This window comes from Pantherophis guttatus, chromosome 4, assembly GCF_059756535.1.
Source record: "Pantherophis guttatus breed Tessera chromosome 4, ASM5975653v1, whole genome shotgun sequence".
NCBI classification, from domain to species: Eukaryota; Metazoa; Chordata; class Lepidosauria; order Squamata; family Colubridae; genus Pantherophis; species Pantherophis guttatus.
Window position 1 is genome coordinate 12,561,275 of NC_142066.1, and position 71,160 is coordinate 12,632,434.

The window sequence follows — 71,160 nt, forward strand, 5'->3', positions numbered from 1 at the left end:
GGGTCCTTGGTGCTCTCTGAACTTAGTTGTTTTCTTGAAGATGTTTCATTCTCCAAACTAGTTAACATCATCAGATGCTATCACTAATGATGTTAACTAGTTTGGAGAATGAAACATCTACAAGAAGATAACCAAGCCCAGAAAGCACCAAGGACCCCTGATTAAAGTTGCATTCTGCTGTATAATATGCCTCCAGCTGGTTACACTGACGTTCCTACCATTTCCTTCTGCCCTCAGTTCATCTTTTTGTATCTTCTGTTTCTAACTGTCTATGGAGCTTCTCAGTCATCTAGGTCATGGTTGTCCCAAAGGTGCTTTTTCAAGAGGCAACTGGACTTTCTGTTTTTTCTTTGAAGACTTCTCATCCAAGAAGCTTCTCTCTCTAACCTGTGCCATCCTACTATATACATCTCTTATTCTGTCTGGAATGGAAGAGAACTTACGGCAGATTTTTCTCTTAGGTAGACTTTATCTTAGGTGGACTTAAGTAATTCAGACTTTCCTAACCCTAAGTCTATTTCTTAATTCAGTGTTCCTCAAGTGTAACAACTAAGATATGTGGACTTCAACTCCCAGAATTCCTGAGGAAGCATGTTGACTGACTCTGAGAGTTGAAGCAGTGGTGAAATCCAAATTTTTTTACTACCGGTTCTGTGGGCGTGGCTTGGTGGGGGAGGCAGGGGAAGGATATTGCAAAATCTCCATTCCCACCCCACTCCAGGGGAAGGATACTGCAAAATCCCCATTCCCACCCCACTCTGGGGTCAGCCAGAGGTGGTATTTGCCGGTTCTCTGAACTACTCAAAATTTCCGCTACCGGTCCTCCAGAACCTGTCAGAATCTGCTAGATTTCACCCCTGGGTGTAAGTCCACACATTTTACAGTTGTCAAGGTTGAGAAACATTGTCTTAATTAATTGCTTGATTACATGCCATCAAGTCATTTCAGATTCATTCTATTCTGTTCTGTTCCGTTCTAGTTTTTTTTTTCTTTCTTTATTGTTTTACAACTGCATGGAAATCCCTCCTTAATATTTTCCATATGAAAGTCTACCTTCAGTGAGCCAAAAGGACTTTGTCATCCAGTTCAAGCAATTTGGTGCAAGGAGGTCTTATGTTGGTGCCTATATATGCTTTTGTGTATATGGGAGATCAAATCAAATGCATAGAGATAGCCTCCTTGACTTCAAGCACCTCAAACTAAATACATGTGAAATCTAAACAACTGCTTTGGGTTCAGGTGACACAATAATTTAGGAGGTTCTAAGACACCAAAAGAGAAGCAAGGATATGGGGAAAAGTTGGCATTGTGTTGTGTCAATCTATCTACTTTCCATCTGCCAACCAGATAAAGCATATCAGTATTGGATTAACATCTAACAGGGTTCCTCTCCTTTTGATATCGATATTCCCACCCATAAGAATCCACAAATATTTTTCTTTTCTTGGGCTCTGCTATTACATTTCTTTAGGATCTCCCGACTTATTCTGGCCCTTCTTTTCCCACACACCCCGAAATTTATGAGTCATGAGTTTTGTGTTTTTCTTCATCATTTATTCATTTAATTATTTCGTCAAGCACGTATTAGATAACAGATATAACTATAGATATATATATATATATTCTGTTACTGATTTATTTATTTATTTATTTATTTATTTATTTATTTATTTATTTAATTCAATTTATATCCCGCCCTTCTCCTAGTGGCCTCAGGGCGGTGCACAGCCAGAACTAAAACACATACGAATACAAAATTTAAATTTTTTTAAAAGAATTATATAACTGTGGCCCAAAATTTAAAACATTGAAACTAAAACCCATTTGACAATTTAAAAAGCTAAAAAAGGCTAAAAAGGGGGGGGGGGTTCATGGCAGCCCTGCTTGATGGAAAAGAAAAGTTTTTAGGACACGGCGAAAAACCCGGAGATCTGATATCCTTTGTATCTCCGGGGGCAAATCGTTCCAGAGGGCAGGAGCTGCCACAGAGAAGGCCATCCCCCTGGGGGTCGCCAGCCGACATTGCCTGGCTGACGGCACCCTGAGGAGTCCCTCTCTGTGGGAGCATACTGGTCGGTGGGAGGCTATCGGCGGCAGAAGGCAGTCCCGCAAATACCCAGGTCCCATGCCATGGAGCGCTTTAAAAGTGGTGACCAACACCTTGAAGTGCACCCGGAAGACCACTGGAAGCCAATCAGCTCACTCAGGAGAGGTGTCACATGGGAGCACTCCCTCGCTCCCATAATCCCCTGCGCAGCTGCATTCTGCACCAGTTGGAGCCTCTGGGTGCTCCTCAAGGGGAGCCCCATGTAGAGAGCATTGCAGTAGTCCAATGCTTGGCGGGAAGTGACTTGTATGTCTTATAATCAAAAGATTATTAGTGTGATGGAATGCAGTAAGGTAGTTGATTCTCAGGAGGGAGGGGTGACATTCCAGAACAGCAAGAGACAACTCAATCCTGGTATTACATATGAAAGAGGTTGAAAACAGCTCCTCCATTGTACATTGTAGGTTCATATAGTAGTGTTCTGGCAAGATTTTATCTATAGATGTGAACCAATAAAGAATTCAGCTACAAAGAATCACCATTCTTTATCGTTGGGTTGGTCAATCAGCTTGATGTTTTTGGTTACCAAGCTTGGTCTACCTTGAAGGGCTGGCCCCTAACTGTTTGAGAAGATCGATTCAAGTTTTAGAGGAATCGAATGAACTTTTGTTCACAGAATGAGTTCCCCGAAGAACCAGTGTTGCTGGTAAACAAATTAACAAGTCAACGTCTTTAATTAAGATGGGAATTGCAACAGAAGGAACATACAAGAAAACCTTTAAAGACATGGGCATGAATTTTTCAATTTAGAAAAATGGGAGGTTTCCTAGAAAAAGGGGAAAGGGTTCGGAAAAGATACCTCTCCTTCCCACTTTGATCTGCGGTACTATTTACTTTGTTTCTCCAATAACTCTTTCCTCCACTGATAGTTGTAGACTTTCTTATTAGAGTTTTCTAGAATGTAAATTTAACAGTTCTCCCAATTATTCTGGGTTTTTTTTATCTTGTTGATCACGACAACTTTAAAAGGATTTTTTTTTTTTATGTTGTGAGGGAAAGGTTGGACGCATCAGACCTTCTCCTATTCTTCTAAAGACTTTGATCCAGAAATAACTCATAATGGAATGGCAGAAATATTGAACCAGACAGTTACGGTAACCGAATTCATTCTTGTAGGCTTCACCCGTATCCGTTGGCTTCAGATCCTTCTCTTTTGGGTCCTCTTTCTCACATATCTTCTGACCATCATGGGAAACCTTCTCATCATCTACATCACTCTGGTTGACCATCGCCTCCATACCCCCATGTATTTTTTCCTCCGGAATTTTTCTGTCTTGGAAATAGGATTTATCTCTTCTACCATCCCGAAGGCTTTGCTAAACTTGGCCTCAGGCAACAGCACCATTTCTCTGGCGGGCTGCTTCACGCAGGCCTTTTTCTATTTTATTTTGGGCACCGCTGAGTTCTTCATTCTGGCCACCATGTCCTTCGACCGCTACGTAGCCATCTGCAATCCCCTACGGTACATGGTTATTATGAACAATCAGTTGTGTACACAGTTAGTAGTGGGCTCTTGGCTGATCAGTTTCCTTTATCTCATAATGCCCCTGATTCTGTTATTTCGTCTGCCCTTCTGTGGTCCAAATGTCATCAATCACTTCTTCTGTGACAACATACCACTGATCAAGCTGGCCTGCACCGACACCCAATTTCTGGAACTGATGGATTTTCTCATGGCCACCTTTACTGTGCTGGGGACTCTGGCTGTCACAATCATTTCCTACATTAAAATCATTGCGGCTGTCCTGCACATCCCTTCCGAGGAGGGCAGGCAAAAGGCTTTTTCCACTTGTGCGTCTCACATTGTGGTAGTTTCCATCTCCTACGGGAGCTGCATTTTCATGTACGTCAAGCCCACGCAAAGCGGCGGGCTGGACCTCAGCAAGACGGTAGGTGTCCTGAACAATGTGGTCTCCCCTTTGCTCAACCCCTTCATTTACAGCCTGAGGAACAGGCAGGTGAAAACAGCGTTGAAGGATGCTTGTGGATGGAGATGAGAATAGCTTTGAAGGATGCTTGTGGATGGAGAGGAAAACAGCCTTGAAGGATGCTTGTGGATGGAAATAAAAACAGCTTTGAAGGTTGCTTGTGGATGGAGATGAGCATCGTCTAATCGGGGAAATGACCTCTCCAGGTGCAGGCTGAACGTCCTTGAATCTCAGAGGAAAGAACGTTGTTATGGCTAAATACAGTAGTGGCCAAAATTGTGGAAACCTTTTGGGAAAAGTGTATTCTTAACGTTTGATGGCTAATAACACCACTTTTTTTTTTTTTTTTTTTTTTTTTGGAGTTTCAAGATAATCCTATTCCACTGCTGGAATGGCCTGGGAATAGCCCAGACCTTAACCCAATTGAAAAATCTATGGAGCCAAGTAAAGAAACTTGTTAGCCAGAAGCGACTCAGCAATAAAACCCAGTTAATTGAAGCCATCATTCCCTCTTGGTTTCACATGATAACAGCTGCAGAACTAAAAGACTTGGTTCACTCCATGGGGAAGACATTGTAAGGCCATAATTCATGCTAAAGGTTACCCAACTAAGTATTAACTGACAGGGTGATCATTTTTGTTTATCTCCTTTTTTCTATGGTGATCATTTTTGTGTATCTTGTTTTTTTCTACATGTTTCACTTTTCTTCTTTCTACTGTAACTGCTATTCTAATAGCAAATCCTTCATAAAAATTACTGCATGACATTCTTGATTAAATTATCTTTCCATTGATATATACTTTTATGACATTACTCCAAAAAAAAAAAAAGTGGTGTTATTAGCTAGTTTTAGAAAATACACTTTTCCCAAAAGGTTTCCACAATTTTGGCCACTACTGTATCTCTACCAACTCCATGCAACCCCCCTCCCAATTTCCAACAGCACTAAGTGCTGTTAGTCCATCAACTTTATCACCCGAAGGACTGAAGTATGGAATCTACGCATGGTTATCAGTCTGATTTTCTACACATAGCTCCATTCATTCTCCTGTGTCTCAAAGAGTTCCAGAACTGGAGGAGGTCACTTCCCTGATTAGAAGATGCTCATCTCCATTCACAGTCTTGGAGGCCATCTTTTTCTTTGGATCTTCCATTAGTGCTGTTGGAAATTGGGAGCGGGGGCGGTTGCATGATTTTTCTGTTAGACTGTGAACGGAGATGAGCATCTTATAATCAGAGAAGTGACGTTCTCCAGTTCTGGAACTCTTTGAGACACAGGAGAATGAATGGAGCTATGTGTAGAAAATCAGACTGACAACCATGCATAGATTCCATACTTCAATCCTTCAGGTGATAAAGTTGATGGACTAAGAGAAAAGTCAGAGAGACCGAGAGAAAGAAAAAAAGGACTTTGAAGAACATTTCTTATCTTTTGTTATCATTGTAGATGCTGCTCAATTAATAAAAGATCTATAGACTTGGGTCTGCCAGTTGGTCTGAGATCTAAAGGGGGAGTTCCACCATTTAGCATGGTGAGTGAATAAGACATTTGATGGGACTTCTGATGCATCTTATTTTGACCATGGGCTGAAAATGAGCTCATTGAATATCTATTTTGCTGATGTAGAAGTTAAGTTTGTATCTAGAGTCTAAAGAGTCAGCTTCAGGTCCATCCTCAACCATGGGAACATTATGAGACATGGGCCATGTCTCCTCCTTCGTTTTGCTCTCCTTCACCTTAGAATAGAATAACAGAGTTGGAACGGACATTGGAGGTCTTCTAGTCCAACTCTCTGCCCAGGCAGGAAACCCTACACCACTTCAGACAACTGGTTATCCAACATCTTCTTAAAAAATTCCAGTGTTGGAGCATTTACAACTTCTGGAGGCAAGTTGTTCCACTGATTAATTGTTCTAACTGTCAGGAAATTTCTCCTTAGTTCTAAGTTGCTTCTCTCCTTGATTAGTTTCCACCCATTGCTTCTTGTTCTACCCTCAAGTGCTTTGGAGAATAGCTTGACTCTCTCTTCTTTGTGGCAGCCCCTCAGATATTGGAATACTGCTATCATGTCTCCTGTAGTCCTTCTTTTCATTAGACTAGACATACCCAGTTCCTGCAACCATTCTTCATCTGTTTTAGCCTCCAGTCCCCTAATCTTGCAAAGGTTATCATTGGAGTGAAGAGAGATTCCATGGAAACTATCTTAAGCACCTACTAACATGGCAGGATCTTATAAAATAATCCCGTGCATACCCATTTTTAACTATTGTGTTATGTTTGGCTTGATGTTTTCCAAAGGATCTATTATGGGAAGACCAAAAGAGCTTAACCTTGCTTCAGTTCCAACCCCCTCCCCAGAATAAGCAAATGGATCCTCAAAGATACATATATACTTTCTCCATTCCACCCAGTAATAAAAATAGCATGCCTTCATTTATGTACTGTATGTATTTATTTAAGTAGTTAGTTTGTCAAACATGTACAAGATAACAAGAATAAGTATAAATGTGGCTATGAATACAGGAAATGGATACAAATAAATGGGGGCAGTAGGACAGAGACGGTAGGCACGCTGGTGCGCTTATGCATGCTCCTTACAGACCTCTTTGGAATGGGGTGAGGTCAACAGTAGACAGTCTAAGATTAAAGTTATGGGGCTTTGGGGAAGTAACCATAGCATCAGGTAGTGCATTCCAGGCACTGACAACTCTGTTGCTGAAGTCGTATTTTCTGCAATCGAGTTTGGAACAGTTTACCTTGAGTTTGTATCTATTATTTACTTGTGTATTATTGCGGTTGAAGCTGAAGTAGTCATTGACAGGTAGGACATTGTAGCAGATAATTTTATGTACTATGCTTAGGTCAGATCATAGGCGGCATAGTTCTAGGTTGTCCAAGCCCAAAATTTCAAGCCTGGTGGCATAAGGTATTCTGTTGTGAGCAGAGGAGTGGAGTACTTTTCTCGTGAAATATCTCTGGACTCGCTCAATTGTATTAATGTCCGATAAGGCCTGTTTTTCTCTCTCACTTGGCTCCAGAGCCTTTCTAGGAGTCTGGGGAGGGCAAAAACTGCCTTCCCTACCCCCCGAGGCCCTCCGGAGGCAAGAAACAACCTGTTTCCCTACTTCTGGTGGGCCCAGAAGGCCTGAAAATCAGCTGGCCAGTGAGCGGATGCGCGCCGGAACTGAGTTTGCGTGCCGACTGATATGGCTACATGTGCCACCTATGGCACGCGTGTCATAGGTTCACCATCACGGGTATAGGGTCTCCTGCTCGAGCAGGGGATTAGACTCCAAGACCTCCAAGGTCCCTTCCAACTCTATTATTCTTTGTTCTATGAACTGGGTTTAATTTATGTTTCCTTCTAAACCAGCCTCAAACATTATACATTAGAAATTATCTGATTTAATCTACCTCTTTTGAACTCTGCAAACCATTTCCTAGTTTCAGAGAGCAATATTACAACTAACCACTCTCGAGAACTAAACATTTTTAAAAATTGTAAAAATACTCACTCCTTGCAAACTGCACTAAGAATTAATCACAATTTTTTTCAAGATCTGTGCGGTATTCATCCTCAGGTTCATACTGGTAAAATCAATATTCTAGATTATTAGGGTATGTTTCATGCAAATCAGAGGCAAAACAACAATATCTATCAAACTTTTATTCCCTAATTTATTTAGGGTTGCCAGGTCTGCTTCCAAAAAATTGTGGACAAGCGGGTGGGGGGGGGGTTAAGTAGTAAAAAAATATAAAAAATTACAATTAAATTATATATTTTCTTACAAACATTTTAACACGTATTAAAAATAATCACTTCAAAACTTTACTTAAAATTCAAAACATCAAATATATTATAATAATATGTAAAATATTAAATTGCATTTTAATTTGCTGTCGTGTGTATTTTTTATTTGACTGCGCAGCTTTGATCAATTCTTTGTGTTTAAGGAATAATTCTTTAATTTCAGGACAACATTGAGAAATATTAAAAAATATACAATCATAAAGCTTTTGAATAAAAAAAAAATGTCCACTATTTTGTGAAAAAAAATAGTGAACATAATGTGAAAAAAGCAGACTGTCCGCTCAAATAGTGGACACCTGGCAACCTTAAATTTATTTTTGCCAGGCAGTATTTTTACCACTTAACAATATACATAAAACATATTCAGGATGTCCCAAAGGTGATATTGTTTCTTTTTTCCCCTCTTGAAAAGGCACTTTTGGGACAACAATGCCCTGGATGACTGAGAATCTCCATAGATATAACATATTTAGAAAATTTTCATGATCTCTCTGTGCTATTATCTTATATTTTTCTGTTAGTCACAGCCTTTTTTCTAGATTGTGAAATTGTGCTGATTTTGCTTATAAATGGGAGGCAAAGCAAATGCATCTGTTAAAACATTACCCCTTAATTCAATGTTTGGGAAGCATAATCTTCTCCATTCTCAGTGCTTTGGAAGAAATGCCTTGTCTTCTTGGCTCACGGATGTATCCTCGGTGCAGTTTTGCTGCCTCCTTCTGTTAGAAACTGGATCTAGCCCAATAACTCAAAGACATAGCCCAATTCTTTTCAGTAGTTTTATTGTTGATCAGTTGGTACTGGAGGTCACTGACCTTGTACCTTTCTCTTTCAGGTATACATCTGGAATGAACTGTGGACCATGCGGTTGGACCTTTTGTACCCAGGAGGAGGGGTTAAGAGGTTAGGAGTGGTTATAAGGATTATGGGATATGTGGTTAGTTAACCCTTGGGGGTCCGGGGGATCAGGGAGACATGGCAGTTAGGCATTTTATCATGACAAAACCCCCTCTAAATGCCTAACTGGGTACCTGAGGCGGTGTTAGCATACATACAGAGAATACACTGGTACAGGCATGAATTATAAGCAAACACGCATTTTTGACATGAGGTAAGCATGTTGTTTATGTGGTAAGGGTTTAGTGAGAATATCTGCTGTTTGCTCCTCTGTGTCACAGTGCACTGCCCTAATGAAGCCTATCTCTGAAAACTGCCTGACGTGTTTGTATTTAATGTCAATGTGCCTAGAACGCTGACCTATGGCATCGGCCCTAGAGATTTCTATCGCTGCCTTGTTGTCTTCGTGGATAACTATTGGATATGAGGGTTCAGCCCAGATGTCGCAGAGCAGGTCATCGAACCATACTAAATTGTTTGCGGCCTTTGATAGGCAAACAAATTCTGCTTCCGTAGTTGATGTGGCCACCAGTTTTTGCTTTCCAGTGTACCAGTGGACGGGGCAATTGTTGAGTAGTAGCACGTAGCCTGAGGTGCTTTTTCTGCACTCTATGTCCCCAGCCCAGTCAGCGTCAGCATAGCAGGTTAGCTTTGGTTCCTTGGATGTTTCTGGTTCTAGGCAGAGTAGGGCATCCGCACTAAATTTTAAGTATCTAAGTAGTCTTTTGATGGCGTTCCAGTGTGTTACCGTAGGTTTGCTTACATGTCTGGACAGCAGGTTGACAGCCAAGGCGATGTCGGGCCTGGTCCAGTTGGATATGTACAGCAGTGACCCTATCGTTGATCTATATAGTTTGTTGTCTGTGAAAGGTTCAGATTCCTCATACATGGTCTTCAGGAACTCGGGTTGCATGGGGGTCTCGCTGGGTTTTGCTTCGGACATGTTGCATTTGGACAGCAGCTCGATGATCTTTTCTCTCTGGGAGAGTCGGAAACCTTTGTTGGTTTTTATCACTTGGACCCCTAGGTATCTGTCAATCTTTCCAAGTGACTTTAAGGAGAAGTGGCTACCCAGGTCAGTGGCGAACTTGTCACACCTGTTCTTGTGCTTGCTGATGTACAAGATGTCGTCCACGTAAATGAGCACACCTTCGAATGAGTCATTTTCTCTCCTCGTAAAGAAGCATTTGTCAGCTGAGGTGGCCTCGAAGCCCATGGATCTGAGGGCCTTGGCTAAGCAGTCATACCACCTTTTGCCCGACTGCTTGAGCCCGTACAGGCTTTTATTCAGCAGCCAGGTTTGGTTCTTGTCTTTGTTGTACCCAGGCGGGGCTTTGACGTATATTTCTTTATCCAGCTCGGCGTGCAAGTATGCTGTTTGTACGTCGAATTGGAAGACCTCCAAGCCCAGGATGGTGGCCACCACCAGGGCGCTCTTGACGCTCTCTGCCCTGACGGTTGGCGAGTAGGTGTCCGTATAGTCTTCGGGGTATCTTTGGGCGAAACCCTGCGCGACTAGTCTTGCCTTGTATAGGACCTTGTTGCCCTCTAATGTTTTAACCCTGAACACCCATTTGGTTCCTATTGGTTTTTTGTCCTCTGGAACTTGGGCAGGTGAGTATACCTGAAGGTCCTTTAGGCTTTCCATCTCCTTCTCCATGGCAAGCATCCATTTTTCTTTCTCCTCCCGGGGGAGTCCGAGGATGTCTTCATATGAGCTGGGCGTGAAATGGGTGTTGTGGATGGTCATAACGTAGTCCTCTAACTTCTTTGGTAGTTTGTTTCTGGTTTCTCTGATTGGCCTGCTGGGGGTTGGCTCGGTCTCCTGCATGATGTCTGCCTCTTTGTCCGTCAGGTCATCTATCTTCAGAGAAGGGTGCCCTTCTTTCCAACCTTTGACGCTTGTCTTGCGATGGTTGGCCTTGTGCCCTGTGACCTCTCTGACCTCCCTTTCCTCTTGGCCATGCTCGAACGTGACCCTATTGGCTGGGATGTCGTTGGAGTGTACCTTCGACCAGTTTGCGTTTTTGTGGAAACTGGCTGATCTGGAAACCACAAAACGGTTATTGTTGTCGACAAATCTGTAGCCCTTTGTGCCCGGTTCGTAACCCACGAACCTTAACCTTTTTGATAATTTTTCCCCTTTTCTTCTTAGCTGTCTGGGAATGTGGACATCAGCTGGGGCGCCGAATATGTGCAAATGTGCAATGTTGGGCTTTCTGTTGTATAGCATCTCGTATGGTGTCTTATTGATAGAGCTTGACCACAGTCTATTCAGGGTGTAATTAGCGTAGTGTATTGCCTCTGACCAGAAATGCTGCCCCATCCCAGCATCCTCCAGGGCGCATCTCATCATGGTTTGCAACACTCCGTTCTTTCTCTCTGAGACTCCATTTTGAAAGGGAGAGAAAGGTGAAGAGGTGTAATGCGCTATGCCCTGCTCCCTCAGCCACCTTGTGAATTCTTTGGCCATGAATTCTGACCCCCTATCAGTCATTATCTGCCTTATTCTCATGTTATGTTGCATATCTACTCTTCTGTGGAATTCCTTAAACCTTTGGAACACTTCGTTTTTGTGTCTGAGGGAGTAGACATACCCGTATCTGGTGTAGTCATCTACAATCGTGAGGAAGAATCGCTTCCTATGCCCTACAGAGGGTTTCATTGGCCCTACCAAGTCCATATGCACCAATTGGAAGGGGTATTCCGTGGTTCGTTTGGATCCCCTGGGGATGGCCTTAACCTTGATCTTGGAACGCTTACAAACTGAACACTCTAAGTAGTTTTCGCAGTTCTTTACTTTGAGACCTTCGGTACATTCCGTCATTTTCTTTACAATGGGGAAGCTTATGTGTCCCAGTCTCCTGTGTAGGAGGTGGGCGCAGTTATCATGCAATGGTTTGCCGATAGATACAGACTTGTTTGTCTTCTCATGGCTACATCCTGCCTCCTGCTGCACCCCCTCTGTTTCTGGATATTTATCTACCTCGTGGTTCGTGCTGGCATCAATGCCTTCTTCCTCCCTTGCGTTGGGTGTGAAGTAGGGAAGCCCCTCGTGTATGGTTACCTTTCCTATCTCTTTCCCTTGCTTGATCAAGTGTGCCTTTCCATCTTTAAACTTTATTTCTATATTTGTGTCTCGTGTCAGCTTTGTGATGGCTAGCACGTTGTGGGGGATTTCTGGTACGTACAGTACTCCTTTTAGGTCCCCTACCTGTGTGATGTGTACGTTTCCCTTTCCCACTACCTTGACCTTGCTTTGGTTTGCTACCTTCACTTCTGAGTCTATTTTTGTGAGTGAGTCTAGCAGCTCTGGGTTACAAGTAGTGTGACTTGTGGCCCCTGAATCCAGGAGCCATGTGTTTCTCTCTGCCTTATGTTTGTCATTTGGGTCATCGTGCCTGATCCCATACATGGAGCCAGAGTTACTGTCCCTGGAGTGGTCTCTGCGCTCGTGGTGTTTCCTGGGGTTGGGTGACCACCCTCGCCCTCTTTCCTTTGGGTGCCTGCGTTCGGGTGACCTTCCCCCTCTACTGTCGTGCTGTCCCCTATCCCTATGGTTCCTGGGGCAATCCTTTTTTAAGTGGTTCCTTGATCCACAAGAATAACATTCTGAGGTATCCCTGGCCCTATCCTGGAAATCCACCCTTTTTGTGGGTCTAGGGTCCCCTTTGGCTAGTTGGCGTTCCCTCCTCAGAGTGTCCTCTGCAACGAGCTGACTGGTCAGTGCGCTTAGTGTGAGGTATTGCAAGTTGAGGCTATTTAGTTGGGTCATGAAGATGTCCCAGCTGCTATCAAGAGAGTTTATGATTATGCTTATCATGCTCTCTTCAGTGATGATTTCCCCCCTCTGCATGAGTTCTGCCCTTGCAGCATTCATCTTTAAGATGTGCTCACTCATGGGGACCCCTGCCTTATGCTTGGTGGAGTGGAACTCCCTAGATAGTCTAGTGGTGGTGGCTCTGCTTTGGCTATAAAACAGGTTACATAGTTTTTGCATAATATCATAAACAGTTAGATTGTCCTCAATAGATGGGTACATGGCAGATGGAATGGAGGTTAACATGATACAAAATGCCCTGTGATGAATGCAGTCAATTTCCAATGACCAGGGCTTTTGGGGAGGTTTGTTAGCTAGGAACAGTGCATTCTCTCTCATGAGAGCAACTCTTAATTGTTGGCTCCATTCTATAATATTACCCCCATCTAACTGCAGTTTTGGCAAATTGGCATAATTTGCCCCAGAAATGTTAGTAAGGTTACTTACTGGGGGGAGCTGTCCATGGTCCAAGTTGTGATTAAACTCACAATAAGGCTTTGGGATGTCTGTGGCCATTCTGTACTTGCTTGGATCTATGCAACTTGCTTCTCTTATTACAGGCAGGTACTGGGCATGCGCGAAGCTCATTCCGCGCTGGAGTCCATCGGGTGAGGTTCCTGTTGCTGGAGCTCCCAGGCCTAGGCCTAGGCCTGTCGGTGGGAGGCTGGACCCGCCCCCGGTGGGTCCGAAGATCCCCCCTGAGGCTGGACACCACTGCTGGACAGCCGGATCCCCGGCGAAGAAGGGGAGAAGGTGAGGGGGCGACGCGGTCGTAAGTCGAGGACTTTCGCGGGTCGGCGGCGCGGCAGCAGCGGAGGTCGTAGGTTGAGGATTCCCTGCACCCAGCGGCTCGGCGGCGATGGCGGCGGCGGCGGCTGATCCTCCCTCGTGGTCGCTGGTCCCTGGTCGTGTGGACTGGCCTGATGGGTGTCGTGGCGTTGGTGAGTAGCCGGTTCTTCTTCTCTGCCTCGGGCCTCGCGTTGCCGGTGTAGCGGGTGGTGAGTTCGAATTCTGCGGTTGATTTTTCCTGCAGGTGGGCGGTCTTTTGTGCCGGTTGTTGGTGCGCGCGGAGTTTTTTGTATGCTGTGACTCGGTTGCCTGGTCTCTGTTGGTTGTCCTGGCCTTCTTGTGCCCTCCAGGATTTCTCTTTGATTTTTTGAGTGCTGCAGGGGGCTCGAAAGCGGAGCCTAGGGCAGCGGTGATGGTCTCGATTGCCTTTTGCAATTCGAGATCGGTAGGCGTTTTTCTTTTTGTTATTGCGATCTCTTCGTGGTCGCTCTCAGAGCTGGGTTCTTCGTAGTCGCTTTCTGAGCTCCCCTCGTCTGTTTCGGGGTTCGGGCATTTTCGCGCCAAGGGATTCAAATCCTGGCTTCCCATTGGCTGGTGCTCGTCCCAAGATGGCCGCCGGGAAGTGGGCACGGAAATGGATTCTGCCGGCTCAGGATCATCAGGTTGGGGTGGCTTACCCTTTTTTGCTGGCTTTTCTTTCTCGGTTGTTTTCGGGGCCTCGATCGCTGCTTCTTGTTGTTCGAAGAGGCTTTGAAGGTCCGCGATGAGGTTTTCTTTGTCGCTGTTTCCCTCCATCAGTTTCAGGATGGAGAGTTTGAATTTGTTCATTTTTTGTGCTGTTTCTTCTTCCGGGGCGGTGATCTCCTTGGATGGCCCCTCTTCGTCTGATTGTGAGTCCAGGCTGGAGTCCTGCTCGCTTCCAGCTTCTGTCTCCTCCATGGCTGTGGCTTTGGTGGGAAGCTTCTCAGCCATCTTCTTGGTAAGAGCTCTGGTCTGTGCTCTGTTTGCTTCTTCTGGGTAGGTGTTGGGTTCAGTCATTGTCTGGAGTTATGGGCAACCGACCTCTGCTACCAATTTGTTAGAAACTGGATCTAGCCCAATAACTCAAAGACATAGCCCAATTCTTTTCAGTAGTTTTATTGTTGATCAGTTGGTACTGGAGGTCACTGACCTTGTACCTTTCTCTTTCAGGTATACATCTGGAATGAACTGTGGACCATGCGGTTGGACCTTTTGTACCCAGGAGGAGGGGTTAAGAGGTAAGGAGTGGTTATAAGGATTATGGGATATGTGGTTAGTTAACCCTTGGGGGTCCGGGGGATCAGGGAGACATGGCAGTTAGGCATTTTATCATGACACCTTCTTCTGTATCTTTTCTGAGCAATGATCATGGAAGCCACCTCTTATAAGCAATAGGAACCTAGTTACTGTTTTGAAGCATAATAATGTACAGTATATATTCCAGACTAAGTGGGAAGATCCCACAGGGACTTCTCAAGGAGCAAAGAAGCCTATTGTGAATTGCAAGAAATATCTATCATGCATTCTCTATCTGCTTCCTCAAACCCACATACCAAATTCATATCTTTGACTGCTTGTGCAGTCTCTACTTTGAGTCCTGAAAGTAGTAATCCTACAGATGTTCCTATGATTTATTGGTCTATCTGTCTGCTCTCAAAATAAAGTGTATATATATATATATACCTATACATAATACACATACTGTATACACATACAGGTAGTCCTCTGCTTATGACCACAATTCAGCCCAAAATTTATTTTGCTAGATGAGAAATTTGTGAAGTGAGTTAAGGGCAGTTAACTAAACTCTGCTGAACATGTTACCTAGCCTGGTAATGAAACATTCGGAATCCAACCCACAAGCTCAGAGTGTTGTGGTCCGCCAGCAGCGGAGTCGGACAGTGAGGAAGCTGGGGAGGACAATGGGCCAGTCCTGGAGTCAGGAGAAGGCCCAGATAAGGGCTCTGCGTCAGAGGCAGAGATAAGGTCAGGGCCATCTGGGAGTGATGTGCGGATTCCGGAGCCTCCAGAGCAGGGGTGAAATGCTCCTGGTTTGGACCGGATCACCCGATCCGGTGGCGATGACAGCAGGTGGTTCAGAGAACTGGTAGCAAAAATCCCTGCTCCCCCTCCCACCATGCCCAGCTGAGCCACACGATCATCAGAGGCTATTTTTTTTTTTTTACTTTTAAAAGCATTTTTTCTACAACCTCTTCTGCCGTAAAAAATGCTTTTAAAAGTAAAAAAAAAAAAAGCCTCTGATGATCACGCGGCTCAGCTGGGATCGTCAGAGGCTTTTCAAAGCATTTTTCTCTGCAACCTCTTCGGCCGAAGAGGTGGTAAAAAAAATGCTTTGAAAAGCCTCTGATGATCCCAGCTGTGTTGCCTGATCGGCAGAAGTTTTTCAAAGCATTTTTTTGCAACCTCTTCGGCCGAAGAGGTTGTAGAAAAAATGCTTTGTAAAGTTAAAAAAAAAAAGTTGGCCACGCCCACCCAGTCACATTACCCACACACACACACACCAAGCCACGCCCACAGAACTGGTAGTAACAAATTTTACATTTCACCCCTGCTCCAGAGGCAGATAGCAGAGAGGCAGAGGAACAGGAGGAGCCTTTTCCTAGTGCACGCATGCGAAGAGCTGCCAGAAGGCAAGAGCAGCTGAACAAAAAAGGACAACTTGGGAGTAAGGCAAGAAGATGATTGGCTTCTCCCAGAAAGCTTAAAATAACAGCAACGAGCTGTTGGGTTCTTTGTAGAAAAGCAACGTTGATTCCTATGCTTCTTGTCAGCGTCTCTTGAACTTTGTGGGGGGTTTGCCAAGAAAAGCCTTTGGCAGGTTGCCAAAGACATCAAAGGTTGGTGATAAGGCCGATAGACTGGTTATTAAGAATTTTGTTTTGGACTAAGATGAGAATGAATCAATTCTCAGCTGTTTTAATAAAATAAGTTTATTGAGGACTGAATTGTGTTTGGTAATCACTATTGGGCGTTGGTCACAACAGAGAGAATTAATCTCCACCCTCATCCTATGCTCGAACTCGATATATTCACCACATACAAATGTGTGTCAACTCCATGGTTGACACACATGTACTTGGTTGACACATGGTTGGCTCCACTACTGTAGATTGCGACCTTGAGGGAAGGACATCATTGTGTTGAAAAGTTGATCTTAGCATGGGCACTCCAAAATACTACAGTCCTCCTTTCCATTTCATTTTCTTTACCCTCTTCCATTCTATCTTTCTCTCTGCCTTATTAGATAGAGTTGATATTCTATTTAGAGCCAAAGTCATAAATTTGAAGTAGCCAGAATGCAATGGTTTCTAAAAATTTAATTATAGGTTGTTGTTTTTTTTTATTTAGTGAAATACAGCAACAGCAATAACAACAAAAGCCCTGTACATTTTCCAAAGTGAAACAAAAAGACATAATTTAGGTCTACTATGCAAAAAATTAACTTAGATCAGGGGTCAGCAACCTGCGGCTCTGGAGCCACATGTGGCTCTTTCACCTTCTGCTGTGGCTCCCTGTCACTCAAAATATGCATCACAACCACCAATGTGCGACACCCGCCGGCACATGATTTATTGAGCTTTTCAACTCCCAGTAGGCCAACCATGGATAAATCCAAGAAAAGAAAAGTTTCAGAAGAAAACGGAACATTTAGTTATTTTATTATTTAAAAAATAATATTTATTAATTTTCCAAAGATTAAAATACACAGTACAAAAAGAAACATAATACACAAAAAAGCAAGGAAGAAAAAAAAAACATACACACAAAAAAACAAAAAATATAAACAACCAAAAACAAACATATCAAAATTTCAATACTAATAACAACTTTTCTGCATCGGTATCTCTAACCTATTTAACCTCTTTACACAAATTCTACTTCTAAATATCTCTACCTTAAACTTACACCTTTATTTAAATTATCTTGATTTCTATTTACAATTCAATCTCATAACAAAAAGATCCCTTAAATTTTATGTTTACTCTCCAGCCAGTTAACTTAGACCAAGAGTCAGCAACCTGCAGCTCTGGAGCCGCATGTGGCTCACCAAAAGAGAAGCAAGGATATGGGGAAAAGTTGGCATTGTGTTGTGTCAATCTATCTACTTTCCATCTGCCAACCAGATAAAGCATATCAGTATTGGATTAACATCTGACAGGGTTCCTCTCCTTTTGATATTGATATTCCCACCCATAAGAATCACAAATATTTTTCCTTTCTTGGGCTCTGCTATTACATTTCTTTAGGATCTCCCTACTTATTCTGGCCCTTCTTTTCCTATACACCCCAAAATTTATGAGCCATGAGTTTTGTGTTTTTCTTCATCATTTATTCATTTAATTATTTCGTCAAGGATGTATTAGATAACAGATATAAGTATAGATATATATATTCTGTTACTGACGTCTTATAATCAAAAGATTATTAGTATGATGGAATGCAGTAAGGTAGTTGATTCTCAGGAGGGAGGGGTGACATTCCAGAACAGCAAGAGACAACTCAATCCTGGTATTACATATGAAAGAGGTTGAAAACAGCTCCTCCATGGTACATTGTAGGTTCATATAGTAGTGTTCTGGCAAGATTTTATCTATAGATGTGAACCAATAAAGAATTCAGCTACAAAGAATCACCATTCTTTATCGTTGGGTTGGCCAATCAGCTTGATATTTTTGGTTACCAAGTTTGGTCTACCTTGAAGCGCTGGCCCCTAACTGTTTGAGAAGATCGATTCAAGTTTTAGAAGAATCGAATGAACTTTTGTTCACAGAATGAGTTCCCCGAAGAACCAGTGTTGCTGGTAAACAAATTAACAAGTCAACGTCTTTAATTAAGATGGGAATTGTAACAGAAGGAACATACAAGAAAACCTTTAAAGACATGGGCATGCATTTTTCAATTTAGAAAAATGGGAGGTTTTCCTAGAAAAAGGGGAAAGGGTTCGGAAAAGATACCTCTCCTTCCCACTTTGATCTGCGGTATTATTTACTTTGTTTCTCCAATAACTCTTTCCTCCACTGATAGTTGTAGACTTTCTTACTAGAGTTTTCTAGAATGTAAATTTAACAGTTCTCCCAATTATTCTGGGTTTTTTTTGTTTTGTTTTGTTTTTTTTGTCTTGTCGATCACGACAACTTTAAAAGGAATTATTATTTTTTTTAATGTTGTGAGGGAAAGGTTGGACGCATCAGACCTTTTCCTATTCTTCTAAAGACTTTGATCCAGAAATAACTCATAATGGAATGGCAGAAATATTGAACCAGACAGTTACGGTAACCGAATTCATTCTTGTAGGCTTCACCCGTATCCGTTGGCTGCAGATCCTTCTCTTTTGGGTCCTCTTTCTCACGTATCTTCTGACCATCATGGGAAACCTTCTCATCATCTACATCACTCTGGTTGACCATCGCCTCCATACCCCCATGTATTTTTTCCTCCGGAATTTTTCTGTCTTGGAAATAGGATTTATCTCTTCTGCCATCCCGAAGGCTTTACTGAACTTGGCCTCAGGCAACAGCACCATTTCTCTGGCGGGCTGCTTCACGCAGGCCTTTTTCTATTTTATGTTGGGCACCGCTGAGTTCTTCATTCTGGCCACCATGTCCTTCGACCGCTACGTAGCCATCTGCAATCCCCTACGGTACACGGTTATTATGAACAATCAGTTGTGTATGCGGTTAGTGGTGGGCTCTTGGCTGATCAGTTTCCTTTATATCATAGTGCCCCTGATTCTGTTATATCGTCTGCCCTTCTGCGGTCCAAATGTCATCAATCACTTCTTCTGCGACAACATACCACTGATCAAGCTGGCCTGCACCGACACCCAATTTCTGGAACTGATGGATTTTCTCATGGCCACCTTTACTGTGCTGGGGACTCTGGCTGTCACAATCATTTCCTACATTAAAATCATTGCGGCTGTCCTGCACATCCCTTCCGAGGCGGGCAGGCAAAAGGCTTTCTCCACTTGTGCGTCTCACATTGTGGTGGTTTTCATCACCTACGGGAGCTGCATTTTCATGTACGTCAAGCCCACGCAAAGCGGCGGGCTGGACCTCAGCAAGACGGTAGGTGTCCTGAACAACGTGGTCTCCCCTTTGCTCAACCCCTTCATTTACAGCCTGAGGAACAGGCAGGTGAAAACAGCGTTGAAGGATGCTTGTGGATGGAGACGAGAATAGCTTTGAAGGATGCTTGTGGATGGAGAGGAAAACAGCTTTGAAGGTTGCTTGTGAATGGAGATGAGCATCGTCTAATCGGGGAAATGACCTCTCCAGGTGCAGGCTGAACGTCCTTGATTCTCAGAGGAAAGAGCATTGTTATGGCTAAATACAGTAGTGGCCAAAATTGTGGAAACCTTTTGGGAAAAGTGTATTCTTAAGGTTTGATGGCGAGTAACACCACTTCTTCTTCTTCTTCTTCTTCTTCTTCTCCTTCTTCTTCTTCTTCTTCTTCTTCTTCCACTTTTTTTTTTTTTGGAGTTTCAAGATAATCCTATTCCACTGCTGGAATGGCCTGGGAATAGCCCAGAACTTAACCCAATTGAAAAATCTATGGAGCTGACTAAAGAAACTTGTTAGTCAGAAGCGACTCAGCAATAAAACCCAGTTAATTGAAGCCATCAGTTTCACATTCTAACAGCTGCAGAACTAAAAGACTTGGTTCACTCCATGGGGAAGACGTTGTAAGGCCATCATTCATGCTAAAGGCTTCCCAACTAAGTATTAACTGACAGGGTGATCATTTTTGTATATCTTCTTTTTTCTATGGTGATCATTTTTGTGTATCTTGTTTTTTTCTACGTGTTTCACTTTTCTTCTTTCTACTGTAACTGCTATTCTAATAGCAAATCCTTCATAAAAATTACTGCATGACATTCTTGATTAAATTATCTTCCCCTTGATATATACTTTTATGATACTACTCAAAAAAAAAAAAGGTGGTGTTATTAGCTAGTTTTAGAAAATACACTTTTCCCAAAAGGTTTCCACAATTTTGGCCACTACTGTATCTCTACCAACTCCATGCAACCCCCCTCCCAATTTCCAACAGCACTAGGTGCTGTTAGTCCATCAACTTTATCACCCGAAGGATTGAAGTATGGAATCTAGGCATGGTTGTCAGTCTGATTTTCTACACATAGCTCCATTCATTCTCCTGTGTCTCAAAGAGTTCCAGAACTGGAGGAGGTCACTTCCCTGATTAGAAGATGCTCATCTCTATTCACAGTCTTGGAGGCCATCTTTTTCTTTGGATCTTCAATTAGTGCTGTTGGAAATTGGGAGGGGGGGTTGCATGATTTTTCTGTTAGACTGTGAATGGAGATGAGCATCTTCTAATCAGGGCAGTGACCTTCTCCAATTCTGGAACTCTTTGAGACACAGGAGAATGAATGGAGCTATGTGTAGAAAATCAGACTGACAACCATGCGTAGATTCCATACTTCAATCCTTCAGGTGATAAAGTTGAGGGACTAAGAGAAAAGGCAGAGAGACCGAGAGAAAGAAAAAAAAGGACTTTGAAGAACATTTCTTATCTTTTGTTATCATTGTAGATGCTGCTCAATTAATAAAAGATCTATAGATTTGGCTCTGCCAGTTGGTCTGGGATCTAAAGGGGGAGTTCCACCCAATCTGTTGGCAGATTCCACCTCCCTCCCCTTCGTTCTCTGCTTTCTACCTGTCTCTCTTTCTTTTTTGGTAATCATTAGTCATGCCGGCCACATGACCACAGAGACATCTTCGGACAGCGCTGATTCTTTGGCTTTGAAACGGAGATGAGTACTGCCCTCTAGAGACAGAAATGACTAGCACATATATGCGAGAGGAACCTTTACTTTTACCTTATAGCTGTATTTGTCATTACATTCTTTTTCATTGTTTATTTTAATGCTCTGTTAACTTGCTTCTGTTCCTTTTCGCATTCTTTTCATTTCTCCCTTTTTATGGTTGCAAGCTGCCTAGAGTGACCCCTGCGGCGAGATAGATGGCAAATAATTTTAATAAATATGCCCCGAATGAAATGTTTCATTACCATATCAACAAGTTTACTCGGTTGTGTTCAGCTGGGGATGAGAATATTTTATATAAAAGTTTTTATTCTATTCAGAATATTAAAATGCACACTTTCAAAAAAGAAGAAAAAATTACAAAGGCAAAACAAAACAAAACTAGGCATTTTTTTTAAAAAAAGGATTAAAACTGAAAAACAAAAGACAGGATACATGTATTGTCCCTCACTAGTTGAATACTGATATAGATAGGTAGATAGATAGATAGATAGATAGATAGATAGATAGATAGATAGATAGATAGATAGATAGATAGATATTACAGCAATAATATCTCAAAGGTGCTTTTTCAGGAGGCAACTGGACTTTTTTTTTCTTTTAAAGACATTTTGCTTCTCATCCAAGCAGCTTCTTCAGCTCTGACAGGAGCTTCCATTCCCCACTATCCTGTCAGAGCTGAAGAAGCTTCTTGGATGAGAAGCGAAATGTCTTCAAAAGAAAAAAATAAGAAAGTCCAGTTGCCTCCCGAAAAAGCACCTTTGGGACAACTGTGACCTGGATGACTGAGAATCTCTACGGATTTATATCAATAATATTCCCTTTGCAAAAGAGGTTCACAATTTGTAAACTTCTAAAGTTTGTTTGTTGGTCTTTTTACTTGTAAACCTGAAAAACATTTTTGTGGCTTAGCGTGGTGAGTGAATAAGACATTTGGTGGGACTTCTGATGCTTCTTATTTTGACCACGGGCTGAAAATGAGCTCATTAAATATCTATTTTGCTGATGTAGAAGTTAAGTTTGTATCTAGAGTCTGAAGACTCAGCTTCAGGTCCATCCTCAACCATGGGAACATTGTCAGACATGGGCCATATCTCCTCCTTCGTTTTGCTCTCCTTCACCTTAGAATGGAATAACAGAGTTGGAACGGACATTGGAGGTCTTCTAGTCCAACCCCCTGCTCAGGCAAGAAACCCTACACCACTTCAGACAAATGGTTATCCAACATCTTCTTAAAAAATTCCAGTGTTGGAGCATTTACAACTTCTGAAGGCAAGTTGTTCCACTGATTAATTGTTCCAATTGTCTGGAAATTTCTCCTTAGTTCTAAGTTGCTTCACTCCTTGATTAGTTTCCACCCATTGCTTCTTGTTCTACCCTCAAGTGCTTTGGAGAATAGCTTGACTCTCTCTTCTTTGTGGCAGCCCCTCAGATATTGGAACACTGCTATCATGTCTCCCGTAGTCCTTCTTTTCATTAGACTAGGCATACCCAGTTCCTGCAACCATTCTTCATATGTTTTAGCCTCCAGTCCACTAATCTTGCAAAGGTTATCATTGGAATGAAGAGAGATTCCATGGAAACTATCTTAAGCACCTACTAACATGGCAGGATCTCATAAAATTATCCCGTGCATACTCATTTTGACTATTGTGTTAAGAATTATTCACAAATTTTTCAAGATCTTTCAGGTATTCATCATCAGGTTCATACTGGTAAAATCAATATTCTAGATTATTAGGGTATGTTTCATACAAATCAGAGGCAAAAAACCCAATATCTATCAGACTTTTATTCCCTAGTTTATTTCTGCCAGGCAGTATTTTTACCACCTAACAATATACATAAAACATATTCAGGATGTCCAAAAGGTGACATTGTTGTTTTTTTCCTCTTGAAAAGGCATTTTTGGGACAACCATGACTTGGATGACTGAGAATCTCCATAGATATAACATATTTAGAAAATTTTCATGATCTCTCTGTGCTATTATCTTATATTTTTGCTTTAGTCAGAGCCATTTTCCTAGATTGTGAAATTGTGCTGATTTTGCTTATAAATCGGAGGCAAAGCAAATACATCTATTAAAACATTACCCCTTAATTCAATGTTTGGGAAGCATAATTTTCTCCGTTCTCAGTTGTTTGGGGGAGATGCTTGGCTCATGGATATATCCTCTGTGCAAATTTGCTTTGTTCTTCTTCTCTATCTTTTCTGAGCAATGATCATGGAAGCCACTTCTTAAAAACAATAGGAACCTTAGTATGTGTAAGATGATATATTGTATACTTTTCTGCATTTTCCCTTCCATACAATATAATATATATAATATATCATATTGCACATACTAACGGCAAGTAGAATTGTGATAGCACAAAATTGGAAACAACCAGACACCCCTCCAGATCAAATCATAATAAAAAGAATATTCAAAAGTGCAGAGACGGACAGATTATCTATGGAAATGAAGGAGAGGGAGGACACCGAGTACTATTTAATATGGAATAAATGGTATTCCTGGCTGGAGAGTAAAACATAAAATTTAAGGGATGTTTTTGTTATGAGATTGAATTGTAAATAGAAAATCAAGATAATTTAAATAAAGGTGTAAGTTTAAGATAGAGATATTTAGAAGTAGAATTTGTGTAAAGAGGTTAAATAGGTTAGAGATACCGATGCAGAAAAGTTGTTATTAGTATTGAAATTTTGATATGTTCCTTTATGGTTGTTTATATTTTTTGCTTTTTGTCTGTCTCTGTGTTTGTTTGTTTTTTCTTGTTTTTTTTTTTTTGTGTATTATGTTTCTTTTTGTACTGTGTATTTTAATCTTTGGAAATTTAATAAATATTATTTAAAAAAACAAAAAACCAAATAGGAACCTAGTTACTGTTTTGAAGCATAATAAGATGCAACACATATTCGAGACTAACTGTGAAGATCCCACAGGGACTTCTCAAGGAGCAAAGCAGCCTATTGTGAATTGCAAGAAATATCTATCATGTATTCTCTGTCAATGTCAAATCAAAAGCCAGACTAAAACATTGTGTGTGTATTTCTCATGTACGCCACTCAGGAGCCTGAGTGGCATAGGAGGCTAATGCCTCCTACTAAGGCAGCATTTAACATCCAGCTGCCTGCAATTACTGCGAGTTCAATTCTCACCAGGCTCATGGTCGACTCAGCCTTCCATCCTTTCTAAGATGGGTAAAATGAGGACCCGGTTTGTGGGGGCAATAAGCTGACTTTGTATAAAATATACAAAAGTATGAAGGCTATTGCTTCATGCATTGTAAGCCGCCCTGAGTCTCTGGAGAAGGGTGGCATATAAAAATAAATAAATAAATAAATAAATAAATAAATAAATAAATAAATAAATAAACAAAAAAATTATTTTGTTCGGGATTACCAGATGTTTTGGTTCCTGTCTTTAGACAGAAATAGCTGTCTCTGCCTAAGATCAAACTCACAACCTTCTGATCATAAAGTGAGAGCTCCACCTCTAGGCCATAACACCACTCTTGATTCTTGATTACCATATCCTTATGTATTGTCAGGTCCCCTTGTAAAACTATCTCAGTGTGCGTTCATTATATCTGAAAACAGTGCATGCCACAGTTTAACAAAGTAGAACTTAAACCTGTAAAATATCTACTTCAAGGTCACATCAATGACAAATCATCTCAATTTCTTGCAAAACACAACCCATCGTCTCAGTTCAGTCCCCAAAGCATCCTGTACTTGTTTGTTCCTCAAACAATATATGAATGGGATCAAAAGTGGAGCCATGACAGTATTCAAAAGAGCCATTATTTTGTTGAACTCTAATTTGCTGCTGCCTTCGGGTCTTATGTACATGAAAATACAACTGCCGTATGTGATGGAGACCACACTCATGTGTGAGGCACAAGTGGAGAAAGTCTTCTTCCTCCCTGTAGTTGATGGGATTCTCAGAATTGTACAAAATATTTTGATGTAAGACACAATGTTAATAATTAAAGTCCCAAGCAAAGATAATATGGCAATCACAAAATTAACAAGTTTTAAGAGGCCAGTGTCAACACATGATAGTTTGATGAGAAATCCATTGTCACAAAAGAAATGATTGACGATGTTAGGACCACAAAATGGCATTTGAAAGAAAAGAATGGATGGAACTAGGATTAGTGACAAACCCCCAATCCAACAACAAAGTACCAGTAAGGAGCAGATTTGTTCATTCATGATGGTTGGATAGTGAAGAGGGTTACAGATGGCTATGTATCGATCAACAGACATTGTGGCCAGGAGAAGGAACTCAGTGGTCCCAAGAGAAAAGTAGAGGAACATCTGTGCGAAGCAACCAGCTAAAGAAATGCTTTTGCTGCCAGTGGCCATGTTGGCCAGTGTTTTAGGAACGATGGTACTCACATACCCAATCTCTACCCATGCCACATGTCGGAGGAAAAAATACATCGGGCTATACAGTTGGGCGTTCGCCAGTGTGATCATAATAATCAACATGTTTCCTATCAATGTTAAAAGGTAAGTCCCAAGCAGGATGAGGAAAAGTCCAACGGTAAGTTGATGGTTGTTGGTCAGCCCTAACAAGATGAACTCTCTCACTGTGGTGCTGTTTGCCATTCAGTTCATTCCTGAAAATAGAATGAAACGATAAGAGATTACTACAACTCCAATTTCATTTTCATCGCAAATTTCCAATAAATCCAATTTCACCAGCTTTGATTACTATCAGATGATTAGTCTAAGGCAGTGATGGCTCACCTTTTTGCCATCGCACGCCAAAAGCGGGGGTTATGCGTGGGTGACCCCTCTGCGCGACCCCCGCTTTTGGCATGCAATGACCCGGTGGGCCTGTTTTTCACCCTCCCCAGGCTCCAGAGGCTTTCCACAATTTTGGCCACTACCGTAATTCATCATAGGGGAACATGCTAGGGGTAAAATCCAGAAGGTTCTGACAGGTTCTGGAGAACTGGTAGCGGAAATTTTGAGTAGTTCGGAGAACCAGAAAATACCACCCCTGGCTGGCCCCAGAGTGGGGTGGGAATGGAGATTTTGCAGTATCCTTCCCCTGTCATGCCCACCAATCCACGCCCACAGAACCGATAGTAAAAAAAAAAAGAATTTCACCACTGGAATACGCCCTGCAGAATCTCCGTGCCAAGTCTCTATAGATCCTGGTTTACAAGTATACAGGTTGTGTTTGCATGACTGACAAATCTGGATGATGAACGTTTTGTCAGAGAGTTCATTAGTCCAAAAATTTCCCTAAATATGTTCTTGTGTTGAATCCATCTCCTCGCTCCATCCTCGTGGCATAATGCTAAGGAGGGGTAAACCAGCACAAAGGTGTCGTCATAAAAGTGAACTTGCAAAAAGGCATTCTAGAAACATTTAACAATTAACCAACGAAATGACTAGTCTTCAGATGTTGTGGCTGGTCCATCACTGGAGGCTTTTAAGAAGAGACCGGACAACCACTTGTGGAAAATGGTGTAGAGTTTCCTGCTTGAGAAGGGTTGAGCTAAAAGACCATCAAGGTCCCTTCCAACTCCTATCAGTCTCTATCTCTGTATTCTCTCTGTTACTTTGAATCCCCGTGCAAACCCAAGAAGGGAGGATCATAGAGAAGAATGTAACAAACCGATGACATTTCTATTGTGTCTATAATGGAGAGACCTAGCTCTCCGGAGACAGTTGTCATGCTCAGAAAGGTGGAAGGAATCAAGAGAATAGAAAGACCAGAAGCAAAGTGGACAGACTTGGCTACAGCAATGATGAATGAACCATTGGAAGAGTTGAAGGACCAGTTTAAGGACAGATCATCATGGGGAAAAAAGGAGGAGTAAAAGAAATGATTTGATGACACATAATCAATCTATAGTGGAGATCATCCCAATGTGGCAACGCAGATTCCCTCCTCCCATATGTCTTCCTTGTTCGACAATTACCAAAAACAGTGGCCAGAAATGTTGGCTCTCAAAAATTATTCCTCTTCAAATAACACTAAATCATTTTCTGCCAGTGCAGCAGGATAGGTATTAAACCCAGAGTAACTGCTGACCCATCTAATTACAGTAGTGGCCAAACTTGTGGAAACCTTTTGAGAAAAGTGTATTTTTGAGGTTTGATGGCTAATAACACCACCACCACCATTACTACTACTACTACTACTACTACTACTACTACTTCTTCTTCTTCTTCTTCTTCTTCTTCTTCTTCTTCTTCTTCTTCTTCTTCTTCTTCTTCTTCTTCTTCTTCTTCTTCTTCTCCTTCTCCTTCTCCTTCTCCTTCTCCTTCTCCTTCTCCTTCTCCTTCTTCTGTTTTGGAGTTTCAAAATAATCATATTCTACTGCTGGAATGGCCTGGGAATAGTCCAGACCTTAACCCAATTGAAAATCTATGGAGACGACTACAGAAAATTGTTAGTCAGAAGCGACCCAGCAATAAAACCCAGTTAATTGAAGCAATCATTCCATCTTGGTTTCACATGATAACAGCTGCAGAAGTAAAAGACTTTGTTCACTCCATGGGGAAGACATTGTAAGGCTGTAATTCATGCTAAAGGCTTCCCATCTAAGTATTAACTGACATGGTGATCATTTTTGCATATCTCATTTTTTCTACGTGTCTCCCTTTTCTTCTTTATACTGTAACTGCTATTCTAATAGCAAATCCTTCATAAAATTTCTTGCATTACATCTTGATTAAGTTATCTTTCCACTCATATATATTTTTATGATACTACTCCGAAAAAAAAAAGTGGTGTTATTAACTAGTTTTAGAAAATACACTTTTCCCAAAAGGTTTCCACAATTTTGGCCACTATCCTGTTTCCCCCAAAATAAGACAGCCCCTGATAATAAGCCCAATTGGGCTTTTGAGCGCATGGCAATAAGGCCAAGTGCTTATTTCAGCATTCAAAAAATATATATAAGACAGTGTCTTATTTTGCGGAAAACATGGTACAGTATATGATTAAACAAAATTTGGCTTCAGTTTTGTTTCTAAACCAGTCCTAACCATCCTTAACCTAATGTAACAATCTGAAACTTTGCAATCAGTCTCTTGATTTTCGAGAACAGTATTAAAACCCAATATTCTTGAGCCAAGCATTGAAACATTTTCAAAATCCTCCCCATTTCCAATTTACTTTAAAATAGTCATACAAATTTTCATGAATCCTATGCTATATCATTATCTTCTTTCTGCCAATAAAATCATCTCCCAGTTTGTTAGACAAGACTGCATGTACTGACAAACCAAAAGAAGGAAAATTATCCTTCACAACTTTATTTCCTAATTTAAATTTAGGAAAAGATAATATTCACCATTCAGAGTGCCTTTGGAATGATTCTTAGTTCGCAGGTGTATACAGGACAATTTTTCTGCATGCATGCCTTCTGTATCTTTTTATGGCAATGAACATAGAAGTAACTTCTTATAAGCCACGGAGATAATTATTATTTTGAAACAGATGTTGTAAGAGGTATTCAAGATTGGCTTGCAAAGATCCCTCAGGGATTCCTGAAGCAGTGAAGAAATGCATCACAGGGAAATCTGTAATAGGTATTCAATGTCTTTTTCCTCTATTGATGTCAAACCCAAAGACAGACAAAATCATTGTGTGCACGTCCCTCCTGTATTGTGCTTTTTTTGGCAATACGCCATGCAACTTTAATTGTGGTACCAATAAAGGAGAATATTTGTAGCTCAGGGTTAAAATGAGGGGTCCTTGGCGCTCTCTGAGCTTGCTTGTTTTCCTGCAAATGTTTCGTTGCCCAAACTTGGTGCTAGTCATCAGTGCTAGTGAAAGAAAACAACTTTAGCTGTGATTTGGTTCTGCCTTTACACAACCGCTGTGATTTGTAAACCATGATCTAAAGTTTGTTATTTTTGGCAGCATAGAATGCAAATGGTATTATTGTGTTTTCCTGAAAATACGGCCTATCTCAACATTAAATCCCAGCTTGATTTTTACATGTGTGCCCAATATAAGCCCTATCCCCAAAATAAGACCCCGCCCACTCTTGGGTCCACGGGTAAAAATTAAGCTAGGGTGGGGATGGGGAGGTGGAGCTGACCTACTACTTACCTTCGGACAGTTGCAGCCAGGCCTCGCGCACCCCAACACCTGCCTTGCCAGCCCATTTCTTCTGCAGCCGGCAAGGCTTCGCTGAAGGCCTCTGTAGCCGATAACAGAGCTCCGGATCGATCTGGAGCTCTGTTATCAGCTGCAGAGGCCTTCGGGAAAGCTGTGCCGGCCTTGCTGGCTGCAAAAGAAGACATTCCTGAAGGCCTCTGATAGCAAAAAGGAGGCCAGGGGCTCCTTTTTGCTCCTTTTTGTGCAAGCGAGGTGAGTCAGTGGATAACATACCCCAAAAATAAGACCTGGTGCCTTTTTTGGTGGCAAAAAAACCCACACCATAAGACAGGGTCTTATTTTTGGGGAAACACAGGTATCTCATTTTGAAAGTGATAGGTTAATTCCCTCATGCGTTAGCTGCTCTTTGTTTAATAGATATATCATTTTAACAGAATAGCAGAAAAATCCCAAAGGAGCTTTTTCCAAAGGTAACTGGATTTTCTTTGTTTTTCCTCAAAGACATTTTGCTCCTCATCCAAGAAGTGTCTTCAGTTCTTGGATGAGAAGCGAAACGTCTTTGAGGAAAAACAAAGAAAATCCGGTTGGCCTTTGAAAAAGCACCTTTGGGACAACCATAACCTGGATGACTGAGAATCCAGACATTTAGCAATAACAGAGTTATAGAGTAACAAAAGAGTTGGAAGTAACCTCGGAGGTCTTCTAGTCCAGCCCCCTAAGCAGGAAACCCTATACCATTTCAGACAAATGGTTGTCCAATCTTTTCTTAATATAAAAACTAGGATTTGATTTGATTGGAAGTGTCCCAGCGTTGTTTATCAGATGAGCAGTCAATCAATGTTTTAAATAAGTGGGCTGGGTTTTTAATCGCACCAAATCAATTTTCTAGTTAAATACCAATCTCCCTCTTGACCACTCATGATTCCCAATCTCTCCACCCACTTCTTTCATCCCATCCACCTATGTAACAGATGGTCCTTTTCCTAGAGAGTTAAGCAGGGAACAGATCTCCTAGGAAGCACTGAGACACTCCTGTTATGAGGGGCAGGATTGGAAAAATAGTGAAAAGTAATTCTGTGTTGCACTATGGATGGCGTGTGACTCACCTAGAATTTTACAACATATATATGTTTTGTGTACAGTCTATAGTGTGTGAGTCTCTCTGTGTGTGTGTGTGTGTGTGTGTGTAGAATAGAATAGAATAGAATAGAATAGAATAGAATAGAATAGAATAGAATAGAATAGAATAGAATAGAATTCTTTATTGGCCAAGTGTGATTGGACACGCAAGGAATTTGTCTTTGGTGCATATGCTCTCAGTGTACATAAGGAGAATAAAATACATTCATCAAGAATGAAAAGATACAACACTTAGTGATAGTCAAGGTTACTAATAAACTTATCAAATCATACTAGGAAACAAATAAAAACAATATATATTTTTTTAAAATTTGATTTGACGTGATGTCCCGTTGCCTGGAGGCCGTGCGGATCTGGATGGGGAGGAACAGGCTCAGACTCAACCCCTCCAAGACCGAGTGGCTGTGGTATCCGGTGCCCCGATATAGCCAACTGATACCATCGCTGGCTATTGGGGAGGAGATCTTGTCCCCCTCAGAGAGGGTTCACAACTTGGTCATCCTCCTGGATACGCGGCTATCTTTAGACGATCATATGACAGCCATGGCCAGGGGGGCTTTCTATCAGGTTCGCCTGATTTCCCAGTTGCGTCCCTTTCTGGATCGGGATGCCTTATGCACAGTCACTCATGTCCGTCTGGACTACTGTAACGCTCTCTACATGGGGCTCCCCTTGAGGAGCACCCGGAGGCTCCAACTGGTCCAGAATGTGGCCGCATGAGTGGTTATGGGAGCGACCCGTCGCTCCCGGGGAACAACTCTCTTGCGTGAGCTGCAGTGGCTCCCAGTGGTCTTCCGGGTGCGTTTCAAGGTGCTTGTCACCATCTTCAAAGCGCTCCATGGCTTAGGACTGGGATACCTACAGGACCGCTTTCTACCACCGAATGCCTCCCACCGTCCGATACGCTCTCACAGAGAGTGCCTCCTCAGGGTGCCGTCGGCCAAGCAATGTCGGCTGGTGACCCACAGGGGGAGAGCCTTCTCTGTGGGGGCTCCTGCCCTATGGAATGAGCTGCCCCCGGATAGAAGAAGGATCCCCGACTTCCGCGCCTTCCGTCATGCTCTGAAGACTCTATTGTTCAATCAAGCCGGCCTGATTGACTAAATTAATGTTAATGGCTTTTAATTGGTTTTAAAGAGGTTTTAGCTAAGGGTTTTAATAACGGCCAAATTGCTTTAATTATTTTAACGGTTTTTAATTTTTGTGATGGGTTTTTTTTAATATGGCTGTACACCTCCCTGAGTCCTTCGGGAGAAGGGCGGTATAGAAATGTAATAAAATAAATCAATAAAATCAATAAAATCAATATTCTAGAGTATTAGGGTATGTTTCATACAAATCAGAGGCAAAACAACAACATCTGTCAAACTTTTATTCCCTAGTTTATTTTTGCCAGGCAGTACTGTATTCAAGACTAACTGTGAAGATCACACAGGGACGTCTCAAGGAGCAAAGAAGCCTATTGTGAATTGCAAGAAATATTTATCATGCATTCTCTGTCAATGTCAAATCCAAAGCCAGACTAAAACATTGTGTGTGTATTTCTCATGTATTGTGGTTTATTTTGTTGGGGATTATCAGATGTTTTGGTTCCTGATTGCCATCATCATCATTATCATCATCACCTTTTAATGACTCCATAATCCCTTGTGGGGTGGAGTCTGGTAAACTGAATGGAGCTGAGTGATTAGTGGCCGGATGCCCTGCTTGTCGCCAACTCAGAGTTATATTCAGCAGATATATTCTCATTGTGCCCAGAGAAAGAAATAGCTGTCTCTACCTAGGATCAAACTCACAGCCTTCTGATCGTGAGGTGAGAGCTCCACCTCTAGGCCATCGCACCACTCTTGGTTTCTGATTACCATAACCTTATGTATTCTCAGGTCCCCTTGTAAAACCATCTCAGTGTGCGTTCATTACATCTGAAAACAGCACATGCCACAGTTTAACAAAGTAGAACTTAAATGTATAAAATATCTACTTCAAGGTCACATCAATGACAAATCATCTCAATTTCTTGCAAAACACAACCCATCGTCTCAGTTCAGTCCCCAAAGCATCCTGTACTTGTTTGTTCCTCAAACAATATATGAATGGGATCAAAAGTGGAGCCATGACAGTATTCAAAAGAGCCATTATTTTGTTGAATTCTAATTGGCTGCTCCCTTCGGGTCTTATGTATATGAAAATACAACTGCCGTATGTGATGGAGACCACACTCATGTGTGAGGCACAAGTGGAGAAAGTCTTCTTCCTCCCTGTAGTTGATGGGATTCTCAGAATTGTACAAATTATTTTGATGTAAGACACAAAGCTGATAATTAAAGTCCCAAACAAAGCTAATGTGGAAATCAGAAAATTAACAAGTTCTAAGAGGCCAGTGTCAACACATGATAGTTTGATTAGAAATCCATTGTCACAAAAGAAATGATTGACAATATTAGGACCACAAAATGGTATTTGAAGGAAAAGAATGCTTGGAACTAGAATTAGTGACAAACTCCCAGCGCAACAACAAAGTACCAATAAGGAGCAGATTTGTTCATTCATGATGGTTGGATAGTGAAGAGGGTTACAGATGGCTATGTATCGATCAACAGACATTGTGGCCAATAGAAGGAACTCAGTGGTCCCAAAAAAAAAGTAGAAGAACATCTGTGTGAAGCAACCAACTAAAGAAATGCTTTTGCTGCCAGTGGCCATGTTGGCCAGTGTTTTAGGAATGATGGTACTCACATACCCAATCTCTACCCATGCCACATATCGGAGGAAAAAATACATCGGGGTATACAGTTGGGCATTCGCCAGTGTGATCATAATAATCAACATGTTTCCTATCAATGTTAAAAGGTAAATCCCAAGCAGGATGAGGAAAAGTCCAACGGTAAGTTGATGGTTGTTGGTCAGCCCTAACAAGATGAACTCTCTCACTGTGGTGCTGTTTGCCATTCAGTTCATTCCTGAAAATAGAATGAAACGATAAGAGATTACTACAACTCCAATTTCATTTTAATCGCAAATTTCCAATAAATCCAATTTCACCAGCTTTGATTATTATCAGATCATTAGTCTAAGGCAGTGATGGCTCACCTTTTTGCCATCAAAAGCGGGGGTATGTGTGGGCGACCCCCCTGCGCGACCCCCGCTTTTGGCATGCAATGACACGGTGGGTCTGTTTTCGCCCTCCCCAGGCTCCAGAGGCTTTCCACAATTTTGGCCGCTACTGTAATTCATCGTAGGGGAACATGCCAGGGGTGAAATCCAGCAGGTTCTGACAGGTTCTGGAGAACCGGTAGTGGAAATTATGAGCAGTTCGGAGAACCAGAAAATACCACCCCTGGCTGGCCCCAGAGTGGGGTGGGAATGGAGATTTTGCAATATCCTTCCCCCAGGAGTGGGGAGGGAATGGGGATTTTGCAGGATCCTTCACCTGCCACACCCACCAATCCACGCCCACAGAACCAATAGTAAAAAAAAATTGAATTTCACCACTGGAATATGCCCTGCAGAATCTCCGTGCCAATTCTCTATAGATCCTGGTTTACAAGTGTACAGGTTGTGTTTGCATGACTGAGAAATCTGGATGATGAACGTTTTGTCAGAGAGTTCATTAGTCCAAAAATTTCCCTAAATATGTTCTTGTGTTGAATCCATCTCCTCACTCCATCCTCGTGGCATAATGCTAAGGAAGGTTAAACCAGCACAAAGGTGTCGTCATAAAAGTGAACTTGCAAAAAGGCATTCTAGAAACATTTAACAATTAACCAACGAAATGGCTAGTCTTCAGTCGTTGTGGCTGGTCCATCACTGGAGGCTTTTAAGAAGAGACCGGACAACCACTTGTGGAAAATGGTGTAGAGTTTCCTGCTTGAGAAGGGTTGAGCTAAAAGACCATCAAGGTCCCTTCCAACTCCTATCAGTCTCTATCTCTGTATTATCTCTGTTACTTTGAATCCCCATGCAAACCCAAGAAGGGAGGATCATAGAGAAGAATGCAACAAAGTGATGACATTTCTATTGTGTCTATAATGGAGAGACCTAGCTCTCCGGAGACAGTTGTAATGCTCAGAAAGGTGGAAGGAATCAAAAGAATAGAAAGACCAGAAGCAAAGTGGAGAAACTCGGTTACAGCAATGATGAATGAACCATTGGAAAAGTTGAAGGACCAGTTTAAGGACAGATCATCATGGGGAAAAAAAATCTGCATGTTCCGTAGGAGTAAAAGAAATGATTTGATGACACATAATCAATCTATAGTGGAGATCGTCCCAATGTGGCAATGCAGATTCCCTCCTCCCATATGTCTTCCTTGTTCGACAATTACCAAAAACAGTGGCCAGAAATGTCGGCTCTCAAAAATTATTCCTCTTCAAATAACACTAAATCATTTTCTGCCAGTGCAGCAGGATAGGTCTTAATCCCATCTAATTACAGTAGTGGCCAAAATTGTGGAAACCTTTGGGGAAAAGTGTATTTTTGAGGTTTGATGGCTAATAACGCCACTTTTTGGGGGGAAGGGAGTTTCAAGATAATCCTATTCCACTGCTGGAATGGCCTGGGAATAGCCCAGACCTTTACCCAATTGAAAATCTATGAAGCTGACTAAAGAAACTTGTTAGCCAGAAGCGACCCAGCAATAAAACCCAGTTAATAGCAGCAATCATTCCATTTTGGTTTCACATTCTAACAGCTGCAGAACAAAAAGACTTGATTCACTCCATGTGGAAGACATTGTAAGGCTGTAATTCATGCTAAAGTTTACCCAACTAAGTATTAACTAACATGGTGATAATTTTTGTATATCTCCTTTTTTCCATGGTGATCATTTTTGTATATCTCATTTTTTCTACGTGTCTCCCTTTTCTTCTTTATACTGTAACTGCTATTCTAATAGCAAACCCTTCATAAAATTTCTTGCATTACATCTTGATTAAGTTATCTTTCCATTCATGTATATTTTTATGGTACTACTCCAAAAAAAAAAGTGGTGTTATTAACTAGTTTTTAAAAATACACTTTTCCCCAAAGGTTTCCACAATTTGGGCCACTACCCTGTTTCCCCTAAAATAAGACATCCCCTGATAATAAGTCCAATCGGGCTTTTGAGCACATAGCAATAAGGCCAAGTACTTATTTCAGCATTCAAAAAAAATATAAGAGAGGGTCTTATTTTGGGGGAAACACAGTACTGTATATGAGTAAACAAAATTTGGCTTCAGTTTTGTTTCTAAACCAGTCCTTAACCACCTTTACCTAATGTAACAATCTGAAACTTTGCAATCAGTCTCTTGATTTTCGAGAACAGTATTAAAACCCAACATTCTTGACCCAAGCATTGAAACATTTCCAAAATCCTCCCCATTTCCAATTTACTTTAAAATAGTCATACAAATTTCATGAATCCTATGCTATGTCATTATCTTCTTCCTGCCAATAAAACCATTTCCCAGTTTGTTAGACAAGACTGCATGTACTGACAAACCAAAAGAAGGAGAAATTATCCTTCACAACTTTATTTCCTAATTTAAATTTAGGAAAAGATAATATTCACCATTCAGAGTGCCTTTGGAATGATTCTGAGTTCGCAGGTGTATACCGGACAATTTTTCTGCATGCATGCCTTCCGTATCTTTTTATGGCAATGAACATAGAAGTAACTTCTTATAAGCCACGGAGATAATTATTATTTTGAAGCAGATGATGTAAGAGGTATTCAAGATTGGCTTGCAAAGATCCCTCAGGGATTCCTGAAGCAGTGAAGAAATGCATCACAGGGAAATCTGTAATAGGTACTCTATGTCTATTTCCTCTATTGATGTCAAACCCAAAGACAGGCAAAATCATTGTGTGCACGTCCCTCCTGTATTGTGCTTTATTTTGGCAATACCGCATGCAACTTTAATTGTGGTACCAATAAAGGAGAATATTTGTAGCTCAGGGTTAAAATGAGGGGTCCTTGGTGCTCTCTGAGCTTGCTTGTTTTCCTGCAGATGTTTTGTTGCCCAAACTTGGTGCTAGTCATCAGTGCTAGTGCAAGAAAACAACTTTAGCTGTGATTTGGTTCTGCCTTTGCACAACCGCTGTGATTTGTAAACCATGATCTAAGGTTTGTTATTTTTGGCAGCATAGAATGCAAATGGTGTTACTGTGTTTTCCCAAAAATATGGCCTATCTCAAAAGAAAATCCTAGCTTGATTTTTACATGTGTGCCCAATATAAGCCCTATCCCCAAAATAAGACCCCGCCCACTCCTGGGTCCATGGGTAAAAATTAAGCTAGGGCGGGGATGGGGAGGTGGAGCTGACCTACTACTTACCTTTGGACAGTTGCAGCCAGGCCTCGCGCACCCCAACACCTGCCTTGCCAGCCCATTTCTTCTGCAGCCGGCAAGGCTTCCCCGAAGGCCTCTGTAGCCGATAACAGAGCTCCGGATCGATCTGGAGCTCTGTTATCGGCTGCAGAGGCCTTCGGGAGTGAGGTGAGTCAGTGGATAACATACCCCGAAAATAAGACCTGGTGCCTTTTTTGGTGGCAAAAAAACCCCACACCATAAGACAGGGTCTTATTTTTGGGGAAACACAGGTATCTCATTTTGATAGTGATAGGTTAATTCCCTCATGCTTTAGCTGCTCTTCGTTTAATAGATATATCATTTTAACGGAATAGCAGAAAAATCCCAAAGGTGCTTTTTCCAAAGGTAACTGGATTTTCTTTGTTTTTCCTCAAAGACATTTTGCTCCTCATCCAAGAAGTGTCTTCAGTTCTTGGATGAGAAGCGAAACATCTTTGAGGAAAAACAAAGAAAATCCGGTTGGCCTTTTAAAAAGCATAACCTGGATGACTGAGAATCCAGACATTTAGCAATAACAGAATTATAGAGTAACAAAAGAGTTGGAAGTAACCTTGGAGGTCTTCCAGTCCAGCCCCCCATGCAGGAAACCCTATACCATTTCAGACAAATAGTTGTCCAATCTTTTCTTAATATAAAAACTAGGATTTGATTTGATTGGAAGTGTCCCAGCGTTGTTTATCAGATGAGCAGTCAATCAATGTTTTAAATAAGTGGGCTGGGTTTTTAATCGCACCAAATCAATTTTCTAGTTAAATACCAATCTCCCTCTTGACCACTCATGATTCCCAATCTCTCCACCCACTTCTTTCATCCCATCCACCTACTGTATGTAACAGATGGTCCTTTTCCTAGAGAGTTAAGCAGGGAACAGATCTCCTAGGAAGCACTGAGACACTCCTGTTATGAGGGACAGGATTGGAAAAATAGTGAAAAGTAATGCTGTGTTGAACTATGGATGGCATGTGACTCACCTAGAATTTTACAACATATATATGTTTTGTGTACAGTCTATAGTGTGTGTGTGTGTGAGTGTAGAATAGAATAGAATAGAATAGAATAGAATAGAATAGAATAGAATAGAATAGAATAGAATAGAATAGAATAGAATTCTTTATTGGCCAAGTGTGATTGGACACACAAGGAATTTGTCTTTGGTGTATATGCTCTCAGTGTACATAAGGAGAATAAAATACATTCATCAAGAATGAAAAGATACAACACTTAGTGATAGTCAAGGTTACTAATAAACTTATCAAATCGTACTAGGAAACAAATAAAAACTATATATATATATATATATATATATAATAGCCTTCATCCTTTTGTATATTTATACAAAGTCAGCTTATTGCCCCCACAAACAGGGTCCTCAATTTACCCACCTTAGAAAGAATGGAAGGCTGAGTCGACGTTGAGCCTGGGGAGAATTGAACTCGCAATAATTGCAGGCAGCTGGATGTTAAATGCTGCCTTAGGAGGCATTAGCCTCCTATGCCACTCAGGCTCCTAATTGAAAGGTACAAGCAACCTGGTTGTAGTAATAAGTGGGAAGAGATAGATACTAGTAAGGAAGAGAAGAATAAGAGTAATACAGTCTTAGTAAATTATTTGACAGTTTTGTGGGAATTAGTTGTTAAGCAGAGTGGTGGCATTTGGGAAAAAACTGTCCTTTTGTCTAGTTGTTTTGGTGTGCAGTGCTCTATTGCGTCGTTTTGAGGGTAGAAGTTGAAACAATTTATGTCCAGGATGCGAGGGGTCTGTAGATATTTTCACAGCCCTCTTTTTGACTCTTGCAGTAAGCAGGTCCTCAATGGAAGGCAGGTTGGTAGCCATTGTTTTTTCTGCAGTTCTAATTATCCATTGAAGTCTGTGTCTGTCTTGTTGGGTTGCAGAACGAAACCAGACAGTTATAGAGATGCAGATGACAGGCTCAATCATTCCTCTGTAGAACTGGATCAGCAGCAATTTGGGCAGTTTGAGTTTTCTAAGTTTGCGCAGAAAGAACGTTCTTTATTGAGCTTTTTTGATGATGCTTTTGATGATGCTTTTGATGTTTATATATATATATATATTGTGTGTGTACGTATGTGTGTAGGTGCATGCATATAGATATATATGACACATTTAATGCAAAGAAGGAAAAGGGTAGACATGATAGCAGTGTTCCAGTACCTCAGGGGCTGCCACAAAGAAGAGAGAATCAAGCTATTCTCCAAAGCACCTGAGGGCAGGACAAGAAGCAATGGGTGGAAACTAATCAAGGAAAGAAGCAACCTAGAACTAAGGAGAAATTTCCTGACAGTTAGAACAATTAACTGTCAGTGGAAGCACTTGCCTTCAGAAGTTGCGAATGGTCCAATGCTGGAAAGTTTTAAGAAGAGATTGGACAACAATTTGTCTAAAATGGTACAGGGGTTTCCTGCCTGAACTGGGGTTTGGATTAACTCCAAAGGTCCCTTACAACACTGCTATTTTGTATTGTGTATATAGGAACTATATTTATTTATTTATTTATTTATTTATTTATTTATTTATTTATTTATTTATTTATTTATTTCATGTATTTATATGCCGCCCTTCTCCAGAAGGACTCAGGGCAGCGAACACAAGTTAAAAACATGTACAACAAGAGCCTTGGTAGTACAGGGGTTTAAGGCACCCTGTTATTAAGCTGGTTATTAAGACCAGCTGCCTGCAATTACTGCAGGGTTCGAATCTCGCCAAGGCTCAAGGTTGACTCAGCCTTCCATCCTTTCTAAGGTAGGTAAATTGAGGATCCAGTTGTGGGGGCAATAAACTGACTTTGTATAAATATACAAAAAGATGAAGGCTATTGCTGAGCACATTGTAAGCCGCCCTGAGTCTTCAGAGAAGGGCGGCATATAAATCAAATTTTTAAAAAAAATCCCATTTTAAACCAAATGAACTAATTAAATAATTAATGGGGGGGAGAGAGAGAGAGAGAGAGACTGAGACTAAGAGACAGAGACAGATAGAGAGACAGAGAGACACAGAGAGAGATAGAGAGACAGAGAGACAGAGACAGGCAGAGAGGCAGTGACAGAGAGACAGAGAGACAGAGAGACAGAGAGAGACAGAGAGAGACAGAGACAGAGAGACAGAGACAGAGACAGAGACAGAGAGAGACAGAGAGACAGAGAGAGACAGAGACACACAGAGAGACAGACAGAGAGAGACAGACACACACACACACACAGACAGAGACAGAGACAGAGACTGAGACTGAGACAGAGACAAGAGACAGGCAGAGAGACAGAGAGATAGAGAGAAACAGAGAGACAGAGAGAGACAGAGAGACAGAGACAGAGAGACAGAGAGACAGAGAGAGACAGAGACATAGAGGGAGACAGACAGACAGACAGACAGACACACACACACACAGATTTGTATACTTACACATGCATTTAAAATTATGTCACCAGTTACATTCCTTTAATAAAAACTTAGAAATTAAAATAAAAGCCAAAGAGAGTGAAAGATGAAACAAGAAATGATGAGATATAAGGAACAGTCAAACAAGAAATCTGGAAACAATAAAAGAGAATTTCAGTGCTTGTCTTCAATCAAGATCACGATTAAGATTAAAAAAAAAATACAAAAATGGGAGTGGGGGGATTTTTGAGTCTAGAGAATAGGTGATGGTTTTCTCATCCACATATGAACAAAACCCAACTTTCTTTAGGTTTCTTTCCAAGCCCTGAACAATCCATCTGGAAGGTCCCAGAAGTTTCCCTGAGCCACTGAGATGCCAAAGAGAGTGAGACTCAAGATGAGGCTTGCAAAAGTATCAGATTTTTATTTTTGGCCAAAGCTGGGTGAAAACTATTTCCAAAACATACAGGCAAAATGCATGAAAGGAATAGTTACACCTCTGTGAGAGTGGCTCAGAGTATTATACACATTTTACCCCGTTAGAGACAAAGTTTACCCAATCGGAGACAAAGGATTGTTACCAACGTGGGTTTTTATCTTCAAAGCTTTCTTTGTTCAGGCCTCTGTCTCTGTCCACCTTATCTATGGAGCATCCCTATAGCCCTATTTCGGAGGGGGTTTTCTCTCCCTGTCCAAGTTGTTTATTCAGCAGAATGCTTTCAGGTAACTTCCTGTTGTGGTACTATCAATAAGGCAGGAAACTCCCTACTCTGGTTCCTTTATCCATGGGGCCTGATATTCCTGGGTAACGATTTCTTCTATATTTTCAAGGATGTGCCTAGCTTTGAAGCCAAGAACAGAAGCGAGACACAGACGCGCAATAACAAACTTTGCACTAATGCCGACCAGTGTCAAGGCTACAATTTACCAAGCTAGAATTAATTCCTAACAACTAATTTCTGACAGTATACAATAATATAAGCGGAAGCCAATAACAAAGCTTAATTCCTAATAAATGATTTCTTGCAGTATATCCTATCAGAAGCAAACAGAAAATATTGGTTTGATCAGTAACAAATATAGAATAGCATAAGCAATTCATGACAGAAGCAAATAGCCAATATTAGTTTGATCACTATGTTCCTTCACATCAACTGAAAAATCCTTAAAAAAACACATTTCACAAAATTTAACTTCTGATATGCTCATGTTCATGTCCAAGCTGTCCCACTGAGAAGAGCATTGAATTCTTTTCCATGGTGGTGCAGTGATTAGAGTGCAGTTATCTATAAGGCAGGAAACTCCCTACTCTGGTTCCTTTAGCCATGGGGCCTGATATTCCTGGATAATGATTTCTTCTATATTTTCAAGGATGTGCCTAGCTTTGAAGCCAAGAACAGAAGCGAGACACAGACGCGCAATAACAAACTTCGCACTAATGCCAACCAGTATCAAGGCTACAATTTACCAAGCTAGAATTAATTCCTAACAACTAATTTCTGACAGTATACAATAATATAAGCGGAAGCCAATAACAAAGCTTAATTCCTAATAAATGATTTCTTGCAGTATATCCTATCAGAAGCAAACAGAAAATATTGGTTTGATCAGTAACAAATATAGAATAGCATAAGCAATTCATGACAGAAGCAAATAGCCAATATTAGTTTGATCACTATGTTCCTTCACATCAACTGAAAAATCCTTAAAAAACACATTTCACAAAATTTAACTTCTGATATATTCATGTTCATGTCCAAGCTATCCCACTGAGAACAGCATAGAAAAATTATTTTCCGCGGTGGTGCAGTGGTTAGAGTGCACTACTGCAGACTACTTCTGCTGATCACAGGCTGCCAGCAGTTTGGCAGATCGAATCTCACCAGGCTCATGGTTGACTCAGCCTTCCATCCTTCTGAGGTGGGTAAAATGATTGCCCCAGATTGTTAGGGGCAATAGATTGACTCTGTAAACTGCTTAGAGAGGGCTGGAAAGCACTGTGAAGTGGTATATAAGTCTAAGTGTTATTGCTATTTTTCTTTCACTGTGTTCTTCTGTAATGTATTGTTGAGATCCCATTGCAGATTAGAGCAGTAGATAATAGTTCTCCAATCTATGTGGATTTTAATAAAATCCAAGTCTGTTTAGATTTGTTTGAGATCAGCCAAGGTTGGGGAAATCCTTCCAACAATTTCTCCTCACAAAATACGTTTGTGCCTCTGCAAACAGTCTCGGAAAGCATCCTTGACTTTCTCATTCCTCAAAGTGTAAATAAAAGGGTTCAGTAACGGGGTAACCACAGCAGTAAGAACTGCCACAGCTTTCTGGGCATTCCGAGACCGACCCTTGCTGGGCAAAGAATACATGAAGATGGCACTGCCGTAGAGGATGGAAGCGACTGTGAAATGAGAGGCACAGGTTGAAAAAGTCTTCTTACGACTGCCACTGGTCTGCATCCTCAAGACAGTCACAATTATGTAGAGGTAAGAGACAATAGTTACACACAAAGAGCTGAGTAACACCAGACCAGAGAGGCTAGATGCCAGAGTCAGGAGACTATCTACATCATCGCAAGAAAGCTTGATCAGTGGAGCATAGTCACAGAAGAAATGATCAATAACATTAGAGCTGCAGAAGGACAGTTTGGTCAGGAAAAAAAGTGGCCCAAAAGTACTCACAAAAGAAGCAATCCAGCAGCCCAACATGAGAGTCATACAGACCTGTGCATTCATGATGATTGTGTAGCGCAGCGGATGGCAGATAGCGATGTAGCGGTCAAAGGCCATCACGGCAATCAGGATGATCTCACAGGTACTAAAGAAGAAATAGGAATAGCATTGAATGATGCAGGCCAAGTAAGAGATCGATTTGTGTGAGGAAAGCAGGTTCATCAGCATCTTGGGAATGATACCAAGGAGAAAGAAGATCTCCAAACAAGAGAGTTTGCAGAGGAAGACGTACATGGGGGTTTGGAGGCGCTGGTCCATGCCTACCAGGATGATGATGGTAAGGTTTCCAGCAAGAGTAAAGAAAAAGACAACTAGAAAGACTGAGAAGAGAAGGAGTTCTGTGGCCCTAGAAAGCTGGAAGCCAATTAGGATGAACTCGGTCACTTGTGTCGTGATGTTCTGATTCCTCGATCTCATCGTGAATGTGCTGATGGAGAAAGATCAAGCAGAGAAACAACACACTGCAGATCAGGGGGTTGTTTTCATGAGCATTGCAAGTGACCCTTTTCCAATGAAGGACCTTGTTAGCATCACTTTCAGTCTGGCGTTCTACTAGTTATATCTACAACAAGCAATGGAAGGTAAAGGCTGACCCAAATCCCTGGGGCTTCCTGTTGTTAGCTCCGTGAAATGCATTAACAATTGCACAATTAGCAGATTTATCTGCTAAGGCTACAAAACAAAATAACATTTAAAATTTTAAGTTGGGATGCTTCTTTGGAGACACCTCAGGGCCTTAATAAGTTTCTCAGGGATTAAAATGTATTAATAAATGTATTAATTTGGCAGCATGAAACTTTAATGATATTAACACAAGAGGTAATTTTCCTGCTTTGCAGTGGATATTTTCCACCTTCAGAGAAAGCTGGAGGTGTTGCTATCTCAGCCAGAAAGATTACCATCTGCCTGCTAAACTTTGAGACACCACACTTTCACCCTCCTCCAACTCTAAAACTAACTAAAGGCCTACAAATATCTTTAAAAAGAAGCAAAAAAAAAAAAAAGCACCTGCTTTTTAGAGTCATTAACTCCTTCCCACAGCCTGAGTCCTTCACTGCTGATAGAATTCAAGCCTATCTGAATAATTGAATGGCATAATCTGAGTTTTAGAGGGAGGGAATGTGAGAGGAGGGGAGGGGAGAGGAGAGGAGAGGAGAGGGGAAGAAGGGGAAGGGGAAGAAAGAAAGGAATGAGATAGGAGGGGAGGGAGGGAGGGAGGGAGGGAGGGAGGGAAGGAAGGAAGGAAGGAAGGAAGGAAGGAAGGAAGGAAGGAAGGAAGGAAGGAAGGAAGGGAGTGAACAAGGCAGAGAAGGAAGGAAGGTGAGGGAGGGAGGGAGGGAGGAAGAAAAGAGGAGCGGAATGGAAGAAAGGAAGGAAGGAAGGAGAGAGGAGGGGAGTGGATGGAAGGAAGGAAAGAAGAAGAGAGAAGGGAAGAGGAAAGGAGGGTGGGAGGAACGAAGGAAGGAAGGAAGAATGTGAGTGAAGAAGGCAGAGGGGGAAGGAAGGAGAGGGAGGGAGGTTGGAAGGAAGGAATAAAAGAGGAGCGGAAGGGAAGGAAGGAAGGAAAGAAAGAGAGAAGGAGAGAGGAGGGGTGAGGAAGGGAGGGTGGATGGGTGGGAGGAAAGAAGGAAGGAAGAATGTGAGTGAAGAAGGCAGAGAAGGAAGGAAGGAGAGGGAGGGAGGAAGAAAGGAAGAAAAGAGGAGCAGAAGGAAAGGAAGGAAGGAGAGAGGAGGGGAGTGGAAGGAAGGAAGGAAAGAAGGAAAGAAGGAGAGAGGAGGGAAGAGGAAGGGGAGGGAGGGAGGGAGGGAGGGAGGGAGGAAGGAAGGAAGGAAGGAAGGAAGGAAGGAAGGAAGGAGGGAGGGAGGAGGGGAGTGGAAGGAAGGAAGGAAAGTAGGAGAGGAAGGGAGGGAGGAAGGGAGGAAGGAAGGAAAGAAGGAAGGAAGGAGAGAGGAGGGGAGTGGAAATAAGGAAGGAAAGTAGAGAGGAGGGAGGAAGGAAGGAGGAAGGAAGGAAGGAAGGAAGGAAGGAAGGAAGGAAGGAAGGAAGGAAGGAAGGAAGGAAGGAGATATATTTTCATTTCAACTTTTTCTTAACCTAGAGGCAAAGTGAATGATTTATAAAAATTCACCTTATAAAAAAGTGAAATGCCTGTATTTTACAGAACTCTCTCTCTAAAGAAGAGATCCTTGTCCTCAACTGAATCCTTCCTTAACAAATTGGATTTTGATCAGTTTCTGGATTCCCCCCCCCCACTCCAAACGTTGGTTTGTCCTGTCATGGTTTTTGTTTTGTTTTTTGGGTAATATTTCTATGTATCCTCAATTCTGTATCATCAGTTCTTCTCTCAACAGTGAGACACCTTGACATATGGGGAGATTCTGGCAGCCTTGTAGACACCTATAGTCCATACAATAAGAAAGAGCCACGTTGAAAATATGGCTCTTTTGTCAACTTAACTGATCTTTTATGGGTGTACATTGTTATAATTTTATTTTATTTTTAAATTTGATTTATATGCCGCCCTTCTCCGGAGACTCAGGGCGGCTTACAATGCGTTAAGCAATAGCTTTCGTGCTTGTTTTAATTGGGTTGTTGATTTTAATTTTATTGTGATTTGTATTGGATATTGTTTTTGTAAGCCGCCCTGAGTCCCTCGGGAGAATGGCGGCATATAAATCGCAATAATAAATAAATGAATGAATAAATAAATAATGTTTCTGACATCTTAGATTTCAGTGATGAAATGGTATAGGGCAGGGATGGCTAACCTTTTTGCCATCGTGTGCCAAAAGTGGGGGGAGCGCGGTCGGGTCACACGCACGCGTGCCCACATCCATAATTCTATGAGCCCCGCCCCCCGTGCGCCCCCCACTTTTGGCACGTGATGGCCTGGTGGGCCCGGTAGGCTCGTTTTTTGCTCTCCCCAGGCTCTAGAGCCTTTCTAGGAGCCTGGGGAGGGCAAAAATGGCCTTTCCCACCCCACCCCCAGAGGCCCTCTGGAGGCCGGAAACAGTGTGTTTCCTGACTTCTAGTGGGCCCAGAAGGCCTGAAAATCAGCTGGCTGGCGCACACATGCGTGCCAGAGCTGAGCTCGCGTGCCCACCGATATGGTTCCGCATGCCACCTGTGGCACCCGTGCCATAGGTTCGCCATCACGGGTATAGGGTTTTTCTGCTTGAGCAGAGGGTTGGACTAGAAGACCTCTAAAGTCTCTTCCAACTTTGTTATTCTGTTACATACAAAGACACACAGGCACACTTGTTATTTTTCCAAAACAATCAGAATAGAGAATAGAGTAGCTGTGGAGCTCTTGCCTCACAATCAGGAGGTCGTGAGTTTGATCCTAGGTAGAGGCAGATCTAGAGTCTCCTGCTTGGGCGGGGGCTTGGATTAGATGAGCTGCAAAGTGTCCCGACACTCCCATGTTACACCCCTCCTGCGTGGCCTGCATTGGCTACCGGTTGCCCTTCGGGTGAGGTTCAAGGTGCTGGTTATCACCTATAAAGCCCTTCATGGCTTAGATCCAGGATATTTGTCGGATCCCCTGCAGCCAGCAACAATCTCCAATTGCCCAGTGCGTTCCCACCTCCTCAGGGTGCCGTCGGCCAGACAATGTCGGCTGGCGACCCCCAGGGGGAGAGCTTTCTCTGTGGGTGCACTCACCCTTTGGAACCAACTCCCTTTGGAGCTCCAGATGGCCCCTGACCTTCACTCGTTCCGCCATGATATGAAGACCTAGTTGTTTCGTAGCCTGGACTGATGGGGGGGAGGGTTCTTAATAGTTTTTAAATTGATTTTAAATTATTAATTCAGACTTTTTAATTTTATATTGTATCAATGTTATTGTGTATTTTATTGTTGTAAGCTGCCCTGAGTCCATTGGAGATAGGGTGGCATATAAATCGCATTAAACTAAACCAAACTAAAGTCCCTTCCAACTCTGTTAATTTGTCCAGCCTTTTCTTAAAAACCTCCAGTAAATAAATACCTCCAGTAAATAAATAAATAAAAATAAATGGAGCACCTACAACGTCTGAAGGCAAGCTGTTCCACTCTTTAATTGCCCTCACTGGTAGCAAGTTTCTCCTTAATTTCAGGTTGCTTCTCTCCTTGATTAGTTTCCATTCATAGTTTCTTGTCTTGTCTTCTGATGCTTTGGAAAATAAGTTGCCCCCCTCTTCTATGTGGAAGCCCCTCAAAAACTGGGATACTGCGATCATGCCCCACCTAGTCCTTCTTTTCTCTAGACTGGTCATTCCCAATTTTTGGCAACCGTTATCCATATGTTTTTGTCTCCAGGACCTTTATCAACTTACTTGCTCTTCTTTGCACTTTTTCCAAAGTCTCAACATCATTTTTGTAAGGTGGGGCCCAAAACTGGATGCAGTATTCCAGGTGTGGTCTTACTAAAGCTTTATAAAGTGATACTAATATTTCACTTGATTTTGATTCTATGCCTCTGTTTATTCAACCAAGGGTTGCATTAGCATTTTTGGCTGCAGCCATGCACTGCTGGCTCAATACAGTAAGAATAATAAATCAACTATTCTATAGCATATCAACTATTTATAAAAATGAAATGTACAGGTTGTATTTACAAAGGAATCCATCTTTAAAGAAACAATAGTCAAAATTTTCACCAATGATAGTCTATTGCCCTTTATTGGACACAATTTTTTTTTTTTATGCAGAAAATCACTTTGAACGTATCACTATGGAGTCTATTGGAGTCTAATATTTTATAAGGTTCGCCTGATTCGCCAATTGCGTCCCTTTCTGGATCGGGACTTGTTAAATACGGTCACTCATGCCCTCGTCACTTCCCGCCTGGACTACTGCAATGCTCTCTACATTGGGCACCCGGAGGCTCCAGCTGGTCCAGAATGTGGCCGCGTGGGTGGTTATGGGAGCGACGTGGCACTCCCATGTGACCCCCCTCCTGCGCGAGCTGCAATGGCTCCCGGTGGTCTTCCGGGTGTGCTTCAAGGTTTTGGTTACCACCTTTAGAGCGCCTAGGACCGGGGTATCTATGAGACTGCCTTCTGCCACCAGTAGCCTCTCACCGCCCAGTACGCTCCCATAGAGAGGGGCTTCTTAGGGTGCCGTCGGTCAAACAGTGTCGACTGGCGGCCCCCAGGGGGAGAGCCTTCTCTGTGGGAGCACCTGCCATCTGGAACCAGCTCCCCCCGGAGACACGGAGGATCACAGATCTGCGCACTTTCCGCCGTGCCCTCAAAACATTCCTATTCCAGCAGGCCGGCCTGGCCTAACCTCTTTTTTAAATTGTTTTTAAAATTTTAAAATTTTAAATTTGTCTTATAAATTTGGGGTGTTTTAAGTTTTGTTTTCTGGGCCAAATTATTTAATTGTATTTTAATGTTTTTTTTAACATTTGTATTATATGTATTTTATCTTTTGGCTGTTCACCACCCTGAGTCCTTCGGGAGTAGGGAGGTATGCAAATTCAATAAATAATAATAATAAATAATAATAATAATAATATTATGGCTCACTGGTTATATTATAGCAATAATATAACCAGTGAGTAGAACAAATCAACTTCAATGTAATTCATGTGTCAACTTGCAAAGCATCCCTGGCCTGCTCTCGAGTTGCCATAGGCAAGGGGGATGGGAAAATGAACTTGCAGCTACGGCGAAGCAGTACGGCAGCCAAAAACAAAAGCACATTCCAGACATATCTCTGTCAAGGCTGTCTCCCGGGGTTACCCACTGTGGCCGGAGGGGAGTGATCTCTACAACCCATGAAATTGCTTCATTGGTGAATGTGACTGATGACACACCCTGGGGGAAGGGGGGAAACAGGGTCAAACTTGGGCTGTAAATTATGTGGGATCAGAGTTGGCTTCACTTGGAACATGCCGATATGAAGCTCCTAATAAATAACTGGATTTCTTCTGAAGCTTGGCTCGAGGCTCATGATTCTGATTGCTGTCCATACGAGCCAAGTATTTTTTTTTTCTCAGCCTGACACTCTGTCATCAAATGAACTAGAAGTTGATTAATTGATTGATTAACTGCAAGGCTACAAAACGATATATTTATAAACAGCTAAACGAACAACCCAAAAATCTAGCTTGGGATTCTTCCTTGGAGACCTATCTGTGCCTTAATAAGTTTCTCAGGGAATAAAATGTATAAATACATTTATTCGTTCGGGTGGTAGGAAACTTTAATGATGTTAGACACAAGAAGCAATTTTCCTACTTTGTAGTGGATATTTTTAACCTTCAGGGATAACAGCAGATGTTGCCATCTCAGCTGGAGGGGTTTTCACCTACCTGTACAACATTGACACACCAGCCTCCTACACAGTGGTGGGATTCAAATAATTTAACAACCGGTTCTCTGCTCTAATGACTGGGTGGGTGGGTGTAGCCATAGTGGGCGTGGCCAGGAGGTGTGACAGGCAGCACTCGGCCTCCTACACCCCCCTGGGAGCAAAAATGGGCCGGGGGGCTGTGCCACACACCACGTGCCCCGTTTTGGGCCTAGGAGGCCACCTTGAAGCCTCCTGAGAAGTGAAAACAGGCCTAGGAAGCCTCCCTGAAGCCTCTTGGGAGCGAAAATGGGACACGGGGGGTGCCCCCTGCACCCAATTTTGGGCCTAGGAGGCCTCCCTGCACTTATCTGGGAGCCAAAATGGAGCGCGTAGGCTCTCCTGGAAGGGGCGGGGCCAGCCAGCAATTTAACTACCAGTTTACCTGAATTGGCCCAAACCGGCTGAATCCCAACACTGCTCCTACACTTTTCAGCCTACTACCACTCTAAAAGTAATAAAATATCAATAAATGCCTTAGAAAAAAGCAAAAAAGGAGCAGATATTTTTTAGAGTTGTTTATTCCTTTACACATCCTTTGACTTTCCTCACCGGAAGAATTTAAGTCTATCTGAATAATTAAATAGCAAAATCTGATCTTGGAGGGAGGGAGGGAGGGAGGGAGGGAGGAAGGAAGGAAGGAAGGAAGGAAGGAAGGAAGGAAGGAAGGAAGGAAGGAAGGCGTTTTAATATATTTACATAAATAATTTTGTCAACCCAAATTGAATGAAATATCAACTGCTTATTTAAAAAAAAAACCCTGTAATGCCTGTATTTTAGAGTACCAAATATACTTTTTCCAAAAGGCAACTGGATTTTCTTCTTCTTTTTTTCCCTTTGACCTTTCGCTTCTCATCCAACCGAAGCTTCTTCGGTTCTCTATTTTAGAGAAATCTGTCTTTAAAGAAGAGATCCTTGTCCTGAAATAAATACTTACTTAACATGTTTGAATTTCTTGGTTTTCTAAACATTGTTTTGCCCTATGCCTGTGATGGCGAACCTATGGCACGCGTGCCACCGGTGGCACACGGAGCCATATCTGTGGGCACATGAGCATTGCCCTAGCTCAGCTCCAGCACATATGCATGGGCCGGCCAGCTGATTTTCAGGCCTTCTGGGCCCACTGGAAGTCAGGAAATGAGCTGTTTCCGGCCTCCAGAGGGCCTCCAAGGGGGTGGGGAAGGCCGTTTTCACCCTCCCCAGACTCCTAGAAAGTCTCTGGAGCCTGGGGAGGGCGAAAAACGGGCCTTCCAGTCCCACAGTGCCATCGCATGCCAAAAGAGGGGGGAGCGCGGGGGTGTCATGTGCACATGCGTGGGGGAGGGCGTGGCGCATTGAATTATGGGTGTGGACACATGCGCATGCGAACCCCACCCCCCCACGATCCCCGCTTTTGGCACGCGATAGCAAAAAGGTTAGCCATCACTGCCCTATGCCATGTTTTCTTTAAATAATATTTGTATGTATTTCCAATTCTGAATCACCAGTTTTTCTTAGGGTTGCCAGGTCTGCTTCCAAAAAATAGCGGACAAGCGGGGGGGGGGTTTAAGTAGTAAAAAACTAAAAAAAAATTACAATTAAATTATATATTTTCTTACAAACATTTCAACACGTATTAAAATAATCATTTCAAAACTTTACTTTAAATTCAAAACATCAAATATAAATCAAATTAAAATATATATATATATATATATATTATAATAATATGTAAAATATTAAATTACATTTTAATTTCATCATAAAGCTTTTGAATAAAAAAAATGTCCACTATTTTGTGAAAAAAAATAGTGAACATTATGTGAAAAAAGCGGACTGTCCACTCAAATAGTGGACACCTGGCAACACTAGCTTTTCTCCTCTTAATAAGTGAGATCCTATAACATTTTGGGCAATTTTGGTAGCCTTGTAGATATCTACAATCTGCCCAATCGTGTTTCTGACACTTCAGATTTGTGGAATGTGGAATATGGAAAACTTCCTCCCTCTCTGTCAGACTCTTTAGGTAGTGCTGTTGTGGCACAGTGGTTAGAATGCAGTATTACAGGCTAATTCTGCCAACTAACAGCAGATAGTGATTCTGACTGGTTCAAGGTTGACTCAGCCTTCCATCCTTCCGAGGTCAAAAAATGAGGATCCAGATTGTTGGGGGCTCTTTAAACTGCTTAGAGAGGGCAGTAAAGCACTATGAAGCGGAATATAAGTCTAAATACTATTGTTATTGCTAGATCAGAGCAGGAAATCAACTCTACGGAAAGATTAACATTCCTTCATTGAGATTTGCTATAATTATACCGTCTTACAAGTCTCATTGTGTGTGTTTCTTCCCATCTTTCTTATACTTTGGTGACTTGGAGAAGTGTTTTCTTCTTCTAAATGTTAACCCATACTTCTGCACTTTAAAATGTTTCAGCCCCTTTTGCTTTGTAATAATTTGCATATATCCATCAAGGTTCTTTTACTTTGCTTATGACAGTTTGCAGTTCTCACTACTATGTTTCTCACCATAGGGTATCAGCAATGTAGGGAGGGAAGATAGATAGATAGATAGATAGATAGATAGATAGATAGATAGATAGATAGATAGATAGATAGATAGATGGATAGATGGATAGATAGATAGATGGATGGATGGATGAATAGATAGACAGATGATAACTAGATAGCTAGATGGATGGATGGATGGATGGATGGATGATAGGAGAAAGGAGATATAGATAGATATATAGATATAGATGATATAGATAGACATAGACATAGATATAGATATAGATGTAGATAGAGATAGAGATGAGGGAGAGGGGAGGCAGAGGGAGTGGGAGTGGGAGTGGGAGAGGGAGAAAGAGAGAGAGATCCTTTTTATTAGCTAGAATACAGAGTGAATAGTTCATCAGCTGCTTATAAAACTGAAATGTACAGGTAATATTTTAAAGGAATCTGTCTTTAAATAAACAACAATCAAAATTGTTGCTAATTGTATTGCCCTTTGATGCATACATGTATTTTAATATGGGGACATATCAATAACCCTAACCCTAACATATGAATATCTGTACTGTAGTCTAATATTACAGGTATCCTTCTTACAGCAATAATCTATCCGGGGGATAATCTAACTTCAGTGCTCTCCATGCAATTGTGGCTATAGATCAACAAGCAGAGAGTAAATTTCCCCTCATTCTCTTCTAGGAAGAGAATTTATTTTATTGCAAAGAACAGGAATACATATACATCACATTTATAGTTTGTAAGCATGATGAAAAGTTGAAGACTTTCTTGCATCTGGATGTAATGTTTTCAAAATGTGCCCCATTTATGATTTTGGAGCCCTAAAACTATTAACATAAAGCAGGACAATAGCCAAAACATACACGATCAATTTTTCTACACTGTGAAGAGGGTGTGTAGCATCCCAGACAATCCTGTGGGCCCTCCTCAAGCATCGCTTATATGCCATGTCCTGGATAGATGGAAGTGAACTACCAACAATCTTTTCTGCTATCCTCACCACTCTCTGCACCACCTTCCTGTCTGAAGTAGTAATGTTTCCAAACCAAACTGTAATGTAATATGACAGGATGCCCTCGATCGTCCCTCTATAGAAATGGTGCTGTGTGCAAATGTAAGATGAAATTTCCTAGACACAGATGAGGGAAATTGGTGCTGTTCTTCTCAGTGTGGAAATGAGTTCTTCAAACAGTCTTTTAAGACCTCTTTGACCTTCTGGTTTCTCAGGGTATAAATAAAAGGATTCAATAATGGAGTAATAACCGCAGTCAGAAGTGCCATGGATTTTTGGACACCCCGGGAACGTCCTTTGGTGGGTAAGGAGTACATGAAGATGGAACTGCCGTAGAAAATGCTAGCTACTGTAAGGTGGGAAGCACAGGTGGAAAAAGTCTTCTTCTGGCCTTTGGTGGAGTGCATCCGTAGGACAGTGGAAATAATATAGACGTACGAGACTCCATTGATAGATAAGGAGGTCAGCATCACCGCTAAGGAGAGAGCTGTCTCAAAGTCCAGGAGGAAATTCACATTCTTGCTGCAAGAAAGCTTGATAATTGGGGCGTAGTCACAGAAAAAATGGTCAACGAGATTAGAGGCGCAGAAGGACAGATGGAGAAGGAAGGGCACTGGAATAAGAAGGAGAAGGAATCCCCCAGTCCAGCAGCCCAGGGCCAAGAAGACACAGAGACGTTTGTTCATGATGATGGCATAGCGGAGTGGGTAGCAGATAGCAACATAGCGATCAAAGGCCATCACAGCAATAAGAACGCACTCAGAGGTACCCAAGGAGAAGTAGAAATAGCACTGGGCAATACATCCCCTGAAAGAAATAGTTTTGTTCAGAGAAATCAGACTCACGAGCATCTTTGGGCAGATTGTCAAGACAAAGAGAGTCTCCAGAAAAGACAAGTTGCAGAGGAAGAAGTACATGGGGGTTTGGAGGCGTTGGTCCATGCACACCAGGGCGATGATGGCGAAGTTCCCAGTCAACGTGAGCAGAAAAACCAACAGGAAGACCCAAAACAAGAAGCATTCCAAGGCCTTTGAAAGTTGGAAGCCTACTAAGATGAACTCAGTCACCACTGTGATGTTGGGAGAGTTCAGTTCCATCGCCGACGTGAGCCTGAAGGTTCTTGCGGCATCAATTTGTATAATTTCAAGACACCCTAGAACTTCAGAACGGATTGCCAGAAGTCCAGATTGTGTGAGAATATAAACTTCTAATTGTCCACATTTAGAATTTGAAGGACATCTACTTCTCTGCTGTATTTGGCTTACAGTTTGGTATATTTTCCATACAGTCACACATTCAGTAAATGATATGGTTTTTTTAAAAAAAAAAAAACACTCCAAAATGTGTTTTGGATATAATATAATATCCAATAATATATTTGGATAAAATATAATCCCCACTCATGTTTTACCCCACAAAAAAACCTATTTTCTTAAAATTCCATATTACCAATGCTTCCTTTCTTTTCTTGTGTGACTGTCCTTATTTTTCAACACCAAGGATTCCTACATATCACGGTTTTAAAATCCAACATACCAGCAGAATATAATACTGATTTTACACACTGCTTGAACGATGCACTGGTTTTTTAGTTATTTACCTAGGCAAAAGTGTTGATGGCAGTAGACTCCATTCATATTTATGGTTTGCGTACTCTTTTGCAGCAACCTTCATTTGATGGTCTTCTCAGTGAAATCTCAAGAACATGAAGAAAAGGAGACCAACGTCTTTTCTTCCTGCTTGTAGACTTGTTTCGCTTCTGTTGACAGCATTGGATGGATATCCCGGCTTGATTTATAGTCATATAGACAAGGATTGTCTGAATGTCATTTTAATTGCATCCTTTAGGAATAATTGGTCGTCCTGTAAGGAAACATTCTGATGATTGTCTCATTCTTTACTGGAATGAATTAAAGGCCAAGATCGTGAAGCACAAAAGGAAGACGTATTACATTTGATTGTTTGATGAGAGATAAATTATAGGTTTGATATTTCTGGTAGCTTCTAATGAGCTGTTTGCTAAACCAGAACTCAAAAGATTTCTGGCTTGGGTACAGATATGAGTTAGTTTATGCGAAGAAGATTTTTTTTCTTTATAATTTAAAAAAAAAATGAAGTGTTATATTAATTTGTGTTTGCTGTGATGAAGGTGGGGACTTACTTCCTTATTATGGTCTTTGTTTCTATTTCCTTTTTCTTCTATCGTCGCTCTTTTCTTTCTTTCTTTCTTTCTTTCTTTCTTTCTTTCTTTCTTTCTTCTCCTTCCTTCCTTTCTCCCTCCCTCCCTCCCTTCTTTCTTTTTTCTTTCTTTCTTTCTTTCCTTCTTTCTTTCCTTCTTTGTTACTTTCTTCTCCTTTCTCCCTTCCTCCCTTCCTCCCTTCCTCCCTCCCTCCCACCTTTCTTTCTTTCTTTCTTTCTTTCTTTCTTTCTTTCTTTCTTCTCCTTCCTTCCTCCCTCCCTCCCTCCTTCCTTTCTTTCTTTCTTTCCTCCCTTCTTCCTTTTTTCTTTTTTCTTTCTTCTCCTCCCTCCCTCCCTCCCTCCCTCCTTCCTTCCTTCCTTCTTTCCTTTCTTTCTTTCTTTCTCTTGCACTTTTTAAGCTTCTTTCTTACATTTTTTAATCTTTTAGTATAGTTTCTGTTTGTTTTGACAATATCTATTAAAAACTTCAATACAATATAAAAAACAGTAGTAACAGTGAAAGAAGGTGCCACTTCTCAAAGTTTCATCTCAAAGTTTCAGCAAAGAGTAGCTCCAGACGATCTGTTAATTCTCAAAATTTCACTTTCTAAATCACTATCTTTTTCTCCCCAATAAATTTCATCCTAAATTCAATAAATGGTTGACGTTATTCCTGGAAGGATCTGTCTTCTAACATTATCATGGATCTTAGCATTATTCAAGTGACTGCCTTTTTGTTTGTTAGGTTGTGAGTGTGTGTTTCGTTGCTGTTATGAAGCTGAACATATTGTGGGAAGAAATATCCATGTGGTTCAGTTCCAAGCCGGGAGAAAGGCACTGGAGACAAAATGGAGGCTTGAGGCTGATTGGAAAGTAGGTCCATTTACTGATGAAGCAGATTCACCAAGAACGTGAGATTCTTGGCAGCTGACCACATGGATTTGGGAGTGGGGAGGGTTTAAACCTTCTTTGGGCTTTGCACTTGAGCTTCCTTTTCCTGTGCAAGAACATGTATTCTATTGGCTGTTGTCAGACTCTCATGGGACCATGTAGGGGTTATGTAGGGGTCGTAGCTGGCTCTATAGGCAAAGTACAAATCCTAGGAGTTTGTCTGAGCTCCCAGGTTTGGTTGAAGTTTGGACTGCTGAGACGATGCAATGAAGAGGCTTGTGTTCTGAATGGGTGTTGGCCAATTCCTATTATGGCTTAATGGCTTTGTCCTGATTTGGATCTTGAGTGAGGGCTAATCCTATCACTCCGCCTTTGTCCAGACTTTGCTGCAAGGAATTTCAAAATATCCTGTCTTGAAAAATATGGCATATTTCACTTAATCCTCCAAGGAAAGATTGAAGGCAAATGAGGTCCAGGGAGAAGAACATCATCATGGCTTCAAAATCTGGTTTGGACAAAACTCAACAGCACTTTTATGTGCGGCTGTTTATCAAAATTAGGATCACCAACATGATCGCCAACATCCAATGATGGACATTGCACAAGAAGAAGATCCTGTCTTTTTTTAATTAAAAAGTTTTTTATTTATAATACAATTAAAAACATTGGCCATGGTGCGACTTTTTTGGTTTGAACATTTCCATCAAGTTTTACCTTACGACAAATACAGTTCATTTTCACTATGTTAATATATACAATCTAACACAATTCAAACATACGGATTCTTTCATCTGTGAAAATTACAATATCAATACCATTCCTATTTGTCACAGAAAACTAACATGAAAATTTTTAAACTTTTGACTTATCAATAATCCTTTGTCCTGACATTCCTCCTCCTTTCCAACCAATAATACATTTTATTCCAGATTTCATAATAGTCCGTATCACACTTATCTTTGAGTTCTAGAATCAACCTGTCCATTTCAGCACAAGTCAGTATCTTGTTTATACCTCTCCTTCTGAGGGGGTCTCTTTATTTTTCCAGTTTTGTGTGAAGGCCAATCTTGCTGCCATTAAAATATGTAACATTAAATATATTGTTCCCTTATTATATTTGTCCTTTATAATACCCAAAAGAAAAAGTTCTGGCTTTAACTCTATATTTTGAGTTAACATCTCTTCCAGCCATCATTTTATCTGGTGCCAAAAATCTCTAGCTTTCGGGCACTCCCACCACATATGACAAAAAATCCCTAGCTTTGTCTTGCATTTCCAATACATTGGTGAGAAGTTTTTGCTCATTTTAGATAATGTTCTGGGTGGGTGGTGCTACCTATAGAACATCTTGTATATATTTTCTTTATACATGGTGGCTAAAGTAATTTTTCTGTTAAGAAAACTGTCTTGAATGGAATTCTGCCTGCAGTATTTGCTTTGCCTATGAATAGAGCTATCTCTTTATCTCTTAAGTGCTGACATCTGCTGTGGGCTATTAAGGAAAATTGGGGTTGCTTTCTGTCTCAAAGAGAATGTTTCTCCATTCCTTCTTTAGGGAAATATAATATTTTGCCTTTTTAATATTCCTCAGAATATTTCATTCTTCTAGGAGAGGGCTGTAATTTTCTACAATATGCACTGCAAGCTAGGAAAATCAGGCCTAATATCATTAAAGTTTTGATGCCACCAGAATGAATAAATATATTTACAAACTTTACTCTCTGGGGAACCCATTAACAAATGTCTCCAAGGAAGTAACTCAACTTATACTTTTTAAATTCCAATTTATTTAACTGATTGTCAAGAGGGATATTTCTGCATAGCTAGGAGATAATCATCTGCTAAGTTCATTTTGGGAGAAAGTGTCACAGGATGAAGGAAAATACAAGCATACTCTATGTGTAGGCAAAGCCATCAGAATGCTAGTCAAAAGAAGACTGGATTGGAAGCGGCCCCATGAGATCTTCCTGCTGAAAGTTTGGGATGTGGAGATGAAAATAGGATCCACTACTTCCAGTCTTCTTCCAGATGCAACTGTACCTCTCACTGATGATTGTCGCCGAGGAATCCCCATTCTTCATGCCACTAGTTTCTCCCAGTTCATGTACACCTTATGAGAAGGATTCTTGTGAGGCTTTTGGATGAAGATTGTATCATTCAATTGTCTATTCATGATTCAGAGATAGCAACAGGAACCCGCCAAGAATTAACATCAGTCTGGTGATTTTTTCCCCCTCACATCACTTATATCAGGTATGACCAATTGGAAGTATTCTCTTAATAGAATAACAGAGTTGGAAGGGACACTGGAGGTCTTCTAATCCAACCCCCTGCTCAGGCAGGAAACCCTTTACCATTTCAGACAAACAGCTGTCCAATCTCTTCTTTAAAAACCTCCAGTTTTTAAAGACAATCATGGAGCACACACAGCTTCTAAAGGCAAGTTGTTCCATTGATTAATTGTTCTAACTGCCAGGAAATTTCTCCTTAGTTCTAGGTTGCTTCTCTCCTTGATTAGCTTCTGTCCATTGCTTCTTCTCCTGACCTCAGGTGCTTTGGAGAATAGCTTGACTTCTTTGTGGCAACCCGTGAGATATTGGAACCCTGCTATGATGTCACCCCTAGTCCTTCTTTTCATCAAAATAGACATAACCAATTCCTGAAAACGTTCCTCATGTATTTTAGCCTCCAGTTGTCTAGTCTAATCTAATCTAATCTAATCTAATCTAATCTAATCTAATCTAATCTAATCTAATCTAATCTAATCTAATCTAATCCAGTTGTCTAAAAAGAGCCTGAGTGGTGCAGCAGACTAATGTTACTGTTAAAGGTAGTATTTAGCTTCCAGCTGCCTGCAATTACTGCGAGTTCAATTCTCACCAGGCTCAAGGTTGACTCAGCCTTCCATCCTTTCTAAGGTAGGTAAAATGAGGACCCGCTTTGTGGGGGCAATAAGCTGACTTTGTATAAAATATACAAAAGTATAAAGGCTATTGCTTAATGCCTTGTAAGCTGCCCTGAGTCTCCGGAGAAGGGAAGCATATAAATAATATATATATATATCATCTTTATTGCTCTTCTCTGCACTCTTTTTAGAGCCTCAACATCCTTTTTACATCATGGTGACCAAAACTGGTTGCAGTATTCCAAGTGAGGTCTTAAACCAAGGAATTATAGAGTGGTATTAAAACTTCACGTGGTCACAGTCAGAGGAAGAGATGTAAGAGCTGAGGACCTTAAACTGGGAAAGGATCTGTTCTAGTTCACCTTTGTTCTCAATGGCTTCTAAGCCTACAGCTCAATGGTATTATAAGCAAAACTTCACTATCCATGATAATTCAGAAATCCGTATGTTATTTGAAGTAGCACAGAAGATGAGGGTCATTCATAGAACCCCAGCAATTGTCTTTTCACGATTAAATCGTTTAGATTGGGAGCAATCTTTATATGTAGAATTTCAGTTCCAGAGAACCACCTGGGTTCTTCCTACCAGAAGACATAGACTCCACTAAATAGCTGCCTGAAGAAAGGCTTTAGGTGAGAGCATCATTCTGCCTGTCAGTCAAGAAGGTACAACAACCAACAGCGTTGGAAGCTTCAGAGGAGAAGGGTGCAAAACTCCATTGATAGAAGAGAGTACAGAATATTTCACATTAATGTCACCTAAGAGATTTCATCTTATTATTGCAAGCTCTACTTGACTTAGAAGAAATGTCTCTTATGGCCAATGTGTTTTACTTCAGTAACTAACAGAGTTGGAAGGGATCTTGGAGGTCATCTATCCAACCTCATGCAGGAGACCTGTGCTAGGGATTCGAACCGCCGAACTGCTGATCTTTCTGATCGACAAACTCAGCCTCTTAGCCACCGAGCCACCTAGTCAGGCACTTCTACCAATAGAAGAACTGAAAACCACTTCTGGTAAGTTAAAAGAGTTCCTGCATGGATATCTCAATTTGTGTGTTTTTGAGCTCTCCATATTTTGTTGAATGTACATTACTTAGATAATACTTTGTTTGACCAAGTGTGATTAGACAAAAGGAATTTATGTGAGCAACAGTGGCATGGTGCTTAGAGTGCCGTACTGCAGGCTACTTCCGCTGACTGCCGGCTGCCTGCAATTTGCAGTTCAAATCTCACTGGCTCAAGGTTGACTCAGCCTTTCATCCTTCCGAGGTGGGTACAGTGAGGACCCAGACTGTTGGGGGCAATAGGCTGACTCTGTAAACTGCTTAGAGAAGACTGCAAAGCACTGTGAAACGGTATATAAGTAAGTGCTATTGCTATTGCTATTTCCAGTGTAGAAGCTTTCAGTGTGTTGATATATCTTCATATACTTCTATATAAAGGCGTTCGTGCTAGAGTTTTAATATTATAGACAGTCTTTGAGCATGAGATATGGAAAGGAATATGAGCCAGCTGTGTGCAGCAGCTTCCAAAAAAGCCTACACATCAACAGAAGGATAGAATCAAGATCACATGAAGTGTTAATACCACTTTATAGTGCCTTGATAAGGCCACACTTGGAATACTGCATTCAGTTTTGGTCACCACAAGGTAAAAAAAATGTTGAGGCTCTAGAAAGAGTGCAGAGAAGAGCAACAAAGATGATTAGGGGACTTGAGGATAAAACATATAAAGAACGGTTACTGGAACGGGATATGTCTAGTCTTATGAAAAGTAGTACTAGGGGTGACATGATAGCAGTCTCCCAATATCTCAGGGGCTGCCACAAAGAAGAGGGAGCCAAAGCACCTAAGGGTAGGTGCAATAGAAGCAATGGGTGGAAACTCATCAAGGAGAGAAGCAACCTAGAACTAAGGAGAAATTTCCTGACAGTTAGAACAATTAATCAGTGGAACAACTTGCCTCCAGAAGTTGTGAATGCTCCAACACTGGCAGTTTTTAAGAAGAGATTGGATAACCATTTGTCTGAACTGGTGTAGGGTTTCCTGCCTAAGCAGGGGGTTGGACTAGAAGACCTCCAAGGTCCCTCCCAACTCTGTTATCCTGTTTTTTCTCAATATCACATAACAGCAGCAATGCCAGCAAGTTCTTGTTTTATTAAAAACCACACATGCATCCAGGGCACTGAAAAGCAATGATTCAAACAAAATATCTTTTTTTTACAGAGTCACATTCTGAAGGACAGGTGACTATCATTACCCAGGTTGTGCTCCTGGGGGGAAGGCATTTCAATGTTGGTGCATTTCTTTCTTTCTTTTTTTCTTTTTAAAATAAATTTTTATTAGAGTATAAATATTAAAAAAAACATAACATAACATACACACAACAAACATTTATACAACATATAAACAAAAGAAATTTTGTTTCCTTCTTAAGCATTGTTTCAAAGCGACATTCTGCTTGTTATATATTTCTTCACCTCTCCTTAATATAATAACATTTTCTATATCGGTAATATTTCCTCTCTAGGTTTTTTGTTTATTTCTAGTTTTTAACCAATTATACCATTTATTCCATATTTTATAGTAATCTGATTCTTCTCTTTCTTGTATCTCTTTGGTTAACCTATCCATTTCAGCGCATTCTAAAAAAATTTCTATTAATTCTGTTTTGTTTGGCGTTTTTTCTTGTTTCCAATTTTTTGCGTATATTATTCTTGCAGCTGTTAGTATGTGAATTGTGAGATATTTAATATCTTTAGGGTATGATTTATTAAAAATTCCTAATAAAAACATTTCTGGTTCTTTGTCTATCTGTGTTTCTGTTATTTGTTCCAACCATTTTTTAATATTAGACCAAAATTTCTTTGCTGCCAGGCATGTCCACCATAGATGATAGAAGGTTCCTTGTGTCTTCTTACACTTCCAGCAGATCGGACTATTTTTAGGTTGTATTTTTGCCAGTCTAGGTGGAAACATGTGCCACCTATAAAACATTTTCAGTTGGTTTTCCATGTACACCACTGCTCTTGTTAATTTTATGTTTACTTGCCAAAACTTTCCCCATTTATCCAAGTTGATTGTATGTTTGATGTTTTGAGCCCATTTAATCATAGTTTCCTTGACTGTCTCTTCTTCCATTTTGTAGGGTAAAAGAAATTTGTAAATTCTACTACTTAGTTTATTTTCTGAATCTAGTATAATTTTATCTGTTTCTTGTTTTTGTTTATGAATTTCATATATTTTTATATGTTCTCTATATTTAGACTGTATTTGGTTGTACGTCCACCAATCTATTTCCCTTTCTATGTCTGTCTCCACTTGTTGTTTTGTCTTCAGTTTACCTTGATAGTCAATTAAATCTTTATATCTAATTATTTTTGTCTTATCTGTTCAATTTGGGTGTCTAATTGATTCTACTGGTGATAGCCAATTTGGTATTTTCATATAGTGTTGTTTTTTGATTTTGAGCCAAATTTGTAATAATGAGTTTCTTATTGTGTGTCTTTTAAAGTATGAATGTGTTTTGTATCTTTCGTCCCACATAAAGGAGTGCCAACCAATTTGAAGTTCGTGTCCCTCAATTGTTAAGGTTCTAAGATTTTGTAATTCTATCCAGTCTTTGACCCAGGACAGTACTGCTGCTTGATAATATGTCTCCCAATCTGGGAGTGCAGCTCCTCCTCTGTCTTTGTATCCTGAAGCAGCTTAAATTTTATTCGTGGCTTTTTCCCTTGCCATATAAATTTAGATGTCATTTTATTCAAATTTTCAAAGAACGATTTGTCTATTTTTATTGGGGTAACCTGAAACAGATGTAGAAATTTAGGCAGTATAGTCATTTTAATGGCCGAAATTCTTCCTAAAAATGAGATATGTAAGTTTTTCTATTTTTCTAAATCCTTCTTTGTTTGTTCTATTAGCTTGTCATAATTATTTTCTTTTATTGCTGAAGTTCTTGTGGATAGCCAGATTCCTAAGTATTTTATTTTTTTCATTGTTTGGATTTGTATACTATCTGTTAATTCTTTTTCTTGATTTTTCGTAAGGTTTTTTACAATTAATTTTGATTTGCTTTTATTCATTTTCAGTCCAGCCACGTCTCCAAATTCTTCTATTTTTTGAAACAGATTTGGTATAGATTCCATGGGGTTTTCTGTTATAAACACTAGGTCATCAGCAAAGGTCTGGACTTGGTATTCTTCTTTATTAATTTTTAAACCTTCAATTCCTTGATCTTCTCTAATTTTTTTCAGAAGTATTTCCAAAGATAGTATGTACAATAAAGGTGAGAGTGGGCAGCCTTGTCTGACTCCTTTTGTTATATTAAATTTATCTGTTATGTCGTCATTCATAATTATCCTTGCTGTTTGATTAGTATAAATTTCTTCTATAATTTTCCCAAATTTTTCCCCAATTTGCATATTTTGTAGTTGTCTAATCATTAATTTCCAGTTTTGGTTATCGAAAGCTTTTTGGGCGTCAAGGAAAACCAACGAAGGCTGTTTTTTCCGGATGTGATTCATAGTATTCTAGAATGTTAAGTATTATTCTCATGTTATTTTTTATTTGGCATCCCGGCAAAAATCCATTTTGGTCTGCATGTATGTATGTATTTAGTACTAATTTAATTCGCTCTGCCAGAATTGCTGCAAATATTTTGTAATCAGTGTTCAGTAATGAGATAGGTCTATAGTTTTGAATTTGCTGGAGATTTGTATCTTCTTTTGGTATGATTGCGATTATTGCTTCTGTCCATGTCTTGGGAATTTTAGCTTTCTCCATGACTTCATTGTATAACTTCAACATATTTTGTCCCAGTTGGTGCATTTCTATGAGAAGAAGCCTGATGGAGTAGACCCCAGTCTCTTGGCTTCAGGAGGCTGTTTCTGGCACTCTTTGGTGAGAGGTCTGGTGAGAGAACTTGGGACTCAAGAGAAGATGGTAAAATGGCACAGCAGCACTGTTATTAACATCAAGCTGTCTGCGATTACTATAAGTTTAAATCTCACCAGGCTCAAGGTTGACTCAGGCTCCCATCCTTTCTAAGGTATGTAAAATGAGGACCCGGTTTGTGGGGGCAAAAAGCTGACTTTGTATAAATATACAAAAGTATGAAGGCTATTGCTTAATGCATTGTAAGCTGCCCTGAGTCTCCGGAGAAGGGCGGCATATAAATCAAATTAAAATAAATAAAAATAAAATAATGTATATATATTTAACGGTACCAATCTGCAGTGAGTTTTTTCTTGGCTTGATTTTTCTCCATTAGCAAATTCATGATGGGAACTAGGACTCAGAATAGCACAACACAAGTGACCGAGTTCATCCTCATTGGCTTCCAACTACCTAGGGCCATGGAACTCTTCCTTTTTTCATTGCTCCTGGTTGTGTTGTTTTTCACTTTGGCTGGGAACCTCATGATTATCACTCTGGTATGCGTGGACCAACGTTTGCAAACCCCCATGTATTTCTTCCTCTGCAACCTCTCCTTTCTGGAGGTATTTTTCGTTCTGTCAATCACACCGAAGATGTTGACCAATCTAGTTTCTATGAACAAATCGATCTCTTTCTTGGGCTGCGTCATTCAGTGCTACTCTTATTTCTTCTTTGGTACCTGTGAGATCATCATCATTGCCGTGATGGCCTTTGACCGCTACATTGCTATCTGCCATCCATTGCGCTACACCATCATCATGAATGGGCGGATCTGTGTGAGTCTCGTGTTGGGCTACTGGATTGCTTCTTTTATGAGTAGTTTTTTGCCAATTTTTCTCCTGGGGCAGCTGTCCTTCTGCAGCTCTAATGTGATCGATCATTTCTTCTGCGACTATGCTCCACTGATCCAGCTTTCTTGCAATGATGTAGATACTCTCCTGAGGCTGGAATCTAGCCTCTCTGCTCTGATGTTACTCAGCTCTTTGTGTGTAACTGTTGTCTCTTACGTCTACATAATTGTGACTATCTTGAGGATGAAGACCAGTGGCAGTCGTAAGAAGACTTTTTCAACCTGTGCCTCTCACCTCACGGTCGCTTCCATCTTCTACGGCAGTGCCATCTTCATGTACTCTTTGCCCAGCAAGGGTCGGTCTCGGGATGCCCAGAAAGCTGTGGCAGTTCTTACTGCTGTGGTTACGCCATTACTGAACCCTTTTATTTACACTTTGAGGAATGAGAAAGTCAAGGATGCTTTCCGAGACTGTTTGCAGAGGCACAAACGTATTTTGTGAGGAGAAATCATTGGAAGGACGTTGCCAACCTTGGCTGATCTCATACAAATGTAAACAGACTTGGATTTTATTAATACACTAGCTGATAACCTGGCATTGCCTGGGTATTTATTTATCCCAATCCTGTATTAGACAGGACAAGCAACTTAATCCTGAGCCCTGATTTCAGCAAGAATTAAATTAGTTAAAAATGTTTTCCCTGTGCCCCCAAAGCATCTAGTAAAATGATTCCATCTTGTTGTTTTGCTAGCTGATCCATGATCATTTGGTAGGCTTTTTTCTGATATTGATTTAGAAGTCGCTCCTTGTCCATGATATACTGTTTGCACTAAGCTGTTCGACATTGTAGTTCTTTTCTCGTATGTAATCTGTGTGAAGTACGTCATCTCGGTCTCGTAGTGGTGCAAGCAGGCCGAGTTGCAGTAATGTTTTACTGATCATGGCCATACATTTGTCCTCAAAAATAATTGAAGCCTTGTTGAAAATGTCTGGACCAAAAGTATTTTGTGATGTTGGAGTTTCCCCCTTACCAGAGGGAGCCCCCTTGTGGAGTACTGTGAAGCTGTTACCATCGCAACTCCACTATGCTGCACAGTAGAAGCCATTTGAAGGTACAACAGGCTGTATCTTAACAGAACATGCATTCTGAGGGGTTTTAGGGGTGTTTTATCCCTACAGTATTTGTTTCCAGAGAGCAAGTCATCTGTGTACCAAGTTTGGTTGAAATTGCTCAAGGCGTTCCACAGTTATGCTGGAACATAGACACATACACACACACAGAGAAACACACACACACACACAAAACCCTTTATATATATATATATATATATATATATATATATATATATATATATATATATATATATATGTATATGTATATATATATATATATATATATAAATATAAAGATGGATGAGACAACTATCATCTATTGCTGTAGTGAGGGACACATGACATGGGTTTTATAATTTGTTTGTTAACATCATTTTAATTTGACTTATTTTCTATGTTCAAGTTCATTACAGACTGGAATGTGGGAAAATTTTTATCATATGGTTGTATAGATCGATTACATAGCTTTTAAAATTACTAAAATGAAATGATAATTTACAGAAGGATTTCTGGTGACTTATCTCATCTGGTTATCTAACTTCAAACAAGTTTTGTACTGTTACTTTTACTGTTCAAGGAGAGGTTACTCTTATGTTGTCCGACCAATTTTCCTCTTTTGTTTTTTTTTTGTTGTGTTAACCATAAAAAAGGAATGTAAGATGGGTCTCAAGGTTCTCCTTTTCCTAGGGAGATCCCACTTTATCAGGGTACCCTAATAAAGTTCTTTGAAATGATCTTCCCATTCGGTTGCTTATTGGGAAGGTAAACCAAGGCAAAACATAGGGCCAGATCTGGCTGTCACTAGTCTAAATTGGGATTTCAAAAAATACATTCTAGAACAACAGGGCCTTCTGTAGAGGAACAGCATGGGCAATGGCCACAATTACATCAGAATTAAATTTTGTCAGAGTATGGTTTTCATGTTATGATGGATAGTTCTGGTTTGGAAACAATCTATGTACACTTTTATGTTGCAAAACTGTTGCCTTTCTTTCTCTATTTCAAATCCTGATATTGACTGAGGATTAGCACTGAAATTCTCCTCTATTGGGACTACAATTCTCGTTTGACTGTTTGCATCTAATGCTTTATGATGAGTGTATTTTTACAATGATTATGATAATGATCTAGTACTATTGTTGTATGTACAGTACACTGAAAGCTTATGCACCGGAGACAAATTCCTTGTGTTTCTATTCACACTTGCCAATAAAGAATTCCATTCCATTCCATTCTTCCATTCCATTTCATTCCATTCCATTCCACTCCACTCCACTCCACTCCACTCCACTCCACTCTACTCTACCCTACTCTACCCTATCCTACCTACCCTACCCTTATTCTATTTTATTTTATTTTATTAATTTTATTTCAAATTTATATACCACACCTTATCCCGAGGGACTCAGGACAGTGTACAGCCAGATAAAAAACATACAATACAAACATTAAAAACAATTAAAAGAATATATATTAATTTGACCCCAGTTTAAAATGACAAACCAATTAAAATATTTAAAAATATGTTAAGCCAGCCCGGCTTGCTGAAAAAAGAAAGTTTTAAGAGCACGGCAGAAGGCACCGAGGTCTTGGATTCTCCTTATCTCTGGGGGCAGCTGGTTCCAGAGGGTAGGTGCCCCCACAGAGAAGGCCCTCCCCCTGGGGGTCACCAGCCTACATTGTTTGGCTGATGGCACACCGAGGAGGCCCTCTCTGTGGGAGCGCACAGGTCGATGGGAGGTTGTCGGTAGCAGCAGGCGGTCTCGAAGGTAACTAGGTCTATTCTATTCTATTCTATTCTATTCTATTCTATTCTATTCTATTCTATTCTATTCTATTCTATTCTATTCTATTCTATTCTATTCTATTCTATTCTATCCTCTTTTTAGGCAAGATGAAACATTGGTCCTCTTAAATCCCAGTTTTGAGGTTTCAGCATCTACTCAGTTTTGTCCAGGTTCAAAAGCTTGTTCAAGTACTAATCAATACAAGGCCAGTAAATATGTGCTAGACTGGGAGGTTAAACTGAATTCTTAAGGACACACATGGCCACCCAATGTTTTGGGGTTCTCTCCTGGATCTTGTCCAGAAGTCCACCAAATACATAATCCAAGGCTGTCAAACTTGCGGCCTGTGGGCCAGATATGCTAGGGAGTGCTAATCGAGTTACTTTGAATGTTCACTAAGAAAATGCTCATAAGCCAGGGATTACCTGTAATACCAATCAGTTCTCTCTCAATCAATTTCAAGCAGAAAAGTAGAAGCACACATTTGCAAAACTCATGGAAAATGGTGGAAATCAAGTGGACTTGGCCGTTTCTAATTCCATTAGCCAGTGGATTCAGAGAGCAGATATCTGAAGAACAATTGCAAACATCACAAAACGTGACCAGAACTTGAAAGTTTGGATGTAATGGATTATCTGGACGCTTTTCAGTCCAGCTTCAGACCTGGCTACAGTATGGAAACTGCCTTGGTCACGCTGATGGATGATTTCTGGCGAGCCCAAGACAGGGGTCATTCCTCTATCTTGGTGCTACTTGACCTTTCAGTGGCTTTCGATACCATCGACCATGGTATCCTTCTGGGGCGACTAAGAGAGCTGGGAGTGGGAGGCACCGTGTTGCGGTGGTTCACCTCCTATCTCTCTGGTCGATCACAGTCGGTGCTGGTAGGAGGACAGAGGTCGTCCCCTAGGCCCCTCGTCTGCGGGGTGCCTCAGGGCTCAGTCCTCTCTCCCCTCCTACTTAACATCTACATGAAACCACTGGGAGAAATCATCCAATGACACGAGGTAGTGTCAACATCCAATGATGGACATTGCACAAGAAGAAGATCCTGTCTTTTTTTTAATTAAAACGTTTTTTATTTATAATACAATTAAAAACATTGGACATGGTGCGACTTTTTTGGTTTGAACATTTCCATCAAGTTTTACCTTACGACAAATACAGTTCATTTTCACTATGTTAATATATACAATCTAACACAATTCAAACATATGGATTCTTTCATCTGTGAAAATTACAATACCGATACCATTCTTATTTGTCACAGAAAACTAACATGAAAATTTTTAAACTTTTGACTTATCAATAATCCTTTGTCCTGACATTCCTCCTCCTCTCCAACCAATAATACAGTTTATTCCAGATTTCATAATAGTCCGTACCACACTTATCTTTGAGTTCTAGAATCAACCTGTCCATCTCAGCACATGTCAGTATCTTGTTTATACCTCTCCTTCTGAGGGGGTCTCTTTATTTTTCCAGTTTTGTGTGAAGGCCAATCTTGCTGCCGTTCAAATATGTAACATTAAATATATTGTTCCCTTGTTATATTTGTCCTTTATAATATCCAAAAGAAAAAGTTCTGGCTTTAACTCTATATTTTGAGTTAACATCTCTTCCACCCATCATTTTATCTGGGGCCAAAAATCTCTAGATTTCAGGCACTCCCACCACATATGATAAAAAGTCCCTAGCTTTGTCTTGCATTTCCAACACATCAGTGAGAAGTTTTTGCTTATTTTAGATAATCTTGTGGGTGGGAGGTGCCACCTATAGAACATCTTGTATATATTTTCTTTATACGTGGTGGCTAAAGTAAGTTTTCTGTTAAGAAGTTCCTGTCTTGAATGGAATTCTGCCTGCAGTATTTGCTTTGCCTATGAATAGAGCTATCTCTTTATCTCTTAAATGCTGACATCTGCTGTGGGCTACTAAGGAAAATTGGGGTTGCTTTCTGTCTCCAAGAGCATCTTTCTCCATTCCTTCTTTAGGGAAATACAATATTTTGCCTTTTTAATATTCCTCAGAATATTTCATTCTTCTAGGAGAGGGCTTCAACTTTCTACAATATGCACTGCAAGCTAGGAAAATCAGGCCTAATATCATTAAAGTTTTGATGCCACCAGAATGAATTTACAAACTTTACTCTCTGGGGAACCCATTAACAAATGTCTCCAAGGAAGTAACTCAACTTATACTTTTTAAATTCCAATTTATTTAACTGATTGTCAAGAGGGATATTTCTGCAGAGCTAGGAGTTAATCATCTGCTAAGTTCATTTTGGGAGAAAGTGTCACAGGATGAAGGAAAATACAAGCATGCTCTATGTGTAGGCAAAGCCATCAGAATGCTAGTCAAAAGAAGACTGGATTGGAAGCGGCCCCATGAGATCTTCCTGCTGAAAGTTTGGGATGTGGAGATGAAAATAGGATCCACTATTTCCAGTCTTCTTCCAGATGCAACTATACCTCTCACTGATGATTGTCGCCGAGGAATCCCCATTCTTCATGCCACTAGTTTCTCCCAGTTCATGTACACCTTATGAGAAGGATTCTTGTGAGGCTTTTGGATGAAGATTGTATCATTCAATTGTCTATTCATGATTCAGAGATAGCAACAGGAACCCGCCAAGAATTAACATCAGTCTGGTGATTTTTTCCCCCTCACATCACTTATATCAGGTATGACCAATTGGAAGTATTCTCTTAATAGAATAACAGAGTTGGAAGGGACATTGGAGGTCTTCTAATCCAACCCCCTGCTCAGGCAGGAAACCCTGTACCATTTCAGACAAACAGCTGTCCAATCTCTTCTTTAAAAACCTCCAGTTTTTAAAGACAATCATGGAGCACACACAGCTTCTAAAGGCAAGTTGTTCCATTGATTAATTGTTCTAAGTGCCAGGAAATTTCTCCTTAGTTCAAGGTTGCTTCTCTCCTTGATTAGCTTCTGTCCATTGCTTCTTCTCCTGCCCTCAGGTGCTTTGGAGAATAGCTTGACTTCTTTGTGGCAACCCGTGAGATATTGGAACCCTGCTATGATGTCACCCCTAGTCCTTCTTTTCATCAAAATAGACATACCCAATTCCTGCAACCATTCCTCATGTATTTTAGCCTCCAGTTCTCTAATCTAATCTAATCTAATCTAATCTAATCTAATCTAATCTACTCCAGTTGTCTAAAAAGAGCCTGAGTGGCGCAGCAGACTAATGCTACTGTTAAAGGTAGTATTTAGCTTCCAGCTGCCTGCAATTACTGCGAGTTCAATTCTCACCAGGCTCAAGGTTGACTCAGCCTTCCATCCTTTCTAAGGTAGGTAAAATGAGGACCCAGATTGTGCGGGTAATAAGCTGACTTTGTGCATATAAATCAAATAAAAGTAAATAAAAATAAAATTATATATATATATATATATGTTTTTCTTCTAGCCAGGTTTTCCCTACGTAGTCAAGGTTTTTTTGTAGCTCCAGCTCAGTAGAATCTCATCTACTCGGTTCTGGGCTTTTTTCTTTTCTAACACCTAGCTAGCTCTCACTGCTAGGTGGGAGACCTAAATAGATCCATTTCTAGCTCGTTAGCTGTCATCAGTAGGCCACACCCATATCCTCCCTGTAAAGGCACAGTATCAATTTTCTTACTTCTTCGTAGGGTTTATGTGTGTTTTTCTTCTAGCCAGGTTTTCCCTACGTAGCCAAGGTTTTTTTGTAGCTCCAGCTCAGTAGAATCTCATCTACTCGGTTCCAATCTGCAGTGAGTTTTTTTCTTGGCTTGATTTTTCTCCACTAGCAAATTCA

The 71,160-nt window shown here is 40.9% G+C and overlaps 7 protein-coding genes across 7 annotated transcripts; 3 read left to right on the forward strand and 4 right to left on the reverse strand.

Annotated features, from left to right (window-relative positions):
- The first annotated feature begins 3,171 nt into the window (after positions 1 to 3,171).
- LOC132710168 (olfactory receptor 6E1-like) lies at positions 3,172 to 4,352 on the forward strand. Its single transcript, XM_060685796.2, has one exon. It carries the CDS (start codon positions 3,172 to 3,174, stop codon positions 4,102 to 4,104), a length of 933 nt encoding a protein of 310 aa, XP_060541779.2. The 3' UTR covers positions 4,105 to 4,352.
- A 14,287-nt stretch (positions 4,353 to 18,639) lies between these two features.
- LOC148113745 (olfactory receptor 6E1-like) lies at positions 18,640 to 19,676 on the forward strand. The gene has a single exon (XM_087893341.1). The coding sequence runs from the start codon at positions 18,640 to 18,642 to the stop codon at positions 19,576 to 19,578; it is 939 nt and encodes a 312-aa protein (XP_087749467.1). The 3' UTR covers positions 19,579 to 19,676.
- Positions 19,677 to 24,860: 5,184 nt separating this feature from the next.
- LOC132710113 (olfactory receptor 6E1-like) lies at positions 24,861 to 25,827 on the reverse strand. Its single transcript, XM_060685573.2, has one exon. It carries the CDS (start codon positions 25,803 to 25,805, stop codon positions 24,861 to 24,863), a length of 945 nt encoding a protein of 314 aa, XP_060541556.2. The 5' UTR covers positions 25,806 to 25,827.
- Positions 25,828 to 31,797: 5,970 nt separating this feature from the next.
- LOC132710114 (olfactory receptor 6E1-like) lies at positions 31,798 to 33,375 on the reverse strand. The gene has a single exon (XM_060685574.2). It carries the CDS (start codon positions 33,373 to 33,375, stop codon positions 32,431 to 32,433), a length of 945 nt encoding a protein of 314 aa, XP_060541557.2. The 3' UTR covers positions 31,798 to 32,430.
- An 8,994-nt stretch (positions 33,376 to 42,369) lies between these two features.
- On the reverse strand, positions 42,370 to 43,317 carry LOC117656643 (olfactory receptor 6M1-like). Its single transcript, XM_034407571.3, has one exon. The coding sequence runs from the start codon at positions 43,315 to 43,317 to the stop codon at positions 42,370 to 42,372; it is 948 nt and encodes a 315-aa protein (XP_034263462.2).
- Positions 43,318 to 52,517: 9,200 nt separating this feature from the next.
- On the reverse strand, positions 52,518 to 53,857 carry LOC132710112 (olfactory receptor 6M1-like). Its single transcript, XM_060685572.2, has one exon. The coding sequence runs from the start codon at positions 53,855 to 53,857 to the stop codon at positions 52,913 to 52,915; it is 945 nt and encodes a 314-aa protein (XP_060541555.2). The 3' UTR covers positions 52,518 to 52,912.
- A 10,156-nt stretch (positions 53,858 to 64,013) lies between these two features.
- Positions 64,014 to 65,741, forward strand: LOC132709933 (olfactory receptor 6M1-like). The gene has a single exon (XM_060684993.2). It carries the CDS (start codon positions 64,015 to 64,017, stop codon positions 64,963 to 64,965), a length of 951 nt encoding a protein of 316 aa, XP_060540976.1. The 5' UTR covers position 64,014; the 3' UTR covers positions 64,966 to 65,741.
- The last annotated feature ends 5,419 nt before the right edge of the window (positions 65,742 to 71,160 follow it).

Coding starts and splice junctions, on each gene's coding strand:
- LOC132710113 (XM_060685573.2), bottom strand. CDS start 25,805: ATGGCAAACAGCACCACAGTGAGAGAGTTCATCTTGTTAGGGCTGACC.
- LOC132710112 (XM_060685572.2), bottom strand. CDS start 53,857: ATGGAACTGAACTCTCCCAACATCACAGTGGTGACTGAGTTCATCTTA.
- LOC132710168 (XM_060685796.2), top strand. CDS start 3,172: ATGGCAGAAATATTGAACCAGACAGTTACGGTAACCGAATTCATTCTT.
- LOC132710114 (XM_060685574.2), bottom strand. CDS start 33,375: ATGGCAAACAGCACCACAGTGAGAGAGTTCATCTTGTTAGGGCTGACC.
- LOC132709933 (XM_060684993.2), top strand. CDS start 64,015: ATGATGGGAACTAGGACTCAGAATAGCACAACACAAGTGACCGAGTTC.
- LOC117656643 (XM_034407571.3), bottom strand. CDS start 43,317: ATGAGATCGAGGAATCAGAACATCACGACACAAGTGACCGAGTTCATC.
- LOC148113745 (XM_087893341.1), top strand. CDS start 18,640: ATGGCAGAAATATTGAACCAGACAGTTACGGTAACCGAATTCATTCTT.